The sequence below is a fragment of the Phoenix dactylifera genome, chromosome 13 (assembly GCF_051530095.1).
Source record: "Phoenix dactylifera cultivar Ajwa chromosome 13, Ajwa_hap1_PhDact_Kaust_v1.1, whole genome shotgun sequence".
In the NCBI taxonomy this organism is placed as follows: domain Eukaryota; kingdom Viridiplantae; phylum Streptophyta; class Magnoliopsida; order Arecales; family Arecaceae; genus Phoenix; species Phoenix dactylifera.
Window position 1 is genome coordinate 21,090,829 of NC_143202.1, and position 72,089 is coordinate 21,162,917.

At 45.6% G+C, this 72,089-nt stretch overlaps 2 protein-coding genes and 1 long non-coding RNA gene across 4 annotated transcripts; 2 read left to right on the forward strand and 1 right to left on the reverse strand.

The window, feature by feature from the left end:
• The first annotated feature begins 20,651 nt into the window (after window positions 1-20,651).
• On the forward strand, window positions 20,652-22,103 carry LOC149751467 (uncharacterized). Its single transcript, XR_016398200.1, has 2 exons — window positions 20,652-21,214; window positions 21,968-22,103. It is a non-coding gene; the product is annotated as an uncharacterized LOC149751467 (long non-coding RNA).
• A 2,027-nt stretch (window positions 22,104-24,130) lies between these two features.
• Window positions 24,131-26,867, forward strand: LOC103711999 (uncharacterized). Of its 2 annotated transcripts, XR_003386618.4 has the most exons (3): window positions 24,131-24,512; window positions 24,838-25,354; window positions 25,758-26,867. XR_003386618.4 is itself a non-coding variant. In XM_026806555.4 (2 exons), exons 1-2 carry the CDS (start codon window positions 24,302-24,304, stop codon window positions 25,281-25,283), a joined length of 657 nt encoding a protein of 218 aa, XP_026662356.3. In that variant the 5' UTR covers window positions 24,131-24,301; the 3' UTR covers window positions 25,284-25,480. The 2 variants fall into 2 exon arrangements, 1 of the variants encoding a protein (XP_026662356.3); XM_026806555.4 differs by lacking the exon at window positions 25,758-26,867 and having other exon boundaries at window positions 24,838-25,480.
• An 11,953-nt stretch (window positions 26,868-38,820) lies between these two features.
• LOC103712000 (uncharacterized) lies at window positions 38,821-39,955 on the reverse strand. The gene has a single exon (XM_008798364.5). It carries the CDS (start codon window positions 39,602-39,604, stop codon window positions 39,149-39,151), a length of 456 nt encoding a protein of 151 aa, XP_008796586.1. The 5' UTR covers window positions 39,605-39,955; the 3' UTR covers window positions 38,821-39,148.
• Between the last annotated feature and the right edge of the window lie 32,134 nt (window positions 39,956-72,089).

Consider the following 72,089-nt stretch of genomic DNA (forward strand, 5'->3'; position numbering starts at 1 on the left):
AGGCTCGGACCCAAAGTTCACTAACTTTACTGAAAAGTTAGTCCTAATAACCGCCCTAGGGCTCGGTCGTATTCTGGACCAGGCTCGGAAAGACTCCTCGAGCCCAAATCCCTTTAGGCATAAGCATTACTGTACCGCTGGCCGAAGGACTGAGCAATGGAGCTCGGCGAGCCGAACCTAAATCTGAACCCTGTGGCGGACGAAGTTGAGGCCATAGAGCCCATATCCTTGGAACCTAAAATGGATCCGAGCAGAGAAACTTCAGTCTATAACAGACGAGTTTCCAAAAACATATATTCATTTCAAAAGAAGGCCCGTAGGCCAAGTACAAAGATTCGGGCTCGGCCCTTACAAATGTGGGGACCATCCCGACTTAACAAAAAACAACAAAAATTACACTTTAAGACTCGAGTTCGACTACTTCGGCTCCAGCGGTGTCGGGAGCGGCTGGCTCAGCAGTCGGGACCTCTTCAATGGCCTCGGCGGCAGCAGGAGCAGCCTCGGGGGCGACCTCGGCGACTTCAAGGATGGCTTCGGCCGCCTCGGCCAGACCTCCCTGGTCGGCCTCCGGGGTGTCCGCCCCCGCCTCCGGCCTTTCAACCCCTGCTCCTGGTTGAAGCAGGTGTTGGGGTATGTGGAGACCATTGGTGATGAAGAGAATTGAAGGAGAATCAATTCTGCATAATTCTGTCTGGCGGACTGTCGGAGTCGACTCGAGCTACAGTCGAGTCGACTCGGGAACAGTCGAGTCGACTCGGGAACAGTCGAGTCGACTCGGGAACAGTCGAGTCGACCCGGGAGGAGAAAGGCCAGAAGACCGAGAAAACCATGTTTCTGTCTCGACTGTCAGAGTCGACTCGAGATACAGTCGAGTCGACTCGAAGCATCGTCGAGTCGACTCGAGCTACAGTCGAGTCGACTCTAGATCGTGCCAGTTTTGTCTAGACGTGCCAGAGTCGACTCGAACCACAGCCGAGTCGACTCGGGCTCGCGAAAAATCATACGGACGATTTTCTTTTGGTGTTTTTGGTGGCGTTTGGACGGCTATGATCATCTGAAGGTCTTGAGACTATATATAGGACTCATGAGAGCCCTAGGAGGTGAGATATTCAAGGATATTTTTGAGAGAGACTCTTGTTTTGTGCGGCTAGGGTTCTAGAGAAGAAGAGGATTGGGATCCTACTTCTTGTGCAAGGGGAATTCTGTGTGAATCTCTTGTAGAGCGATCGCGTGTGATCGTTCGGGTGTGTGCTATCTCTGTAATCTGTTCATCCTAATTGAGATTTGGAGCGGTGGAGGACGTAGGCTACTTGTAGCCGAACCTCGTTACATCTTTGTGTTTGCTTTGCTATTTTCTTCCTATTTCTTCTTCCTTTGGTTTGATAATCCGCTGCGGTGCTCAAGTGTTTTACCCTATTGATACCACGGGGTAATCTTTTGCCCTTCGTAGCGGAAGCGAAGCGGTGATCCTTGAGTCCGGTGTCGAGGGAGCGAGAGAGTGCTCATCCGTTTGCTTCTCTCTTTGCTTGTCCGACGTTGGTGGTTGTACCGGTGTGAGTGGGTTCCGGTGCGGGTCGCTGCCAACAGCAGGTTCACGTCAAAATCCGGGAGGAGTCGCCGCAGTTGGTTGCGGAAGTCCCGGAAGCCCTGAATCAGCCCGTTCACGCCCTCCTCTGCTAGGAGGTCGTGAAACTCCTCCGACTCCCGGAAGAGCATCACGGCGTTCTGAGCTTGCTCCCGAGCCTCGAGCTCCCGAGCCTCATGATATGCGGCCTTCCGCTCGAGGGTTCTTATTTTCCGCTCGAGCTCTAAGTGTCGGAGGCGGGCATTTCCCACCTCCTGCTCGCGGGAGGCCAGCGCCAGCTCGGCCTCGGCCAGACGAGCCTCTGCGGCGCGCACTTCAGACCTTGTCAGTGTATGCGCGCCCTTCTCCTCATCGAGCTCGGCGGTCAGAGCTCGGATTTCTTCCTCAGCTGCTCCCACTTTTGTTTGGAGCACCTGACGCTCGGCCTCGGAGGCCTGGCACCTCGCCTCGGCCTGTGCAGAAGCTGGGATCATCAGGCAGAGGACAGTTCCAGGGACACCACAACAAAATGGAGTTGCTGAAAGGATGAACAGAACAATTAATGAGCGTGCCAGGAGTATGAGGATACATGCTGGATTGCCACAACAGTTTTGGGCAGAAGCAGTTAACACTGCTGCCTACTTGATCAACAGAGGGCCATCAAAGAAACTTGAATTTAGAATTCCTGAGGAAGCATGGACAGCGAAGAAGATTGATTTGGCGCACTTACGAGTATTCGGTTGTACCAGTTATGTCCATGTTGATTCCAATCAAAGAAGCAAATTAGACGCCAAATCAAAGAAGTGCATTTTCGTTGGATACGGAGGTCAACAGTTTGGGTATCGTTTTTGGGATCCCGAACACAGGAAGATCATTCGTAGTAATGATGTGGTATTTAATGAGAAAATGCAGCAGAGCACTGAATCAGAAACAAAACCTGTTGAGCCGTGTTTTGTGGATCCTGAAGAGGAGTCTACAAATTCTGGTCAGAAGACTCAGTCAGAGCAAGAACCTGAAGTATTGGCACCCTCTCCACAACTAAGAAGGTCCACTCGTAGTACTCATGGGAAGCCTCCTCAAAGGTATGATGGGACTCTTAGTTATTTGCTGCTCACAGATAATGGCGAACCTGAATGCTTCACGGAGGCGTTGGAGGTTGATACCAGGAAGGAGTGGGAGTTGGCCATGGATGATGAGATGGAGTCATTGGAGCAGAATCAAACGTGGAATTTGGTGGATCTGCCCAAGGGGAAGAAAGCACTGTCAAACAAATGGGTTTACAGGCTGAAGGAAGAGCAGAATGGGAAGAAACGGTACAAGGCCAGGCTGGTTGTAAAAGGATTTCAGCAGAGAGCAGGTATCGACTTCACGGAGATCTTTTCTCCTGTAGTCAAGATGAGTTCTATTCGGGCGGTGCTGAGCATGGTGGCAGTAGAGAATCTTCACTTAGAGCAGCTTGATGTGAAGACAGCTTTTCTTCACGGAGATCTCGATGAGGAGATATATATGCAGCAGCCGGAGGGATACATTGCAGCTGGCACGGGTGACTTGGTTTGCAAATTGAAGAAAAGCCTCTATGGTTTGAAACAGGCGCCCAGGCAATAGTATCTCAAGTTCGATAGTTACATGCTTGAGATAGGATACAGGAGATGTCAGGAGGATCACTGTTGCTACTTCCGGGACTTCGGTACATCTTATATTATCTTGCTATTATATGTTGATGACATGTTAGTTGCAGGAGCTAGCATGCATGAGATTGCAAAATTGAAACTGAAGCTGTCAAGAAAATTTGCAATGAAGGATCTAGGAGCAGCGAAACAGATCCTTGGGATGCGGATCAGCAGAGATAGGTCTAAACATATCCTTAGACTATCTCAGGCGGAGTACATCAGCCGAGTACTCAAGAGATTCTACATGGAGGGTGCCAAACCTGTTGGCACACCACTAGGTGCCCACTTAAAGCTTTCAAAAGGACAAAGTCCGAAGACGCGGTTGGAGGAGCTCAATATGTCAAAAATCCCGTATGCATCGGGGTGGGGAGCTTGATGTACGCTATGGTCTGTACGAGACCTGACATTGCTCAAGCAGTGGGAGTTGTGAGTCGTTTTATGAGCTGCCCAGGCTTGGAGCATTGGCGTGCGGTCAAATGGATACTGAGGTATCTGAGAGGCACGGAGCACATATCAATGTGCTATGGAGGTTCTGAGATCCGGTTACAGGGCTTTGTGGACTCAGACATGGCAGGGGACTTGGACGGCAGGAGGAGCACGACAGGGTACTTGTTCACCCTGGGCAGTGGAGCCGTCAGTTGAATTTCCAGGTTGCAACCAGTTGTTGCATTGTCGACTACGGAGGCGGAGTATGTGGCAGCCACAGAGGCGTGCAAGGAACTAATATGGCTTCAGGGCTTGATGAAGGAGCTTGGGAAGGAGCAGAAGGATTGCATGTTATATTCAGATAGTCAAAGTGCAATTCATCTGGCAAAGAATTTAGCTTTCCATTCAAGGACGAAGCATATTGACATACGGTACCACTTTGTGAGGTCATTGCTCGAGCAGGGACTCGTTAAGTTGGAGAAGATTCATACAAGTCAGAATCCTGCAGATATGTTGACAAAGGTCGTCACGGTGGAGAAGCTGAGGAGTTGTTCAGCTTCTGCTGGTCTTCATGCTTGAAGACGTTGAGGAGGCATCGTACCTATCTCACTAGGATGATTCAGTTTCAGTGGGAGCACAGAGGAGAGCCAAGTAACAAGAGGATATACCCAAGGTCTCCAAGTGGGAGATTGTTGGGGTATGTGGAGACCATTGGTGATGAAGAGAATTGAAGGAGAATCAATTCTGCATAATTCTGTCTGGCGGACTGTCGGAGTCGACTCGAGCTACAGTCGAGTCGACTCGGGAACAGTCGAGTCGACCCGGGAGGAGAAAGGCCAGAAGACCGAGAAAACCATGTTTCTGTCTCGACTGTCAGAGTCGACTCGAGATACAGTCGAGTCGACTCGAAGCATCGTCGAGTCGACTCGAGCTACAGTCGAGTCGACTCTAGATCGTGCCAGTTTTGTCCAGACGTGCCAGAGTCGACTCGAACCACAGCCGAGTCGACTCGGGCTCGCGAAAAATCGTACGGATGATTTTCTTTTGGTGTTTTTGGTAGCGTTTCGACGGCTATGATCATCTGAAGGTCTTGAGACTATATATAGGACTCATGAGAGCCCTAGGAGGTGAGATATTCAAGGATATTTTTGAGAGAGACTCTTGTTTTGTGCGGCTAGGGTTCTAGAGAAGAAGAGGATTGGGATCCTACTTTTTGTGCAAGGAGAATTCTGTGTGAATCTCTTGTAGAGCGATCGCGTGTGATCGTTCGGGTGTGTGCTATCTCTGTAATCTGTTCATCCTAATTGAGATTTGGAGCGGTGGAGGACGTAGGCTACTTGTAGCCGAACCTCGTTACATCTTTGTGTTTGCTTTGCTATTTTCTTCCTATTTCTTCTTCCTTTGGTTTGATAATCTGCGGCGGTGCTCAAGTGTTTTACCCTATTGATACCACGGGGTAATCTTTTGCCCTTCGTAGCGGAAGCGAAGCGGTGATCCTTGAGTCCGGTGTCGAGGGAGCGAGAGAGTGCTTATCCGTTTGCTTCTCTCTTTGCTTGTCCGACGTTGGTGGTTGTACCGGTGTGAGTGGGTTCCGGTGCGGGTCGCTGCCAACAGCAGGTTCACGTCAAAATCCGGGAGGAGTCGCCGCAGTTGGTTGCGGAAGTTCCGGAAGCCCTGAATCAGCCCGTTCACGCCCTCCTCTGCTAGGAGGTCGTGAAACTCCTCCGACTCCCGGAAGAGCGTCACGGCGTTCTGAGCTTGCTCCCGAGCCTCGAGCTCCCGAGCCTCATAATATGCGGCCTTCCGCTCGAGGGTTCTTATTTCCCGCTCGAGCTCTAAGTGTCGGAGGCGGGCATTTCCCACCTCCTGCTCGCGGGAGGCCAGCGCCAGCTCGGCCTCGGCCAGACGAGCCTCTGCGGCGCGCACTTCAGACCTTGTCAGTGTATGCGCGCCCTTCTCCTCATCGAGCTCGGCGGTCAGAGCTCGGATTTCTTCCTCAGCTGCTCCCACTTTTGTTTGGAGCACCTGACGCTCGGCCTCGGAGGCCTGGCACCTCGCCTCGGCCTCCTCATATCCACGCTGATACCTCCGGGCCCGCTCCCGGTAGTCCTGGACGACGTGCATCAGCGTTTCTGTCTCATGCAAGTACTATAAAAGAGACGTAAAAAAAACATTAGGCGCTACGAGTAAAAATTTTCACAAATTACACGGACGAAAAAATTAACTTACCCGAACGGCATTGCAGCGGGTAGCGTCCATGAAAGCATTATAGCTCATGGACCGAATCCTGGCCTGGTCGGCCGGGAGCAGCGCGACCCGAAATATTTCGCGCGCCACTCGAGGGTTGTCGAGGGCTGAATCGCCCTCATATACCGACCAGACGGGTGCAAGGGGCACCCGCTCCCCCGAGCCTAATGGGCCTGGAAGGTCAGCACCGGTTGGCCTGGATGGAGCCGACCCCGAGGCCCCTTGACTGCTCCCCGGCTCGGAGCTAGAAGGCTGGGGTCGGACAAGCGGCTGATCTGACTGCCGCATCGCTGAAGCGGGGCGCGCAAGCGCGAGACCCGCAGGACTCCTCCCCTGGTCGGCAACTGAAGCATCCTGCCGACCAGGGACTTGTGCCAAGGGCACCGGGCTTGGGAGCACCACCAAAGCTCCCCGGGAGCCCGTGCCCCTGGAATTTGCGCCCTCACTCCGACCAGCCTCGGAGTGCGCGGGGCGAGAAGGGCCCGCCTCAGCCACTGCTGTCGCCAGGGCCGCCGAGGTCGCCGAGACCTTTGCCTTTTTCCTCGGCTCGGTGGGCTCGCCCGAGAGCTCGGCCGCCCTCTTCTGGAAGCGGGCGTAGAGGACCTCACTCTTAGTCACCATTTTTGCGATATCTGCAAAGGCAAGCAGGATTAGAACATTAGAACAGTAATAAAACGAAAAAGATACTGTTACTATCCTTACTGTGGGGACGCGCCGAGCTCAGGCCCACGTTCACCAGAGCGTCCTCACTTATGAGGCCGTTCAGTAAAATGCCGTCCCCGAGGCTGCGGATGGTGTCGACGATCCCCTGCTCGCGTGGAGAAAGCTGGGGGGGCTTATTGATAGACCTGAGCTGGGCCGGTCTCCACCTAGGGTCGTACCCCCATGACCGTTCGGAACCTAGGAAGAAGAATTTCTTCTTCCAGTCATGAATAGACGAAGGGGCACCATGAAAAAGTGGCCTACCCGCCCGAAGGACAATATAGAGCCACTCTCCGTCTTCCGGATTCGACTTTAAAATAAAAAGCCGCCGGAAAACGTTGACAGAGGTCGGAAACCGATAACTGTCCTCCAGGCGTTCGGAGCAAGTTGTGCCGGAACCAGTTGGTATACCGTCAACAACTCATTCACGAAGCCGTGAAGAGGAAATCGTAGGCCAGCCCAGAGTGATTCTAGATACACTCCGATCTGGCCTACCGGAGGATCGGTTACCCGATCCCCCCGCCTGGCGGGCTCCAAACGGAACCCGTGAAGAGGGAAAAACCACTATTCGGTCATTTCGACCTCCAGGACGCTCATGGTGGACTCGACTTCGCTTGGGATAGAACCCATTGGAAGAAAAGGAAGATTAGGAAGAAAAAGGAAGACCTGAGAGAGACGCCGGAGAAAAAAGAACTTCGGACTGTAAAAAGCTGGAAGAAGAAGGCAATAAGAAGAGGACGGAAGGCCAGGGGAGAGTTTATATAGACCTCCCCAACGGCCCGGATCAGCGAGAAAAACGCTGCATCCCGTTTGGATTACGACACGCGTCGGCCCGAAAGACAGAGCGCCGCATTTAACTCAGGTTGACGCTTCGGACACCGAAGCGCCCCATCGGATCGTGCGGCCCCATCATGAGCCCACGACGCGAGGACGCTTCGGAGAAAGCATCCCAATAATGAGATATTTCGAAAAGGAGGAGACGCCGCCTATTAAAGGCACCTCAAAGCGCCCGATAATTTAAAATGCGCAATAAATTAAAATTTTCGGAATCCGAAATGACCCAACTAAAGCTACTTCCCGCGCTCAAGCTGGAAGCCAGCTGGAACTCGGAAGTCGGGGGGTAGTGTTGGGGGAAAAACCCAAGTCATACCGCCACGGAGGCGCTCGGCCAAAGAGCAACGACCAGAAAGGCGCTCGGCGAAAGAGCGCCGACCAGGGTGGCGCTCGATTAGAGAGCGCCGACCAGAGGAAAATACCGGCAAGTAGAGGCGCTCGACCAAAGGGCGCCGAACAGAAGGGTGCTCAGCTAAGAGAGCGCCGATCAGAAGAGGCCCAACGAAAGCGCCAAGTAGAGGCGCTCGGTTAGAAGGTGCTCGCCCAAAGGGCGCCGACCAAAAGTACTAGAAGCAACCCCGCCACAGGGCGCCCCGCTGGGCGACCAGCTCGGCTCGGCATCCTTGCCGAGCCGATGCCCTCACCAAATACTCGATCTCCGCCTAATCTTTTAAAGATCTGACGGCTATATACACGACTCCACTACAACTTGCCACCTGCCGCCATCTCGGAGCCGTCAAGGCACAAGATCTCCGCAGGTATTTTGGCACGACCTATCATTAATGCACGAGACCCACTCAAGTCTCCGGAGCACTCAGTCATTTAATGAACACGGCCCAAGACGATCTCCGGATCGCTGAACCATCAAAGCATATGGCTCTCCCTGACCGCCGGTTCACTCGGTAATAAATGCACTTACCGTCTATGAACCCCAGGCCCACTACGGCCGACGGTTCAACCACTCCAACGGGTCTGGTCACCCACGACAACTCCCTGACTCCAGCCTGATTCGGCCTTATTGTCCACTACGCCATTAATGGGCCAAATCGTACCCAATTATCACAAAAGAAGACAAATTCCCCTGTCACCTCCCAGGTAACATAATACCCTTCTATAAAAGAGAACCTGGGAGGAAAGAGGAAGGGGACCGGAAGAAAAAAGAAGAAAACAGCACAGACACAATTGAACAAAATATTCTTTTCTTTGCTCTCTCCACATATCTGCCCCCTCTGACTTAAGCATCGGAGGGCCGGCGCCGGAAAGCCCGGCCACCGGCTCTTTTTTGCAGGACAGGACGCACTCTTCTTCGCTCACCCCCTCCACGGAGGACGCAGCCGGCCGGCGCACCGCCGTCCGCCCTCCCGGCAGCGGAGCTCCTCCTCCCCTGGTTTCGCGGCGGCCCCCGGGTCCAATTTCCAGCAATAGTTATGTTTCTCTTAGATGCTCTCCCGGAATCAGGGAAATATGCTTGTTTTCACAGCACTTTCATTGACATAATTAGAATACTGATTTAAACTCTTAAGTCAAAATATGGTGCAATATTTTTCTCAGAGAGATGAATGGTAACTTGCAGATGCCCACTAAATCTAGCAGCCTGGTAAAATTGCCCGAGATCAACAAGGAGTTACATTTCCCTCCTACTTCATTTCTCTTTATTAGCTGAAGTTGAAGCAGAAGTGATTTTTTTTCATTACTTGACATATTTGTATTAAATTTTTTGATGCAACTAATATCGTGCACGTGCGATGCACATGCCCAACCAATGGAAGAGATCGAGATTTTGAAATCATGGTGTACTGGCAGTATCTTCATCTCAGGCTTTTTTTCCTACCTCAATCATATGAGGTAGTAATAATATATATTTATGTTGAGAATGTACAAGAGATTACAAATAGGATGATAAGAAAGAAAAAACAAATGATCCCTAGTACCAATCTTAAATTTATGCTATTCAAAATTTAAAATTCAGAATTCAGAATTTCTCAAATCATGGATCCTTGATACGTGGTTTAAAATGAGACTAAAATGAAGATACAACTAATATAGTGAAAGCCGAATCTTATTAGAATAAGTATAGAAAGAAATGAATGATTAATAAATCAATTTTTAATGAAGAATAAGGAGAGATAAGTGGTAGAGCAGCTTTCAAAGAGGTTGGGGTTGGCCAGTGAGACATGCAATGGAGATAGAATAGACCTCCCTTTGAAGCTCTACTTTTCATCCTGAACTTGAATGAATCGTGTGCTCTATATTGGGATGTCGATTTGTAAAGAAGATTTAATTCCCCTTTTCTCTAAAACAAAGAAAAGTCTAAAAGATGGGTTAAATATTATAGTTGGGCTGGGTAAGGATTAGCTATCAATTTTCCTGATTAAAAAAAAATTATTTCAGGTTTTTTTTTGGAAACAAAGAATATTTTATGAAGAACGGTATTTAAAATAGGAGTGGAAAATATTGGCAAAATTAAGATACTTTTATATTAGGGTTAGGATATCATGCAAAATTTTACATTAAGAAACAAAGATATCAAACCAAAATTGTATGGGCTTAGACTATGGGATCTAATTCATGTTCGATCCGTTTACATTTTGACCTTCAAATCCAAACTCATTTTCAGTTCCTATCTTATATTTTTCGAGAGAACAGTTTGTTTAAAAATCAAATGAATTAAATCACTAAAATTTGATTTAGATGGTACAACCTTTGACGAGGGATAGGAGTTCGATCCCAAAAAGCTTTGGTCCTTACTCTTAACTCCACGTTTCACGAACAGTGCTTGATATGCTCGGAGCCTAGACTGCAATCTAAGCGGATGTGAGGTAGATCTAAAATGCTCTATGGATGACTATGATAGATATTCCTTCAAAGTATTAGATTTTTTTTAATACCCATGAATATATTTACTTTCGATTGGTTAAACAAATCTGATTTTAAAGAAAAAGATAAAATTTTAGACCAAACATGTAGGTTTTGATGTAGACCGAAGAAACAGAGGATTTTTTGGTTTTTTTATTTTTTAATACAGCGGTAACTCACACCATACATAGCAGGAGTATATTTATTAAGCATGTGCGAGGAAGGAAGCAGACTCATGACTCTTTCAGCGAAACTCTCTTGAGTGGTGCAGAGTAATGGAGGATTTCTTCGTCCTTCAACAATTGGTTTAACGTTCAAACTAAGACAGTAGTGTTTAAATTTCCATGTTGAGTGCTCCCATCATTGAATTCAAGTGGAATCAATGACCAACTCCTGGATATTCGACCGTTGCCGACCAAGAAGTGGGCCCTTGTCCCTTAATATTCGCCCACTCCAACCCACACGCTAACCTTGTGGACTTCTCTTTTCCTTATTTTCCTTTTGGGTCGGCTGTTCCACACAAACAAATATACTTGGTAGATGGATATCCGTTTCTTGGAAAGTATTAGCAACTTATGAAGGGAATCAACAAGAGAATATAGCAAGTTGGACTTCAACTACAAGAAACTATTCTCCATGCACTACTTTATACCCATCCCACCCTATGCACACCTGGCTCAAGCTTCTCCACTGGCCTAAACCACGCCTAATGAAACTTGGACAGATTAAAACAAGAATCAATATCTTTCAAAATCGAACCTGTCCTAGATTAAGGAGGCAGATGTTAATACTATCCGAATCACGGTCCGGCGGTTGGCTGATGAGTTAAAGAGGCACCGACCGAGATGGACCTAATCCTCACCAATTATGAGTCCTATCCACACAAAAGTGGATACAATGCATTGTATTTTCCTAGTTTTTGTCGCTCCTTATCCTGAAAAATACTACTTCGTAAGGGGTCCACCTTACAGAGAAGCTCCATAGGATTCTCTGCAGTGCAGTTTTATGCAGCACTGGAGATGGATAGCCATCAAATAAGATGCACTGTGTATAATAATACATAAAGTCATCTTGTTTGATGGATGCCCATCTTCTTATGGTGGTCATCGGTAGACCTATGCTCGACTTGCAAATTAAAATATTTTTTTGCTCAATAGCCTTTTTATTAAATAACATCTATGGGAGTGGCCCATGGATCGATTTTTTATAAAATATATATATATATATATATATATATATATATATATATATATATATATATATATATAAAATATTCTATAGAAAAGTTAGAGGGTCCACCGTAGCCCATCATTGGAACAAATGGCAGAAAAAGCTCTTCGTAGTTGACGTATGGCATAATAAAAGATTAGTGCGCTCCACATAATTGGTGCAAACTTTTTTTTTATTGTTTTGGTACATCGGCTGCTCACACTAATCGCATATAGGCAGGTGCAAACTTCTTGAACGCCCTTTCCCTAAGTCGGGAAGATTTGAGTTTTATTCGACATCGGACCGTGTGCTCTGTGGACCATGCAGCGCATGCTGTACGCGTGTGAGACCACACGAGAGTACGTATCCAGTCTCCCATCCTTTGGTGCAGCCACAGGCTGCCACGAGGCAACTAGGGCACTGAAAGGTTGTGCTTGGTGTGACGAAGAATATATACACGAGGGGAAGGTGATGTAGTTCACATGGCAGCACTTGAGGAAGATGACAAGTCTGAGGATAAGGAGGTAAAAGTCGGATATACTCGGCATTTTATAAACACAAAAGGGAGAAAAAAAAAGAAGAAAGAAATTTGAGAACTCGATGTAGAAAACAGTAGAAAAAGATGTGATTGAGGAGACGTGGATCTCCACAAATGGAAGCTTGGAGAGATAGCCACAGAGATCCTCTACGTAGTTTAAGGGAGATAATTTTGAGCATTTAGCTAAGACAACGGGGATAAATATCTCTCTCAATCTTTTAAGCAATAAAGGTAGAAAAAATGATTTAGGATTCTCTATGGTGTGCGATTTATACTATAGAGTGTTGTATAGTGTTGGATAGCCACTATCGGAAGTTAGATGGCACATAAGACTATTTTGTTTGATTATCGTTCATCTTTTCTACGTAAGTTGAGGGAGATAATTTTGAGCATTTAGCCAAAGCAAGAGGGATGCATGTCTCTCTCTATCTTTGAGCAATAAAGGTGGGAAAGATGGTTCACGATTCTCTGTGGTGCGCGATTTATATTACAGAGTGTTGTGCAGCATCAGATAGCTACTATCAGAAGTTGGACAATACATATAAGACTATTTTGTTTGATTACTGTTCAGTTTCTGATGATGGCTATTGCATGTTGTACAATATTCTGCGGTGTATATTGACGATTCATGCTTGAGAAAGATTCGCTTGAAAGTGCCTGTGAAGACCCGAACTGAAGTCGGCAAGGAGTGCCGACTTCAGTTGGGTCATCGTGGTTTGCCCACGAAGACCACGCCGGCCGAACGGCCAGCGAGATCTCCGCACCACCCCCCCTCTTCCCTCTTCCCCTCTTCCCTCTCCCTCTCTCTCTCTCCCTTCTCTCTTCTCTGAGAGCCCCAAACCTTTTCCATTTCATTTTTCCTTCTCATTTTTTTTCCCTCTTCTAGAGACGGTCGTCGGAGCCGTAGGTGCCGCCGGAGCCGCCAACGCCGTCGGGAATCCATTCCCCGACAACCGGAGGTGAGGAAGATAACTTATTTACTATTTTTTTTATGAATTTAAGGGGAAAGGAATGAGAGTATGTTTTCGGTTTCACTTCCCTATTTCGGAGATGATTTTTTTGTAGGATTCGTCCGACCAACGGTGGCCGGTCGGGGTCAATCCGGCCGAAACCAGTTCGGCCAGAGGTGGGCGAACGGAGGCCGGGCTTCCTAGCCTCGGTCCCTCCCTTCCTCCCTTGCTTCCTCTTCTTCTTCCCTTCTTCTTTCTCCGCCCGGCTCGGGACAGCGGCGTGGCCGACGGCGGCTGGCCGAGCACCGCCGCCGAGGGCCACGGTCGGCCGCCGAGGACCGACCGGAGCCACCAGCCACCCCCCCTCCTTCTCTTTCTTCTTCTTCTTCTTCTCCTTCTTCCTCTTCTTCTTCTTCCTCTTCTTCTTCTTCTTCTTCCGGCTGGGTGCTTTCCTTGCATCGTTTTCTGTGCCCTGTTGGTGTCTCAAACCAGGCACAGATGAACTTTGGGTGTTTCCTTGCATCGATTTCCGTGCCCTGTTGGTGTCACAAACCAGACACAAATGAACTTTGATCTGATTGAACCATCTTCTGACTGTGGATCTGGTCTAGACTTGGGTTGGTCTAATTTGAGTGTAATCTGGTTTGTTAAGATTTAATCTAATCTGGTCTGGTCAGACCTGGTTTGGGTTGGGCTAGGGACCTGTTTTTGGGCTGAGTTGGGTCTGATTGGATTTGTGGGCTGGTTTGGTATGGGCCTGAGATCTGATCTGAACCTGTTATCCGGTTTGGTTCAATTGGGCCTAATCTGTTTTGGGCCACAATTGACTTGGGTCTAAAGGATTCTGATTTTAGGGTATATGTTTGATCTTGGGGGCCCATTCTTGGATTTATGAACTTAGGAGTTTAAGGGGTTGAAATTAGTTTAAATTATGTTTCTTAATTAATTAAATAATTAATATTTATGTTTAATCAGGGGTTCGTGATATCTGTGGCAGGGATCTTTTAAGCGAACCCAGGTAGGTGACTTATTGCTTTAAAATCGAATTATAACATGTATCTTGCATATCTTGATGTTATGATTTATTCTTGGCATTATGTGTTAGAATTAGAATTAAATATTTATTTTTTTTATAAACTGTTATGTGACTTATTATTGGGAGCATGTTCATGACTTTGATTTGGAAATTCACGATGTGGAAAATTTATTTATTGATTTTTAAAGACCGCGTGACTATAGTCTAGACCCCGCCAATGGGATGATACGTTGGCCCTGTCGACTTGTACTGAGGAACTGGTTCCGACACCGTGACCACCGGTGATAGAATAGTGGCGGCACAGGGGTGCGTTTTGCTCTGCGGAGCGGCTCAGTGGAGCGTGAGATTGGCACCAGGGGGTGCGGCACAGTGGTGCGTTGGCTCTGCGGAGCGTGAGATTGGCACCAGGGGGTGCGGCACAGTGGTGCGTTGGCTCTGCAGAGCGTGAGATTGGCACCAGGGGGTGCGGCACAGTGGTGCGTTGGCTCAGTGGAGCGGCTCTTCGGAGAGTTGTATTGGCACTTCGGTGTAACCATGCCACTGGGTGATGTGGCCGTAGTCATGCGGTTGAGATATTTTGAGTCTCGGATCGGGTTTACAGATTATTGTGTGGATTTTTGGATTTATGAGTTTAGCTGCTTTTATATGCATTATGACATGTTATATGATGACTTTATTGCATGATGTCGCCTACTGAGCTGTTAGCTCACTCCTATTATTTATTTTTTTTTTCAGGTGATGGCATGTGATTATAGGGATTACGGGATGGAGTGGTCATGATGTAGTTAGCTAATGGATATGGACTTTTCCTTTTGACATATGTATATATTTATGGACATTTGAATTGAAAACTGGAATTTATCTTTGTTTAGTTATTGATGATTGATCTGATTTATCTGCCTTGCGCGCCTGCGGGGTCCGCCCTGCAGGTGCGCGGCGTCTGCTCGCGCCCCGGGCCCCGGGTTCGGGGCGTGACAGATTTATTGGTATCAGAGCTTAGGTTAACGATCACTAGGGACATCAGAACAAAAAAAAAAAAAAAAAAAAAACAATAACTAATGAAAACCCTAGGAGCATAGGGACACATGTGAGGAAATGAGAGTGGGGTAGTAAACTCATAGGAAGATTTTTTTGACTTAACCCTAACTTGTGGTATTATGTCTGTATCAGGATGCCGCCCCGCCGTACTCGTATACCACCTCGTCGTCTGATTGAGACGATGGGAGATGATCCGGCGACTCCTCGCCCAGCTGAGCGAGTTCAGGAAGAGGAGATTGCTCCGACAGTTTTAGACCGACCAGAACAGGATCAGGCGGGAGGATCGACCCCAGTATTGGAACTGGTCAGGGAGGTGATTGAGCTGGTCAGACAGCAGAGGGACCCACATCCACAGCATCCCTCTGCTAGCTCGTCGGATCAGGGGAGGAGCATTGCAGAATTCCGGAAGTTGGCTCCTCCGGCCTTCAAGGGAACTACCGATCCCCAAGAGGCCGAATGGTGGATAGATGAGATGGAGAAGGCTTTCAGGGCCATGGGTTGTACTGAGGAGGAGAAGATCAGATTTGCCACCTATATGCTTCAGGACCGGGCTCATCATTGGTGGGAGTCTGTGGAGAGGACTATGATGCAGGATGCAGGATATGTGACCTGGCCGGGATTCCGCATGGCCTTCTACTCCAAGTATTTCCCTTCCAGTCGTATCAGGGAGTTGGAGAGGGAGTTTCTGAGTCTCTCTCAGGGGAGTATGACTGTGGAGGATTATGAGGCTGAGTTCGATCGACTGTCACGTTTTGCACCATCTCTTGTCCAAGACCCTAAATCTAGGATGAGTAGATTTGAGGAAGGACTGAGGCCTCGCCTGCGTCAGGGTTTAGCTGCTGTTCACTCGACTGATTATGATGACCTAGTTGACAGAGCTAAAAATATGGAGATCATCTGGAAGGAGACACAGGATGCTCAGAAAGGGAAGTCAAAGAGGACCAGGGACTTTGATTCTGACGGTGAGCGGCATCTGCGCCGACCTATGCAGTTCCGTCCAGGAGCAGGGCAGCGAGTTCCATATGGGAGGACTGCACCGGATCGCAGGGGGATATCAGGAATGTGCTTCAAGTGTGGCCAGACTGGACATAGAGCTGTTGAGTGTCTTCAGACACGGCCTGGTATTGGGGCATGTTTCAGGTGTGGTCAGCAGGGCCACCGGATAGCTGAGTGCCCTCAGACTCAGACAGTTTCTGGAGTTTGTTTCGGGTGTGGTCAGCCGGGTCACAGGATTTCCAATTGTCCTCGTACTAGATCTGCGCAGAGGCCACCGAATTCTGTAGCTCCTCAACGACAGACTTCCTTTACTCCAGTACAGGCCACCCAGTCAGCTGTCCTCAAGCAGCAGAGGGGAGGAGGATCTCGCACCCAGGGACGGGTATATGCACTGACACAGCAGGATGCTCAGGCATCCAACACGGCAGTGACAGGTACCTTATTAGTACATTCTACTTATGCATATGCACTATTCGACTCAGGGGCCACACACTCTTTTATTTCATCTACATATGTGCATAAGCATGATATATTTTGCTCACCCTTGGAGAGGGAATTATGTGTGAGTACCCCAGCTGGGGGTAAGATGATCACCTCACTGATATGCAAGTCTTGCCCAGTAATTGTAGAGGGTAGAGACTTGAAAGCTGACCTTATTGTCATGGACTTACATGAATTTGATTTAATTCTGGGTATGGATTGGTTAGCTATATATCACGCTACCATTGACTGCTTCTCGAAGCGGGTGACTTTCCGAATCCCTGACATTGAAGAGTTTTATTTTGTGGGTGATGGAGGGTGTGTCTCCCCTCAGATAGTGGCAGCCTTACAGGGTATTCGGTCTCTCAGGAAGGGGTGCTCTGTGTATATGGCAGCCGTCATGGATTCTGAGCAGTCGGAACAGAAAATTGAAGACATACCCGTGGTCAGGGAATACCCTGATGTTTTTCCTGATGAGCTTCCTGGTTTACCACCAGTTAGAGAGGTGGAATTTGCCATTGATCTAAACCCTGGTACGGCACCCATATCTAGACCTCCTTACAGAATGGCCCCGGCTGAACTAAAAGAACTGAAGGAACAGTTGCAGGAGCTATTGGATCTGGGTTTCATTCGACCCAGTGTCTCTCCTTGGGGTGCACCAGTGTTATTTGTGAGGAAGAAGGACGGCAGTATGAGGCTATGCATTGATTTTCGGGAAATTAACAAAGTGACTATCAAGAACAGGTACCTCCTACCCCGGATTGATGACTTGTTTGATCAGCTTCAGGGTGCCCAGGTGTTTTCAAAGATTGATCTGCGATCTGGATATCATCAGTTGAGGATAAAGGAGTCTGATATAGCCAAGACTGCCTTCCGCACCAGATATGGCCATTATGAGTATCTGGTGATGCCTTTCGGGTTGACAAATGCTCCAGCTGCATTTATGGATCTGATGAACAGGGTATTTAAACCTTTCTTGGACAAATTTGTAATTGTGTTTATTGATGACATCTTAATCTATTCCAAGAGTCATACTGAGCATGAGCAACACTTGAAAATTGTTTTGAAAATTTTGAGACAGAATCAATTGTATGGAAAACTGAAGAAATGTCAGTTCTGGCTGGATCAGGTGATGTTCTTGGGACATGTGGTATCTAAAGAAGGAATTATGGTTGACCCGAAGAAGATCGAAGCTGTAGTTGACTGGAGCAGACCGACAAATGTATCAGAGATCCGCAGTTTCCTTGGATTAGCCGGCTATTACAGAAGATTTGTAGAAGGCTTCTCTAGTATTGCTGGGCCCTTGACTCGACTCACTCGCAAAGGAGTGAAATTCGAGTGGTCGGATCAGTGTGAGAAGAGCTTCGAGGAATTGAAGCGCCGGCTAGTGTCAGCACCTATTTTGACTCTGCCAGTCACGGGTGTTGATTATACTATTTACAGTGATGCCTCCAAGAAGGGTTTGGGCTGTGTGCTGATGCAGAATGAAAAAGTTATTGCCTACGCCTCTAGACAGCTCAAGCCTTATGAAGAAAACTATCCCACACATGATCTCGAGCTTGCAGCAGTTGTATTTGCTCTGAAAATATGGAGGCACTATTTGTATGGAGAGACATGTCAGGTATATACTGATCATAAAAGCCTGAAATATCTCTTTACTCAAAAAGAGCTGAACATGAGACAGAGGAGGTGGCTGGAGTTGTTAAAAGATTATGATCTGACTATCCACTATCACCCTGGAAAGGCAAATGTAGTAGCAGATGCACTGAGCCGGAAATCTTCAGGGAATATTGCAGCCTTGATTACTACTCAGAAGGATATTCTGGAAGATCTGAGGAGAGCAGAGATAGAGGTGTATCTACATGAGGCTACTATGAAATTGGCAAACTTGCGAGTCCAGCCTACACTTATTGATAGAATTAAGGCAGCGCAAGTTGATGACCCTCGACTCCAGAAGATCAGGAGGGATATCGAGTCTGATACACAGTCAGAATTCCGTATACATGAAGATGGCTCTTTGAGGTTTATTAACAGAGTCTGTGTTCCAGATAATCCTGGTCTGAAGAAGGAAATCATGGATGAAGCTCACAGTACGGGATATACAGTGCACCCAGGCAGTACCAAGATGTACAAGGATCTGAAAGCGGTGTTTTGGTGGAATAACATGAAGAGGGAGATTGCCCAGCATGTATCTCAATGCTTAACTTGTCAGCAAGTTAAGATTGAGCATCAGAGACCAGCAGGTATGCTACAGCCTCTACCGATTCCAGAGTGGAAATGGGAGCATATCACTATGGATTTCGTATCAGGACTACCTCGTACCCTTAGAGGTCATGATTCAGTCTGGGTGATCGTAGACAGACTGACCAAAACAGCTCATTTTCTGGCAATCAAGACTGGGATGACACTGGAGAAGCTGGCAGAATTATATATCGAGCAGATAGTACGGCTGCACGGAGTTCCAGTATCCATTGTATCAGACAGAGATTCCCGGTTTGTGGCACATTTTTGGGGCAGCTTGCACAGAGCTTTAGGGACCACCCTTAGCTTCAGTACAGCCTTTCATCCACAGACAGATGGACAGTCTGAGAGGACCATCCAGATTCTAGAGGATATGCTGAGAGCCTGCTCTATTGATATGAGGGGCTCTTGGGATCATCACTTGTCACTGGTAGAGTTTGCTTATAATAATAGTTACCAGGCAAGCATACAGATGGCTCCTTATGAGGCTCTATATGGTAGGAAGTGCAGATCGCCTATCTGTTGGGATGATGTGGGGGAGAGGAAGATCTTGGGTCCAGAGATGGTGCAGCAGACAGTGGAAAAGATTCAGTTGATCAGAGAACGACTCCGAGCAGCTCAGAGTAGACAGAAAAGCTATGCAGATATCAGGAGGCGGGAATTGGAATTTCAGGTCGGAGATCATGTGTTCCTCAGAGTATCCCCTTCTAAAGGGATCATGCGGTTTGGAGTTCGAGGCAAGCTCAGTCCGAGATATGTGGGACCCTTCGAGATTCTCGAGAGAGTTGGATCTGTTGCTTATAGACTGGCACTTCCACCTGCTCTATCGGGAGTTCATTCTGTATTTCATGTCTCCATGCTGAGGAAGTATATTGCTGATCCAAATCATGTGATTGATGTGGCACCTTTGCAGCTTCGCGCCGATCTTACATATGTGGAGCAGCCTGTCCGTATAGTGGATAGGAAGGACCAAGTCTTGAGAAGACGCACTATCCCATATGTCAAGGTCCAGTGGAGCAATCATAGTGAGAGAGAAGCCACCTGGGAGCTGGAGGAGGAGATGAGAGAGAAGTATCCAGCCTTGTTCTCGGATTGAGGTATGTTTTTAATTTCGAGGACGAAATTTCTTTTTAGTTGGCAAGGAGTGCCGACTTCAGTTGGGTCATCGTGGTTTGCCCACGAAGACCACGCCGGCCGAACGGCCAGCGAGATCTCCGCACCACCCCCCCCTCTTCCCTCTTCCCCTCTTCCCTCTCCCTCTCTCTCTCTCTCCCTTCTCTCTTCTCTAAGAGCCCCAAACCTTTTCCATTTCATTTTTCCTTCTCATTTTTTTTCCCTCTTCTAGAGACGGTCGTCGGAGCCGTAGGTGCCGCCGGAGCCGCCAACGCCGTCGGGAATCCATTCCCCGACAACCGGAGGTGAGGAAGATAACTTATTTACTATTTTTTTTATGAATTTAAGGGGAAAGGAATGAGAGTATGTTTTCGGTTTCACTTCCCTATTTCGGAGATGATTTTTTTGTAGGATTCGTCCGACCAACGGTGGCCGGTCGGGGTCAATCCGGCCGAAACCAGTTCGGCCGGAGGTGGGCGAACGGAGGCCGGGCTTCCTAGCCTCGGTCCCTCCCTTCCTCCCTTGCTTCCTCTTCTTCTTCCCTTCTTCTTTCTCCGCCCGGCTCGGGACAGCGGCGTGGCCGACGGCGGCTGGCCGAGCACCGCCGCCGAGGGCCACGGTCGGCCGCCGAGGACCGACCGGAGCCACCAGCCACCCCCCCTCCTTCTCTTTCTTCTTCTTCTTCTTCTCCTTCTTCCTCTTCTTCTTCTTCCTCTTCCTCTTCTTCTTCTTCCGGCTGGGTGCTTTCCTTGCATCGTTTTCTGTGCCCTGTTGGTGTCTCAAACCAGGCACAGATGAACTTTGGGTGTTTCCTTGCATCGATTTCCGTGCCCTGTTGGTGTCACAAACCAGACACAAATGAACTTTGATCTGATTGAACCATCTTCTGACTGTGGATCTGGTCTAGACTTGGGTTGGTCTAATTTGAGTGTAATCTGGTTTGTTAAGATTTAATCTAATCTGGTCTGGTCAGACCTGGTTTGGGTTGGGCTAGGGACCTGTTTTTGGGCTGAGTTGGGTCTGATTGGATTTGTGGGCTGGTTTGGTATGGGCCTGAGATCTGATCTGAACCTGTTATCCGGTTTGGTTCAATTGGGCCTAATCTGTTTTGGGCCACAATTGACTTGGGTCTAAAGGATTCTGATTTTAGGGTATATGTTTGATCTTGGGGGCCCATTCTTGGATTTATGAACTTAGGAGTTTAAGGGGTTGAAATTAGTTTAAATTATGTTTCTTAATTAATTAAATAATTAATATTTATGTTTAATCAGGGGTTCGTGATATCTGTGGCAGGGATCTTTTAAGCGAACCCAGGTAGGTGACTTATTGCTTTAAAATCGAATTATAACATGTATCTTGCATATCTTGATGTTATGATTTATTCTTGGCATTATGTGTTAGAATTAGAATTAAATATTTATTTTTTTTATAAACTGTTATGTGACTTATTATTGGGAGCATGTTCATGACTTTGATTTGGAAATTCACGATGTGGAAAATTTATTTATTGATTTTTAAAGACCGCGTGACTATAGTCTAGACCCCGCCAATGGGATGATACGTTGGCCCTGTCGACTTGTACTGAGGAACTGGTTCCGACACCGTGACCACCGGTGATAGAATAGTGGCGGCACAGGGGTGCGTTTTGCTCTGCGGAGCGGCTCAGTGGAGCGTGAGATTGGCACCAGGGGGTGCGGCACAGTGGTGCGTTGGCTCTGCGGAGCGTGAGATTGGCACCAGGGGGTGCGGCACAGTGGTGCGTTGGCTCTGCAGAGCGTGAGATTGGCACCAGGGGGTGCGGCACAGTGGTGCGTTGGCTCAGTGGAGCGGCTCTTCGGAGAGTTGTATTGGCACTTCGGTGTAACCATGCCACTGGGTAATGTGGCCGTAGTCATGCGGTTGAGATATTTTGAGTCTCGGATCGGGTTTACAGATTATTGTGTGGATTTTTGGATTTATGAGTTTAGCTGCTTTTATATGCATTATGACATGTTATATGATGACTTTATTGCATGATGTCGCCTACTGAGCTGTTAGCTCACTCCTATTATTTATTTTTTTTTTCAGGTGATGACATGTGATTATAGGGATTACGGGATGGAGTGGTCATGATGTAGTTAGCTAATGGATATGGACTTTTCCTTTTGACATATGTATATATTTATGGACATTTGAATTGAAAACTGGAATTTATCTTTGTTTAGTTATTGATGATTGATCTGATTTATCTGCCTTGCGCGCCTGCGGGGTCCGCCCTGCAGGTGCGCGGCGTCTGCTCGCGCCCCGGGCCCCGGGTTCGGGGCGTGACAGTGCCACCATAGGAAAGAGAAGGAAGACAGGCGAGAGGAGGGCTTAATTATTCCTTAAGGAGGCTTGGAATATTATTTTAGGAGAGAGCATCAAATGGACATGTATGGATTCAATCAAATGGACCATGTGATTGTAATGATCCGCAAAAGTCGGTCGACACGTTATGATTTCATGTAAGACCTCAATTGGTGCATCTAAAAGTCTTATTCTTTAGAGATGTGCCAAAGGATCAAATCTTGAACAACCAATATCCTTCGGCCACATTTCATCCATTGCTTCTTCTGAATTACTGGCTGACAATTACAAATTGGAGAAGCAATGTACGAATGCCAAATAGTTGCTAGAAAATTGATTCGCAAACCTTCATTAGACTGCCATTTTATCAGAAGTCATCAAGCCTTGACATAAAACTTCATGTTTGTACACGCAACCGTATCTATTACATATACCCATGTATGACTCCCAAACTAAAAGTCAATTGGTCATAGAGATTAGCCCTAAAGATAAAACGATAGTAATGTTGATCAAGTTTTTTGAATTAATTCATTATAATCAGTACTTCCCAGATACAATAACATAACCATCCAATCTTTTGCCAATTACATGGATTCTCATTTGCCAAGTATTTATATTTAAAATCATCCCTGATATTATTTAATAGAAAATATCTTAATATACATATGTATCAAATATAATATTTTATGATCAATATTTACTTATTATCTTTTTCATCTAGGTATAAGAAAAACTAGAGATAATATTTTTGTTTTTTTATGAAAAATTGATGTTTTTTTTGACAACATTATCTATGTCAAGTAGTTCTCAATTTGATTGTGCCTCTCAAGGAATCCAATGGATGTAGTATGGATGATTGTGAGGGGGAATCGTGGGAACACAGTTGCCATGGGAACCGGTGGGCCAAGGAGCAGCCTTTAACCCACAAAACAAGTGGGCGTCACCTTTCCCAATGACACCCATTTGTATTTTCCAAGTTTATTCACTTGTATCTCTAAAAGATTCCTAGCTCTATTTTTCTCAACTTTACTTTCTTGTCGCCATATGCTTAAATTCAATTCAGTCTAAAGATTGTTTCTCTTTGCCTTAAGAGAATACGTGATGATCAGGATCCTCTACGGTGCATAGTTTGCATCAGAATGCTATGCAGCGCTTATTAATCGTTATCAGATAATGGTAATGGATGCCTATAAAAATTTTGTTTTATAATTATCTATTTTTCGATGATGATTATTAAATATTATGCATAAATCTGTAATATAAACCATACACTGCAAAAAATTTGTGCTTGTAAGATATTTCTTCTCCATCCCAACTTTGGGTCCCACTGTTTTAATTTTTTCCCACGTTATCCCCAGTGTAGATGCAAGCATAAGATTTCCACTTGTTTACGGCTATAATTTTTATTTAGATTTAAAAATAACAACAAATAGATAACCATACTCGTAATCGAATCTATTTAAAATTTTATTACTTAAATCCGTTCTAAATTTGGTTAAAAAATTTGCCTAAAAAATTTAAACCTATTTTATTAACCTGACTTATTAGTCTTTAGATAGGTTGGATTATACGAATCAGGTCGAATATTCGGTCTGAAATTATAAAAAAGTAAAAAATAATATCAAGTAAAAATAAATAAAAATAATTGAACAAACAATTTAAATATAAATAAATTTTATAATTATTAATAAAAAAATAAAAATTTGATTTTTTAAAAATTTGAGGCCCAAGTTTCCTTACAATATATATATATATATATATATATATATATTCTTCTTCACCGTAACATACGTTGTAACGTTTTATTTATTTATTTATTTATTTATTTTTAACACCGTTGCGTGCGGTCTTTTTCTTCCTCCCGGAATCCCTCTGCCATAAATAAAGGGTAGGGGGTGCCAAGAAGAGGCTTGAAGTCGCCTCTAGAGCAAGTCCTCCTCCCTCCTCTTGCTCCAAGCTTCGAGCTTCTCCTCTCTCTCTCTCTCTCTTCTCGAACCCTTTTACCATTAGCTTTCTACCGACTAAAGCGAAGCGAGCTGAACCTAGAAGAAGAAGAAGAAGAAGCTAAGCCACAGCATGGTGGGCACCTCCTCCTCCTCATCCTCATCGTGTGCGTCTCTTGGTTCTCTCGACGACGTCTCCGTCAAGCCCGCCGCCGGCGGAGGCACCATCAAGTTCCTTTGCAGCTACGGCGGCAAGATCTTCCCCCGTTACCCTGACGGCAAGCTCCGTTACGTCGGCGGCCACACCCGCGTCCTCGCCGTCGACCGCTCCCTCCCCTTCTCCGGTCCGTCCCCCCTCTCCTGCTTCGTTCTCTTACTCAAGATTGAATCTTTCGATTTCTTTTATTTGTTGATCGATGATTTGAAGCATAAAAACTGGAAAAGATTGAATCTTTTTATTCAAAAAATAGCAATATTTTCAATTGATTTCGTCGATCCGCCTTCAAGATCGAAAATTTCGATTTCCTTTAGACGATTTGAAGCGTAAAAAGTAGGAAAAGATTGGATTTTTGCCATGTGATTAAAGAAAAGCGAAGCAAGAAAAGGGGAAATTGCTCTGCTGTTGGCTTGTCTGTAACCACGGGTCTGGGTTTTGCTTCTGTGGAACAGAGCTCCAGGGCAAGCTGGGGGAGATGTGCGGGTGGGGAGCGGTGAATCTGAGGTGCCAGCTGCCGACGGAGGACCTCGACGCCCTGGTCTCCGTGACCTCCGACGAGGACCTCGCCAACCTCATCGAGGAGTACGACCTCGCCAGCCGCGACCGCCTGCTTCCCTTAAAGATCCGAGCTTTCCTCTTTCCTCCTCCGACCAAGACTCCCTCCCCTCCGTCCACTCCGCCCATGAGGAAATCCTCCGCCGCCGCCCGGCCGCCGCTCCCGGCCGACCGCTGCCTCCTCCACCAGATCTCCGCGCCCTCCAGGCTCTCCAGCCGCCCCCCCCCCGCCGCCGCGGCCGGCAATCCCCGCTTCCGTCACCGCCACCACCACCACCACCACCATCAGGGGAACCCGAGGCCGCACCGGTTCCTCGTTCACCACGGGAACTACTGGCAATAATTACCCCACCGTCTCCGGTCTCGAACAGGAAACATCAAATTGAACAAATAGATGGAGACGAGGCCGAGGAGGTAAAAGAAAACATCCAAAGAACGGAGGACTCGAACTAAATATTTTTGGTCTTTGAAAGCAGGGGAATGTAAGAATAAAAGAACAAACCAAAAAAAAAGAAAAAAACTAAATACGTATTTATTTCACTCTTCTTCTCCTTTGTGGTGTTTTGTGTTTTGCCGTGTTCTTCCCCTCCGTTTGTTCGTTTTGCTGGGCATGTGTGTTCCGTTAGGGTTCCGTCCTCTTCATCACCACCGTTATTTCATCCGATCCATCTCATCCGTCCGTTTTTTTATTTGTTTTTATTTTTATTTTTTAATTTAACGTTTTCTCGTTAGTACCGTTTTATAATCGGATATTCTGTTTTTTTTAGCATATTCTGTTTGTTAGACACTGATTCCTTTTCTTTTCGTCTATTCGCAGGTTAAATTAATGGCGCTGGGAACATTCTGGGGAACGTATTAATGAGCGACCAAGCTTGCTTAGCTGTGGAGTATAAATAAATGCAGGATTAAAATTTTGCCATACATATTCCTAAAGAATATTTTTTTTATTCATTGAATTATTTTTTCAAGACAATTTTTGTTTTTTAAAATTTTTTCTTGATATTGCCCACTTGGATCATCTTGTTGTACATGGACAATTGATCAAAGAGAAAAGCTAAAAAAAAAAATTTGATATTCGCAATATCAAATTTTAAATTTCTTTTATTTTAACTAAGAATTATATATATTTTTAAATAAAGAGATAAATGATTCATTCAATTTTAGTATGAATACTTGGTATTTATTTATAGATTTATTTTTATTCTTATAAATCTTCTGGTCGAGTAGGATAGCAATGCATAACTATTTAATTTGTCTAACTTATTTCAGTTATTTTTAATAATATAATAAAATTTGAAATTAAAATTTTAATTTATTTAAGATTATTGATAGAGTTTTGTTACTTATGTATCGGACCTATCTAATTGCCGGCCCTAATTTTAATTTTTTTTATTTTAACTAAGAATTATATATATATATATATATATATATATATAAAATAAAGAGATAAAAAGGTGAACGGATGACTTATTCAATTCTAATATATAGATTTATTTTTATTCTTGTAAATTTTCAAATATATTTAATAAAATAATTAGATTTGGAAATAAATTTTTAATTTATTTAATAAATAGATTAATTTCAGATTGATAGAGCTTTGCATCGGATTGCCGCCCCTAATTTCTGGACCTATAGAGGGGGTTGAGGTGGGTCGAAGTGATGGCGATGGGAGCCTCGGCGGGGGCTCACGTCGCAATCCCGGCGAGCGGGTCGGAGACGAGAACTGGATTCCGCCTGTCTTTGAAGCCATTTGTGCCTTAAAAAAGATTGGCTGCCGTGTGGACCTCGTTGGCTTTGTAGATTGGGCTTGGTTGGCTCCAACGACAAATTCCTTTGTGTGGTTCCCGTTTAGGCTGACCCATTTGGGTTGGAAGATGCTGAAACGACTAGTAAAATATCCAATGATGTGATGGAGATATTAAAAGAATATATAGAGGTGTCATCAAAAGAAAAGATTGCAAGTGAAGAGCTCTTCCTGTATGGAAAGGTTGCGATACAAAGTCACTTCGAAGGTATCCTGTGGATGAGAGAAGAAGAGCTGTCTAAAGCACTTCAAGATTTTTTAATTTTATTGGATGTATCTTTACTCGAATTGCATGAATCATCTGTTTCAGCAAAAAAAGAAAAAAGATTGTGAAAAAAGAAATCTTAGTCTTATGGAGTAGGAAAGAAAATTTTGCCATATAAAGATGTAAAAGAAGAATAAAAAAAAGGATGACAAGAGGCAAACAAGCAGTTCTAATCATATTAATAAATAAGAAGAATAGAGATGTCACAGGAACAATTCAAAGTACAAATATTGGCAAATGAGAAAATTATAAAAGAATATTAGATATTGGATGATGATTAGAAACAAAATTTTATTATCCTAATCAATAAAAAGTTAGATATATTATGAGAAGATTTTGAGCAATATTTTTTTTGCAAATCAGAAAATTGTAAATAGTTATTAGATGTTACATACTATATCATATAATAAGATAAGATAAGATAATATAATATATTATTATGATATAATACATCATAATTATATTATTATATTATTATTATATGGTTAGGAATAAAATTAAAATATTATTTTTTTGGTGATGGGAAGATGGCGTATCCACCTTCTAAGTGGGTAAGACTTTCATCCCATCATGAGAACATGAGCGAGTTAGTCCATAAGAAAGTTGACCAACTTTTTTATAATATTTACCCATCAAAGAACATGGCCTAAATATTGGCTTATTATACCAAATGCAATGGTCCAAATAAAATGAACAGATAATTCATTGATTGCTGCTTTGGAACCAATAATACCTGCTTCGGCAATACCATCTTCTTTTAAATTAAGCACGGTCCACCTAGGGTTGCCATACTCTGCACGGGACCATCGCATCTAACTCTTGCTGCTTGGCATTCTCCACTATCGGATTTTCTCAAGGTCAGCTTCGATGAATCTGTTCATCCCAATTACGTAGGAACGGCATTCATCATCCATAATCTCCAAGATAATATTTTTATGCTGAAGCAATTTCTATTTGCACCACTTATTGTGCCATCCGACGAGCATACTACTGAGGATAGCAATGCCTCCTCTTAGTTGCTTCCTTTGACGATCACATAGTCACTCTAACCATTCTCTTTTCTGCCATGAACACAAATATGAAGAACTAAGCCGGATTTAATACTAAATTAATTAGCAACCTCATCTCGACGGGGCAGAGGGGGTTATGTCAAAAAAATGAGAGGCAGAGAAGGAGCGAGATCAAAGTTGTGGGTGCAACTCAGATTTGGTTCTCTTTTTGCCAAATAAAAAAAAGGTATAGAGTTACATTCCCAATCTTCTAAGCATGCATTTTAACTCTCTATGGTTCTTCCTTCTTATGCTCTCACTGACACATTTGGAGATAAACATTCATCCGAGTATGAGCCTAACTATCCATTTCTGGGATCAATTTGAATGTTTTAAAACATATGATCTTAAAATCTCCTTCAATAATCAAAGGTAGAGAAGTATGACAAAACCAACACCTCACCATCACCATCATGATGTTGACCCAATGAATTGATTTTGATGAGTACAAAACATTTATGTATGATACTGATGATTTTGTAGAATAGTCAATTTATTTTATAGGGAGCCCAATAAGTTTGAAAGGTTAGAAAAGCATGAAGAAGCCAAGAAAAATAAATCTCAAAGTTGGAGAAGTATTTGAAATGTTTCAGAAGCTTTTGTAGTAGAGAAGTCGACCTCAAAAAGTCATAGATCAAAAATATAAGACAACCATTTTTAGACATCTCAAGAGCCAACTCTAAGGCCCTAGGATCTCAGAAGCCCACCCCAAAATTTCAAGAGCCGACCCAGGACTTCAGGAGCCGATGATAGCTTTAACGACTAGTTTTTCTGCAAGCAGAGGACATTCAAAACAACTTCCAATGGATAGTTTTTCCTCTCCAATGGCTATTAACGAGGTAAAAGATAATGGATTAAGGAGATTGAGTAGATGAGGTAAAGAAAAAGAAATATAAGTGAACACCACTTCTTAAGCTTCAACTTGAGGATCAATCTGAGAAGTGAACACTTAAAGCCTCCTCCCACTTCAAAGTGAGCTTCTAAACATCCAACAAGAGAGAGCTTTAATTGCCAATTATTGAGTTCCATCACAAGATCAAGAGCAAGCAAGAAAGTGAAGGCATTCTCTTAAGCTTAAAAGCAAATTCACTGGTAGCCAATTCCTGCCAATATCCATGCCAGGAAATTAAGAACATAAATCCAGTAGCCCAAACAAGATGTCCAAATAAGAATATCCACACCCATACTGATAAACTATTCATACAAAAGGGTTATATCCATTGAGTTGTTGTGAAGAATTTAACCGGAACGAGCTGAATTTTACTCACCAAGATCCCAACTTTCGAAGTAATCAGACTTGAGCTTCAACGACATCAATCTAACCTTTGTAAAGGTTATTGTATATGTATTTTTCTATCCTTGTTTAGTACATGAGATTATAGAATCTTATGTGGGATTTTTTGTGTAGCTAACACCGTGAAAATCAACTGACTTGTAAAGTTTGGTTATACCTGGGTTAGATTGCGATCGATTGCCTTGAAAAAATTAACTAGATTGATTGTGAGCCAAGGTAAAACAATCGGTGTAAGTTTTGGTTAATTTTTTTGAGAAAATCAACTGGGTTGATTACGATCCCGTGCAATATAATCAGACTGTAATCCAAAAAAAATTATAGTAAAATTCTCAAGAAGAAAATCTTAGGAAGTGGACGTAGATGCAGGATTAGCACCGAACTACCATAAATCTTATGTGTTTGTATTGCTTGTGTTGCCTGCATATCTACTTATTACTCTCTTGCTGAAATTAATATTCATCTATTAAGTTTTTTATTCTGCTGCATTTAGTCAAAGTTTTCAAAAAATCCAATTCACCACTTCTTTTCGAGCTGCACGCTTATTTCTGTTTGAACTCTGAACTCAATGCAATAAATTCAACACAATCTTCCCCTTATGCCAAAGGCATCATGAAGAGTATACAGCAACACAAATTTGTTGGACAGAAATGAGAAAGCTTTCAACAGATAACACGGGATAGTTTTAAACAGATCATGTAGCAAAGTTAAATGCATAAAACTTACAGAAACTGGAGAGAGAAAGAGAACGCTTAATTACAAACCTTACATAAAAGATTAATCTCAAAGCAAATCCACAATGCTTGGAACGTAATTGGGGTTTGTCAACCATAAATTTGGGGCCTTCAACCTACCATTACATTATAGAAGATACAACAATGGAGAAATAAGTTGTACAGCGGAATTATCTTTTTCTTTGTGAAAGTATGTCATTTACAGGCGCAATTTTGTGCAATTTTTTTCCTGCAAGAAATAATTAATTCTACTTCCATGGGCTGTTGGGCCATTTCATTAATACTATGGAAGTCACCAACTTCCATATTAGGCCCTGTTTGGGGGAGCTTTTGGAGGGCCAGAAAGCACTTTCTGGCCCTCCAAAAGTACTTTTAGATGAAAAACTGTGTTTGGTAAATTTTTCGAAAAGCTGTTTCAATTTTTGCGGAAAGCTGAAAACAGCTTTTGGGAGGAAGCTCCAATTTGGAGCTTTTGGGAGGAAGCTGTTTCAGCTTTTTCGGAAAGCTGTATTTTTGACAAAAATGCCCATACTAAAATAACATAATTACATAGTTTGTCCCTTTATAAACCTAAAAATCTGCTGGAGCCAAGAACCCTAGCCGTCAGACTCCCTTCCGTAAGAAAAGGTATTTTTCTTTTCAATTTTTGGATGCATCTCTTGAACCACATTTTAGAAGAAAAAAAATTTTCATACCTTCCAAAATCAATCTATTGTTTTTTTTTTTATCATCAACCTTGCGGCCGACGCTGAGGTCCTCCTCGAGCGTGGACCACAAAGAAGAGCCCTTGGACCACGGAAAATTATTTTATGGGAAATTATGAAAATTATTATGGGAAATTATTTTATACTAATAATTTTAATATTTTATACCTTTATTTTTGTATTATACTATAAATATAATATCATATTATATTATATCATAATACATTAATATGTTATGTTAAATAATTTAATATTATGTTATATTATGAAAAATTAATTTATACTAATAATTATAATATTTTACACCTTTATTTTTGTATTATACTATAAATATAATATCATATTATATTATATCATAATACATTAATATGTTATGTTAAATAATTTAATATTATGTTATATTATGAAAAATTAATTTATACTAATAATTATAATATTTTTTATACCTTTATTATTGTATTATACTATAAATATTGTATTATATTACATTACATTATAATACATTAATATGTTATTTTAAATAATTTAATATTATGTTATATTATGAGAAATTAATTTATACTAATAATTATAATATTTTATACTTTTATTATTTTATTATACTATAAATATAATATATATTACATTATATCATAATACATTAATATGTTATGTTAAATAATTTAATATTATGTTATATTACCAAATATTAATTTACTTTAATAATTATATTACTATTATGCCATATTAACATAATATTATTTTATATTACAATAATATTATACTATATCGTATATTTATGTATTAATTTATGTTATATTTTATTATGTTCTGTTGTATAATACTATGCAATGTCCTTTATGGTAATTTTGTCATACAAAAGTACTTTCTCAGTTTGTTTACCAAACACAAAATAAAGTACCACAGCACTTTACGAATGTAGTTACCAAACAGCAAACAGCTTTTTATAACAGCTCTACTTCAGACAGCTCTACTTCCAACAGCTCTACTGCCAACAGCTCCCCCAAACAGGGCCTAAGGCTGCATACCCCATTTTCTGTCCATAAGAGTTGATTTCTTTCAGCATTTTCAACTCTTGATGCCCTACAATATTCTGAATTCAATGGAGGTAGAATCGCTTTCTGGTATGGGACATTTAGGGGAGCAAGAGGGTGGTTCTTTGGGTTCGGAGAATGACTACAACCTTGGAGAGGCTCAATTGATTAGAAAAGAAAGAGAAGCTCTGATTATTTTGACCATCCATACGTTGCATGGTTAAGAAGCTTAAGTGGACTCCAATTAGGTAAATAACATGATGATTCATCTCATGTTCTCACATATGCAAGACTCAATAAGTTATTGCCATGCATCCAAGCTTAATTGCATGGTTCCACCTTGACTATATTCAATTACCTTCCATCTTTTCTAATCAAAGGCTCAACAACTATTGCCAACCACCCCTGTCATCTAAACTGCTCATCACTGTAACACTGATTGTAATGATCAACAAGTATAACAAATCAGCACAAACCACAATGGATGACCTACACTGGCTACCAGACATCAAATTGATACCTAGTTGTGGCCAATCATTTGGCTTCAAATTTCCAAATAAATATTACTGGTCATTTATTTCAAACACAGTGGAGGCTAATTTCATGTTTACACCCTTAGTTGACTGGGTATTTCCCACCTTATATCCAAGTTGGATAGACATGATAGCCGTATGGCAATCAAGAACTGCCTACTTTTGTTTCTCCTCTGTCCACATGTGGGGATGAATCTACGTATAAAAAATATTTCATAATCTAAGATTCCATCAGCTCCTAACCATGAATAGGACTGATAAGAGTAATAATGGCTGATAAATATATAAGCATTAAGTGAATTCAATAAATCATTCCACTTCATTGTTGTTTAGCACAGGGCATGAGATCTCATTCTCCTTCTATGACAGGTCTGACTCTGTCAATTCCATATTAGCAGACTGGGGGCTTTCCACTAAGACAGAGAGTTATTAGACCTGAATATTCATCCCACATTCAGAATGCTAAAAAATCTATAAACAAAAAAACTATAAGCATACAGCAAACATTAGCTTGCTTTGATGGAATTCAGGATTCTTTTTTCCTTTTCTGCTCATGCTCCTTTGGGAAGTAAGAAATGAATCTCACAGTATTGTGAGATCACTTTATGTTTTTGCTCAATCAAGCATGAATTATCTACATTTCTATTCCTTGGTCATGTGGCATCATTGTGCTGTATAGGTATTTTCACAGTGGAGAAGCATATGCTGGGAGGTCGTGGGAATTCAATGAATTCATGATCAACGGCAACAGCATAATACATACGATTGCAATAGGCCATAGCCTTAACATACAACAATGATATATAAAGTATCTGAATTAAAATGATAACCATTCACAATCCTCATAAAATAGCTGAAACATGCCTCATGTGGTGAATCATAGATTCAGAGATTGGAGTACTAAGAATGCAGTGATGCAGGTTATGCGAACAACTTTAGAAGATTTATTATAGGAAATGGAGCACATGGATAGAAGTGGCAAACATAATGACAATTACAATGTGCATTGTCTGTTTGTTAAAAGCTAGATCATTTACAATGTCCACAGCTTTTAGGTCATTAAGTTAGAGCGAAATGAAAATTTTAACGCCAAAGCCTAAGTCTACCATAAAGCATCAACGTCCAAAAAATATGGCATGAGTTTGAGAATTGGCTAACACTCAAGCCTCGACATTGGAGCAAGAGACAATTTTTAATATATAATACTAAATTAACAAGATGTCAACCAGTATAAGGACAGAGGTTCAATTATTTCTAGAAGAGAAAGGAGCATATAATGGCCTGCCGAAGGCACTAAGAACATGCAAGAAAACCACAATCAATTAAAAGCACAGAAAAGAATAAGCAATTTCCACCCAACAGTCCAAGCAGACAAGGCCTCTCAGTAGCTAACAGCATCAGCCGTATGTGGTGCTTGCTCAGTTCAATGCAAGTAGACAAAGATAGAGGAGTTCTTTGCAAGAAATACATCCAAAGAGAAAATAAACTCCTGACCTAAAATAGCAACTGGCCAAAGTACTTTGCTTAGATTCACCTTAAAGATATTTTTGTGGGCAAAAATGGAAACTTCATTACCAAAGACAACCACAGCATTAATACATAACAAGCTATAGCAATGCTGAATGAAAAGCAATGCATGAGGAGAGTATAATCACGATAAATCTCATTGAATATGACATCAAGGACAAAATGACAGATAAACTCATAACCAGCACAAACGGCAAGTTTGAGCTCATGGCTAGGAATAGGATGCAAATGCCCATGCAGGGGGAAAGGACAACACAAAACACGTGGAGGTAAAAGAGTATCAAACAAGGAGTCTAGTCCTGAATAGCAGCAATTGTGATTGCTACCTGATCAGTGTTTGTCATTGTCAAAGAGTGAAAGCCTAACTGTACTTGAGCATAACTAACCCGGAACAACAGTGAATTTCCAGAGAGGATACCACAGGCTCAACTTGTTGGTAACCCTTTTCTGTGTGAAGCCACAATCAACTGGATAACCTCTACGGCACTCCATCAAGTTACAGGATGCCTGATTAAATGGACTTACCTACCATGGAATTTCATTGTGGAAGGGAACGAGGATTCTGACTATGGTTAATTTGTGCAATAGATGGGAAGAACATTTGGAAGGAGGATAGGAGACATGAAGGAATCAACCACTAGAAATTCATGGTGATCAGCTGCAATGCACAGTGGATTATAAAGAGTAACATGTAGCTTAAGTTATAACTGCATTGAGATAACAAGATCATCGCTTAGATGCAACAAGACTAGCCTGTTAAATTTGATGAGTTAAGTGCACAGAAACACAAAAAACAAAAGACCTGAAGGATTGTTTAGATCAACAAAAGTACTCAAATAACAGGATGTTCATAAAAAGGCGAAGATGTGGATGAGGTTATAAATTTTTTAAAGAAGATGAAGTTATATATTACCAAAGAAGGATTGCCCAAAATCTGGATGGACAAAGAGGGCAAAAAGAGAATGAACAGAAAATCAAAAAAGAATCAATTGACTTGGAGTGAAAGGATTCAGGGATGCAAAAGAATGAAGCTAAGAACCTTTGTAGAAGAATAGCATTAAAATACATATTGGTAACATGCAGAGAGAGATATGAAGGCATGTAGCAAAGGAATCATAAAGGTAATCTTATTTATGTTCAAAGTCATATACCAAGAGTATATAATTTGTAGATCAAGGTGAAACTCTAGATGTTCAGTAAGAGTTAGAATAATATGACATGAATCACAATTAAAACTTTTCTGGCAGTGCCGGCCCGAGCGTTAGGCGACCGAGGCGGTCGCCTAAGGCCTCAGGCCAATGGAGGGCCTCCGGGAGGCGTGACCAAAAGGAAGCAAAGGCCCCATGTGAAAACAGGAACAGGAGCTTCCCCCTTGATGGAAGGCTACGAGTCTTCCCCCTTGACGGAAGGGAGGTGGAGAGTTTCCTGGCCTGCAGAGAGGCAATTTGGGAAGTTGGGGACAGTAGTTTTGTTTTGGGTGGAGAGAGAGAGAGGAGGAGGAGGGATTTGGTTGGCTTGATACACGCCTGAAGCCACTCTTATCTTTCATCCCTTCTTTTTTTTGGTTTTAGTCTTGGTTTTCCTTCCCTCACATTACTCCTGATCCAGCTGGGCCATCGGGAAGAAAGATAGAGGGATTGGAGATGGACTTCTTGAGTTCTTGGAGGGTGGAGATTCTTTTAATTTTCTCCTCTGGGTTTCTTCTCCCCTCTTGGGTGGTAGAGAGAGAAAAGGAGGGAGGGGGTTGAATGGCTGCTGTGCTGTGATGTTGCAGTTGCTGCTTGGGTACTCACTTGAAGGGGAGATGGTGGGACGGGACTTTTATTAATTAGATGGAGTGAATTTCCCATAATGCCCCTACTTTCTCTTATAGAGAGGCTTCTTTCTGGACAAATTCTTTTTTTTACCTTGACCATGAAGTGCCACGGGATGACCTTTTCTTATCCTGCTCTTGCTTGACATGGTAAACAGTATTGCCCAGCATTATCTCAATTATTTAATCAGTTTTATGGCCCGGCAATTACATTTCTGTGTTTCCATTCAAAAATTATATTAAACTGAAAAAACTTTTTGTCTACTTTTGTTAGATTCATGTATCTTTGTTGAAATAGTGTACTTGATAGCTATCTATTTTCATATTATTTTTTAAATATTTTATATTTATTAAAAAAATTTATTATTAAAAAAAAAGGCCTCATTCATTGGATTCGCCTTAGGCCCCCAAATGTATCGGGCCGCCCCTGTTTTCTGGATGTCTCACTCTGGACAAAGTGATTTAATTTCTGATAAAGCAATGATCAGAGATACTATGTCAAAGAAAGTTTTAACCAAGGATTAAAGTGTCGGCCATGCCGTTGGCACAGACCAACATGTTCTGTGCGGGATCGCGACCGGTATGTGGTACCATTCTGTGCCAACGCATGCATGCCGATAAATGCTAATGTGTGCCACTGCATCCCAAGCATTGCACAGCAAATCATATTCTGTAGCAATGCCAAGAAGGCATGTCACCTGCATGCAGCACTTAAAACTTGGTTATGCCTTTCTCCAGAGAATAAGAATCATCTGAAAAACAATCATGGCTCTCACAAAATTACATAAATGAACTCATTGACAAAAAATGGATCTGGTTTTTCTTTTTAGTTTTGTTGTTTGTCTAGGAAATTTTGGAAGGAATGGAGAAAGAATATGTACAAACATAGTTCTAAGAGGGCTGGAGCTTATACATTCTGATTTAAAGTGAACCAAAAAACAAGACCACTCTCATCCCCATTGTGGGTCATTTTATGAATCCTTTCCCCTAACGTAAGTAATGTAGCCAACCGATATTGCTGGCCTTGATTGAAGGCAATCATCATATATAACTATTTATGGGTTTATTTATATAAAAAAATTGCAGAGTATTATATACCCAGCTATAAAGAATTTACATTCAAACTTTGTTTTCATGTGCTGGGCCATATATCCTTTGATTAGGATTACTCTGTCCATCTATGCATCCTAATTTTGGAGGAGAACAGAAGCAGTTCACAGAGTCCCATATAACCATCCCTCCATGTGCAAGCATAAAGATAGCATTGATGACAAACATAAACACCAACAATTACCTGGTGATATGCATAAGCTGTAAAACTCTTCTCCCATTTTCAATGTCATGCCTCAGGATCGAATACACAGATAAACCTTCAATCCCTTTAAGGCTCATTGCCAAAATAAATATATCAGGATTTAGGTATCAATTCTACACAGTTCATTTGAATTTAAATAAATCAGCCAAGCAGAGAATTCACGTACGAAAACACGATGGATCCTTAATCAGTATTCTTCCTACATCTGTCTGTGGCATGAAAAAGGTCTTTTCTAGGGCCCAATAATTTCTTATTATGGTCGTGCCTCTGGTTCTTTTAAATGTTATAAATGGGTTGCTAATGAAGTTGGATATAATTGGTAGAGGCAGATGGTTCGATCTCAAAGGCATCGACACAGAATAATTGGTATAAAGAAAAGGTTCTTCAAGGATCAAGGTACAAAATGTTGCCAGTGACAAGGATGTTGACGAAATAAAATTAAATTTGCTTCAGGCGTTGGACAGAGTTAGTTCTATGATAAATTGGTTGCGAGAACATTTTTAAGTTTGACTTAGTGTTCTCTCCAAGCCAAGATACAAATCTCTCTTATATGGTAGGCTAACATGAGATCTATTGGGAGCTCTCACCAGAACATGAGACCTTAATATATTTTTCAGGTCATCTTAAGGTTAGTACCAAATTCTTCTTGCACTTAAAAGATCTTTGGGAGGCAAACATCATTGAAGCAAAGGGGCAGGGAACAAATAGATTGGTGCTTACTACTGAGAAGCAATCATCTTGAAGACTTGATCTCACATTTAGGCTTGCTCTCACAATGGTTTTCGGTTTGTGTAAAGGAGCTGTCACAATGATGAACATTATTAAATAATGAAATTTGTGCGTTTTTTTGAACAAAGAGGATTGAAACAACTTTATCGAGGAATGTCCTTTAGGATTATCCAGTGAGTATCAATAGTATTCTTGTACCATGATTTTACATAAAAAAACCAACCATGCTGGTTCATGAGGCATAAATAGCACCAATTGTTCATGGCTAGAATACAAAAAAAAAAAGTCAATAATCACAAAAAAAAAAAAGATAGCAAAGGTCATGTATTTCACCATGTTTTCAAGGACTGCTGAAATCAAAGAGCAAGACCAGCACAATAATGCAAATAACAAAACAAATAAACCCAGGGGAAAGAATCATGCATCATTAACTTAAATATTCTTATTTTGGGAAGTTTCTGACATTTTGTTTATTAGCCAGCTATCGTTGGTTCCTTAGTTGTCTGCGTAGAAGCTGTAAAAAATTAGGGTATGTTCAAAAAATTCATACTTTCTTTCCAAGCCATCCCAAATTTCCTATTTAGTGGCATCCATTATAATATGATCAGGCCGTCTTAGGCTAGGCTATTTTGCAGTGCTTATCAAAATCATAATAGAATATCTCAGATTAATAAATGGTGCCGATAATACAAGGTTCTGAGGCAACTGTGTGGCATTTTAAAATTATATACACCTCCAACAGCATATTTTATAATAAACATTAAGCTTCAATGTTTGAACATGTGATAGATAGCATCTTGCATTATTAAAAATATTCATGTACTTCGCTTCAAAGTCAAGACTTGCCAATCCAGAGAGGTGTATAACTACCGATACTGACTACGCAACTATGAACATGAGAGGTGGTTTATAGTCACATCATAGTAAGTCATAGCAATTTAATTTGCTCGCAATCATACCATGCAGCTTATGAGTGACATAAAACATCAACTGCCTAAAATGCATCAAATAATGCTCAAACAAGAAGAATGAAACCAGAAAATTACAAAAATTCCAGAAGTCAGCCACAAGATAAACCAACAGGAAATAAGATGTTTGCCTACTAACAACACTTTTAATAAGATCGAAGGTTGTACAAACAGCAGAAGCTCATATAATTATTCATTATTATTTTTAGCAAGAGAAGACATTTTACAAGAATGTGAGACGACTAGATAAAATGAAAGATCAACCACATTCATCTAGACTCATGAAAGATAACAAGCCAAAGCAAATTAACCCCCGAAAAAAAAGATGGACAAAAGAGAGCAATCATCACCACAGGTTAGCTACAACCCAGTAGCCCTCATGAGCTTCCCCTCCGAATCAAAAGGGATCAAGAGGGTACCTCCGTAGCCCGAAACATTTCATTCAGTCGTACTTCTCCCGCCAGGAGTAGACGAGGAAGAGGACCCAGGAGAGGCTGAGCACGATATCACCCACAAGCTGGCGAGGCCAGTCGCGGGCGAGGTCATCGACGCGGCGCTCAAAGTAGACGCGCCAGAGGGCCATGGAAGCATGGAGGAGGACGCAGCCTTTCGCGAAGAAGGCCTGGAAGTCCCGATCCTCCACGAAGGCTACCATGAAGAGGAGGAACCCGATCGCCATGAGGAGAAGCCCGGCGAAGGAGTCCGATGTCTGGATCAGGAGCTGATCATGGGGGGTCGATCCCTGGAGCTTTTGCGCCGTCTCGCTCCCGTGCCCGAAGACCGCGATCTCGTTCAGGTAGAACATCATCAGCGCGCCGCAGGTCACCGCCACCGCGGAATGGAGGAGGCAGATCGCAGAAAACCCGGACGAAGACGGCGAACTCGATGGCGACGCCATCACTCGTAGAGCTTCTCGGATCGGCGCGGTTAAATCCTAAACCCCCGGTTTCCTTCGAGAGACGATCAAGCCCTAAGGCTTTTCTACACAGGGGGGCTGGAATTGGATTTGGGGGACGCATTGGATTGGGAGAAGAGGAGTGTTCGCGGCGTCATATTCTAATTATTCCTCTGGGAATTATATTTATTCCATCCAAGCTTTGGTTTGGAATTGCGGACAGAGAGGGAGATGGAGACGATGATGATGATAGGAATCCGCCATCGGGGAGAGGAGAAGGCTTATAGAAGTACGGAAGTGACGCCCTTTTCGCCTATATAGCTTTCTTGTTTCCTTTGGATAAGCTCGCTTGGATAAGTAGGGAAAGGAGAATATAAAGGGGCGAGGAGGAGAAGACGCCGATTTGGGTCCCACCTCGCTGCAAGTGGGGAAATAATTTTAAATTATTTATTAAATAAATTAAAATTTTAGATTTAAATTGATTATTTTATTAATAGATAATTTATTTCAATTTACGATCGAACGAACATGGTTAAATCAGACAAAGCATTGCCACCTCTAAATTCATACATAATGAGTTATATAAGAGGGTTAAATTTTTTTTTATGGAGATGCAATTTTGTAATTGGCTACTCCGTAGATTTATGTGAACGACCAAGTTGGAAGTTTAATATATACTTTAACTCTTAGCATAAATAACAAAATAATAATGAGTAAAAATGGAATCCAAATTTTAAATAACAAAGGAAAGAAACTTATTAATATACCAAAACCATAACAAGGGTAAACACCTGATTCATCATCATGCCATGAGATTCTTCTTGAAACATGCATGGCTATGGTTGAGAGATTACATGGATTTAGGTTATTCAATGGTACCAAAAAAATATATATGCGCATGCATTTCAATACAATTAATCCACATGTGCAAAAGCAATTTATTACTTGATTAGTTGCAGAAAGTAATGACAAGTATCAAATAGAAGGTTAGAGGTGGGCATTGGGCCGGGCCGCCAATTGCCCGGCACAGCTCGGCACGAAGCGGGCCCGCTTACTACAGTAACAGATCGTGCTAGGCATAGCTCATAAAAAGGGGCCGGACTGGATTAAGGATTTCTGGTCCGCGGGCCAAGCCCGGCACGGTCCATAAAGGCCTGGGCTGGTACGATTCATGGGCCAAGCACGGCACGACCCGCGGGCCAGCCCGGAACGGCCCATAAGGGCCTGAACCGGGCCTGGCACGGCCCACAAGGGCCTGGGCCGGGCCAGGCACGGCTCGTGCCCCTTAAAATAAATGAGAATAAAATTTTTTCTCCCAAAATACTCCTCAAATTAGCCGTTTTATGACTGTTGGAAGGGGCAAAATGGGTAATGTTGCTGGAAATTGGACCCGGGGGCTGCCGCGAAACCGGAGAAGGAGGAGCTCCGCTGCTACAGGGGGCGGACGGCGGTGCACCGGCCGGCTGCGTCCTCCACTGTCGGGGCGCTGGACCTGCAAGGAAAACCGGTGGCCGGGCTCCCCGGCGCCGGCCCTCCGATGCTTAAGTCAGAGGGGGCAAATATGTGGAGGGAGTGGGAGGAAAGAGAGTGTATGCACAGAATATTTTAGTTAAGATGAAGCAGAGATGAAAGCTTTGAAGTCATCAATGGTGTCTGTGCTATTTACTTCAAGTGTTTCCTTCCTTCCCATCTTTCCCCCCAGGCTCCCCTTTTATAGTGGGGTTTTGCGTTACCTGGGAGGTGACAGGGGAGTTTGTCCCTTTTGTAATAATTGGGCATAATTTGGCCCATTAATGGCGTAGTGGAGAATAAGGCCGGATCAGACCGGAGTCAGGGAGCTGTCACGGTCGATCGGACCTGTTGGAGTCGTTGAACCGCCGGCCGTAGTGGGCCTGGGGTTCGCGGATGGTAAGTGCATTAATTGCTGAATGAACCGGCGGTCAGGAAGGGCCATACGCTCTAATGGTTCAGCGATCCGGAGATCGTCTTGAGCCGTGTTCATTAAATGTCTGAGTGCATCGGAGACTTGAAGAGGTCTCGTGCATTAATGACGAGTCGTGCCGAACGCCTGCGGAGATCTCATGCTTTGATGGCTCAAAGATGTGGCAGGCGGCAAGTTGTAGTTGAGTTGTCAAATCCCTTGGAGGATTGAGTGCTTGGTTAAGGCATCGGCTCGGCAGAGGTGCCGAGCCGAGCTGGTCGCCCAATGGGGCGCCCTGTGGCGGGGTTGCCTTGTAAGTATCCCTGGTCGGCGTCTTTTGAGCAAGCGCTTCCTAACCGAGCGCCTCCCTTTGGCGCTATCTCTGGTCGGCATCCTCTGGTCGGCTCTTTCTAGCCGAGCAGCCGTACTTGGGCGTTTTAGTCGGGTGCCTTTCCTTGGCGCTCTCTTCGGTCGGCGCTCCTTCTGCTCGGCACTTTCTAGCCGAGCAACCTTCGGGTCGGCGCCCTTTGGCCGAGCGCCTTCCCGGCCAGTACCCTTCGGCCGAGCGCCTCCACAACAGTATAACTTGGGGTTTTTCCCCCAACACTACCCTCCGACTTCCGAGTTCCAGTTGGCTACCAGCTGGAGCGCGGGAAGTAGCTTTTAATGGGTCATTTCAGTTCCCAAAAGATTAATAGTTTATCGCGCGCTTTGAATTATCGGAAGCTTCGAGGTGCCTTTAATAGGCGACGTCTCTTGTTTCCCGAAAAGGCCTCATTATTGGAACACTTTTCGCGAAGCGTCCTGGCGTCGTGGGCTCATGATGGAGCTGCACTATTTTCGATTGCGGACGCCTTTCCGCACGATCCAATGGGGCGCTTCGGCGTTCGAAGCGCTGGTCTTAATTATGGGTGCCGTTCTGTCTTTCAGATCGACGCGTGTCGTCATCTCAACAGGATACAGCATCTCTCGCTGATCCAGGCCGTTGGGGAGGTCTATTTAAACCTTCCCCCAGCCTTCCGTCCTCTTTCTATTGCTTTCTGCTTCTAGCTTTCTGTTCTTCGCCTTCCTGAGACCGAAGCCCTTTTTTCCGGCATCTTCCTCAGGTTGTCCTTTTTTCCCCTTTTTTAATCCCTTTCTTCTTCTACAATGGGTTCTATTCCTAGTGAGGTTGTATCCACCATGAGCGTTTTGGAGGTGGAGATGGCCGAAGAGTGGTTCTTCCCTCTTCGCGGGTTTCGTTTGGAACCCGCCAGGCGGAGGGATCGGGTAACCGATCCTCCGGTAGGCCGGATCGGAGTGCACTCAGAGTCACTCTGGGCCGGCCTCCGATTCCCTCTCCACAGTTTCGTGAATGAGTTGCTGGCGGTATGCCAGTTGGTTCCGGCGCAACTCACTCCGAATGCTTGGAGGACAGTGATGGGTTTCCTGTCACTGTGTTTATTACAGGGGATTCCTACCTCTGTTAACGTCTTCCGGCGACTTTTCATTTTTAAGTCGAGTCCGGGAGACGGAGAGTGGCTCTACATTGCCCTCCGGGCGGGTCCACCACTCTTCCATGGTGCGCCCTCGTCCATTCATGGCTGGAAGGAGAAGTTCTTCTTCCTGGGCTCTGAACGGTCCTGGGGGTTTGACCCCAGGTGGAGGCCACCCCAGCTTAAGTCCATCAACAAGCTCCCCCGGCTTACTACACGTGAGGAGGGGATCTTTGATGCCGTCCGCAGCCTCGGGGACGGAATCTCGCTGAACGGCCTCATCAGCGAGGACGCGCTGGTGAACGTGGGCCTGAGCTCGGCACGTCCTCAGGGTAAGGATAGCTACAACAATTTTTATTTCCTTAATTGTTCTAATGTTCTAATTTTGTTCGTCTTTGCAGACATCGCGAAAATGGTAACAAAGAGCGAAGTCCTTTACGCCCGCTACCAAAAGAGGGCAGCCGAGCTCTCGGGGGAGCCCACGGAGCCGAGGAAGAAGCAAAAGACCTCGGCTGCCTCGACTCCCTCGGCGGCAGTAGTGGCCGAGGCGGGTCCTTCCCGCCCCGCGCACCCCGAGGCGGGGCCTTCTCAGCCTGCGCGCCCCGAGGCGCGCCCCGAGGCTAATCGGAGAGAGGGCGCGGGGCTCGAGAGTTCGGGATCCAGAGCCCCGATGGCGCCCTTATGCCCGACGCCTCTAACGCAGATCTCTGGTCGGCAGGACGCTTCAGTTGCTGACCAGGGGAGGAGTCCCGCGGGTCCCGTGCTTGCACGCCCCGCCATGGTCGTGCGGCAGTCAGATCGGCCGCTCGTCCGACCCCTGCCCCTTAGCTCCCAGCCGGGGAGCAGTCGAGGAGCCTCGGGGTCGGCTCCATCTAGGCCAGCCGATGCTGGCCTCCCGAGCCTGCCAGGCTCGGAGGAACGGGTGCCCTATGCACCCTCCTGGTCCGTGTTCGAGGGTGATTCAGCCCTTGAAAACCCGCAGGTGGCGCGCGAAGTAATTCGGCTCGCGCTGCTCCCGGCTGACCGGGCCACGATGCAGTCCATGAGCTACAACGCCTTCATGGACGCCACTCGCTGCAACATCGTCCGGGTAAGTAAAATCTCCCCCCTACAAGGATTGTTCACCGTTTTGTTGTTTTTTTTTTTTTGGCGCCTCACGTCTCTCTTTTACAGCACGTGCACGAGACGGAGATGTTGATGCACCTGGTCCACGAATACTGGGGGGAGGCCCGGAGGCGTGAGCGCAGTTTCGAGGAGGCCCAGAGGAGGTACATGGCCGCCGAGGCCAAGTACCTGGCCTCCGAAGAAAAGTACCAGGCCTCCGAGGCCGAACAACGGGTGCTCCAAGAGAAGATCGGAGCATCCGATGAGAAGATTCGAGCTCTAACCGCCGAGCTCGACGAGGAGAAGGGCGCGCACTCGTTGGCGAGATCCGAGCTGCGCGCCGCAGAGGCTCGTGTGGAGTGATTGATTAAAACCCCGTTTGATTTTGATGAGCTCAAAGCATTTGAGTATATCTTGTGATTACTAATGAATTCAATTGAGTGTTTCAGTGAAAATCCTGTCCAAGTGTCTCTAGACTTGGTTCATAGTATTTTGGATAAGTTAAGAAGTCTGCATGAACCAATGTCTGAGACTCGAGTCGACTCCCGAGTATCACGAGTCGACTCCAAGCGTATCAAGTTCACTGGCACGAGCTCGAGTCGACTCCAGATTAGTACGAGTCGACTCCGACTGAGAACAGAAAGAAGAACAGAAAGCTTCATCTCAGAACCTGTCAACGAGTCGACTCCTGAAGTGCGCGAGTCGACTCCAATGTTCACCGAGTCGACTCCAGGAAGTAAGAGTCGACTCCAAGCAGTCACAGGCAGAAAAGTCAGAGAGCAGTTTTCGAGTCTGAGATTCGAGTCGACTCCAGTGGAACGCGAGTCGACTCCGATGGTTGGCAGGTCGACTCCAAAGAAGGTGAGAGTCGACTCTCAGCGGTACACAAAGAAAAAGTCAGAGAGCATTTTATGGACTCTGAGATTCGAGTCGACTCCCGCAATACGCGAGTCGACTCCGAGACTGTGCGACCATCGACAGACAGAAGACCATGTTACTGCCTCTGAGATTCGAGTCGACTCCCAGACAGCTCGAGTCGACTCCAAGACAAGCTTCACGTCAAAAGGCAGAAGACCAACTTTCGGAAACTGAGAGCCGAGTCGACTCCAAGGAAGTTCGAGTCGACTCCAAGACTGGATGAGCCAAAAGACAGAGAATCGAGAGTTCGGGCTCTGAGATTCGAGTCGACTCCCAGGACAGTCGAGTCGACTCGAGTGGACAAAATTCAAATTTGGATCCACGGACTTCAGTGGATGAGCCGACTCCAAAAATTGCCAGGTCAACTCCAGAAGTTGGCGAGTCGACTCCAGGTCAAGACGAGTCGACTCCCAGTCAAGACGGCAACTTTAATTCAAATTTGGAACAGTTGCCGAGTCGACTCCGGAAAAGCATGAGTCGACTCCTGATCGCGCGAGTCGACTCCAACCCACCAACGGTCATATTGTCAGGCTGCGCAGAGTGTGCAGAACGGCCAGAAAAAGCAGAGTAACGGCTAGTTTCCGTGGGGGTTGGCTTAAATAGCCACAGCGGACTGTAGCAAGGTAGAGAACAGATATTCCACTCCAAGCATTCAAGTTTTCAAGCTCTCCAAGTGCTCTTAAACGAAAAAGGGGAGATCTGCATTTACTGCTCCAACAACTTCTTCCCAACAATCAAAGCTTCCTCCTCCTGCATTCAAGTCGACCACTCTTTCAAGAGGAGACTGGAGTTCCAGAAGCCATACCTCTTCACCAGCTTAAAAGCGTTTGAGGGCTTCTAACTCCTTTACGATTATATTGTTTTAAATCTGCTTTTTGAGAAGCTATTTTCTGTTTTCTTCTATCTCTTGTATTTACTTGATTCAATTGGGGGATTGAATCAAGGGGTTTAAGGTTGGTTGGTGAGCCAAGTTAAAACCAACGTGTGTAAGGGTTTGATTGTGAGCCCGGAAAAACAATCGGGGTTGGTTCTAGTCGGTGAGCCTGGGAAAACCGACCGAGTTCGTTGTGAGCTCGTAAAACAACAAGTTTGGTTGTGAGCTTGCAAAACAACCGGCTGTAATCCAAGGGGGTTATAGTGAAATTCCCAAGTGAGACTTGGGGAGTGGACGTAGGAGCAAGGGTTAGCTCCGAACCACTATAAAACTTTGTGTTTGTAGTGCATTGTCTCTCATCTTCTTCCCCACACATTACTCACAGCACTAGGCTTTAATTAAATAACTTGCTATGGTTTTTAATTAATCATCCACAAAGTTTTAATAGCCAAATTATTTTAAAAACCCAATTCACCCCCTCCTCTTGGGTTGTCTATCTGGGCAACAAGTGGTATCAGAGCCAAAAACTCTTCCACTCAAGAGTTAAAAGATCAAAATGACAACCCCATTTGGATCTTCTCACATTGAGGGTCAGTCCACCCAAAGACTCCCTTTCTTCAATGGATCTGACTACTCATACTGGAAGGCTAGGATGAGAATATTCATCCAAGCCCAAGACTATGAGATGTGGTCCATTGTAGTAAATGGGCCATACATCCCATCCATTTACGTAGATGGTGTTAAGGTACCTAAACTAGAAATGGACTGGGATGAACATGACATGAGGAAGGCACAATTAAACTCTAAAGCAATGAATGTCTTCTATTGTGCCTTAGACCGTAATGAATTCAATAGGATTTCAACTTGTAATTCAGCAAAGGAAATTTGGGACAGACTTGAAGTGACCCATGAGGGCACGAATCAAGTCAAGGAATCCAAAATAAACATCTTGGTTCATAAATATGAACTATTTAAAATGGATTCAAATGAAACAATCACATGCATGTTCACTAGGTTTACTGATATTGTCAATGGCCTAAAAAGCCTTGGCAAGAACTATACTAACAGTGAACTTGTCAGGAAAATCCTTCGGTGTCTATCAAGGTCGTGGGAAGCTAAAGTGACGGCAATTCAAGAAGCCAAGGACTTGAACAAGTTACCACTTGAGGAGCTCCTTGGATCCCTTATGACGCACGAGCTCACCATGAAACAACACAACGAGGAAGAGTCCTCCCATAAGAAAAAGGTAATAGCTTTAAAATCTACTTCATCTAACAAAGATTTATCTTGTAGTAGCAGCAGTGAGGAAGAAGAAGATGAGGAAGATGGTGGTGAGGCACTTCTTGTGCGAAAGTTCAAGAAATTCATCAACCACAAGAAGTCCTATCATCAAAGGAGAGGCACCTCAAATTCCTACCGCAAGGACAAAGGTAAGGAAAGAGAAAGTGAGGGGATCGGGTGCTATGAGTGCAAGAAGCCGGGACACATCCGAGCTGAGTGTCCCTTACTAAAGAAGGGTAGCAAGTACAAGAAGAAGAAGAAAGCCCTTGTCACCACCCTATCGGACTCCGACGCATCATCTTCATCATCGGATGAAGAACAAGAAGAGAAGGCCAATTTCTGCTTCATGGCCAACGAAAACGAGGTAATTTCCGATACGCATTTTGATTTTACATTTGATGAACTTTATGATGCGTTCAATGAATTAATGATTGAGTATAAGAATATAAATGTTAAAAACAGAGAACTAAAAGTAACTAACCAAACTTATATTCATAAGCATGATTCATTATTTAAGGATAAAGATAATCTTACCAAAGAAAATCTAGAACTTAAGACAAGCAACCAACTCTTAATTAAGAAGACTAACACCTTAACGAAAGATAATGAAAAACTAACTAAGGAACTTTCAGATTTCAAAAACCATAAACAAGTCTTAAACAAGGATCTAACAAAAGAACTAAATGATCTAAAAGCCAAAAATCAAACATTAACTAAAGAACTAAACAAATACAAACCCTTAGTTGAAAAATTCACATATAGTTCTGAAAAGTTAAACATGATACTTAATAATCAACGAGCCGTATTTAATAAAGTGGGTTTAGGATATAAACCAAGAAATAAACAAAAACTTCTTAGTAATTTTTTTGTTAAAGCTGGAGAAACTAAAGTTAAGAAAATAACTTGCTTTTGTTGTGGAATAGTAGGACATAAAGCAAATGCATGTGACTATAGGAAAAGGAAAACTAAAAGAAAAATTAAAAGGGTATGGGTTCCAAAAGGAACCAACTTGACTAACCGTGAAGGACCCAAGAAAACTTGGGTACCTAAGATGACATAATCTGCTTGTGTAGGAGTGTCTTGCAGCCAAGGTCAACAAGAACTGCTGGTATTTGGATAGTGGCTGCTCAAGGCACATGACGGGTGATAAAGACCAATTTTTCACCCTTGAAGCTAAGAAGGGAGGTGTTGTGACGTTTGGGGACAACAACCAAGGTCACATCATTGGTATTGGTAAAGTTCAAATCACCCCTTCTACTTTCATAGATAATGTTAGATATGTCGATGGTCTTAAGCATAACTTGTTAAGCATTAGTCAATTATGTGATAAAGGATATGATGTTATGTTTAAACCATCACTATGTATTATAACAAATCCTAATGATAATAGTTTAGTTTTTAAAGGGATTAGACGTGGAAATGTATATGTGGTAGACCTAGAAGATCTTGCAAAACATAACCAATGTTTAGTTGTTAATGAAACTAAAGATAATAATGCTAGTTGGTTATGGCACCGCAAGTTAGGTCATGCAAGCATGGACACAATAACTAAACTTGTTAAAAGAGATTCCGTGATAGGTTTGCCAAAATTAAAATTTGAAAAGAACAAAATATGTGAAGCATGTCAATTTGGCAAACAATCTAGGAACTCTTTTAAATCCATAAAATGTGTCTCTACCTCTAGGCCACTATAATTATTACACATGGACCTATTTGGTCCAACTAGAACAACAAGCCTAGGTGGAAATAAATATGGCCTAGTTATTGTAGATGATTACTCTAGGTACACATGGGTCATGTTCCTAGCGCATAAGGACCAAGCATTTTCTATGTTTAAAAAGTTCCATAAGGAAGTAACAAATGCTAGAGAGTCTTCAGTCATAGCCATTATAAGTGACCATGGTACCGAATTCGAAAATCAATTATTTGACGAATTTTGTAGTAAAAAAAGGATAACTCATAATTTTTCTGCACCTAGGACACCACAACAAAATGGAGTTGTGGAAAGGAAGAATAGAACACTAGAAGAAATGGCTAGGACTATGTTATGTGAAAGTAACCTCCCTAAGTACTTTTGGGGAGAAGCCATTAATACTTCTTGCCATATATTAAATAGAGTTCTATTAAGACCCATCATAAAGAAAACACCTTATGAACTGTGGAAAAACAGAAAACCAAAGGTTAACTATTTTCATGTTTTTGGATGTAGGTGTTTTGTACATAATAATGGGAAAGATAATCTAGGGAAATTTGACCCTAAATCTGATGAAGGAATATTCTTAGGTTATTCTACAACTAGTAAAGCCTATAGAGTCTTTAATAAAAGAACCCTAGTTATAGAAGAATCTATACATGTTGTATTTGATGACTCTAGTGACATCTCCTCTAGTAAGAAAGCTAATCTTGAAGATGATATTGAAATACTTGAAGAAAAGATAGATGAGATGGGATTACAAGATGGTAATCAAAAGTTGATTGAAGGAGAATCATCAAACCAAGAGCCTATAGTGGATCATGGGCTAACTAAAGCTTGGAGGTATGCTCACGGGCATCCTAAGGAACTAATTCTAGATGATCCATCACAACCGGTTAGGACTAGAGCATCTCTTAGAAATTTGAATAACCATCTAGCTTTTGTTTCACACTTTGAGCCCAAACATATAGAAGAAGCCGAGAATGATGTAAATTGGATAAATGCAATGCAAGAAGAACTAAACCAATTTACTAGAAACAAAGTGTGGGATCTAGTAGAGAGACCTTCTGAATATCCAATTATAGGTACTAAATGGATATATAAAAATAAGCTAGATGAAAATGGAATTGTTATAAGGAATAAGGCAAGACTAGTAGCAAAGGGCTATAATCAAGAAGAAGGCATAGATTTTGATGAAACCTTTGCTCCCGTAGCTAGACTTGAGGCGATTAGACTTCTATTAGCTTATGCATGCTCTAAGGACTTCAAGCTATATCAAATGGATGTAAAAAGTGCTTTTCTAAATGGGTTTATTAATGAGGAGGTGTATGTAGAACAACCTCCTGGTTTTGAAAATCATCAATACCCTAATCATGTGTATAAACTGAACAAAGCACTTTATGGACTAAAACAAGCACCTAGAGCATGGTATGAGAGACTTAGTAAATTCCTATTAGAACATGAATTCTCTAGGGGAAATGTAGATACAACTTTATTTCTGAAAAAGAAAAATAAGGATATGTTATTAGTACAGATTTATGTTGATGATATCATTTTCGGTGCTACTAACAATCGCCTCTGCGAAGAGTTTGCCGATTTGATGCAGAGTGAGTTTGAGATGAGTATGATGGGAGAGCTGAACTATTTCCTCGGGCTTCAAATCAAACAATCTGAAGGAGGCATCTTCATCAATCAAGCCAAATATATCAAGGAGATGCTCAAGAAGTTTGATATGGAGGGAAACAAATCAATCAGCACCCCCATGAGCTCATCGTACAAGTTAGACTAAGATGAATCAGGTAAATCTGTAGATTAAAAACTTTATAGAGGTATGATAGGTTCTTTACTGTATCTTACTGCAAGTAGACCTGATATTATGTTTAGTGTGTGCATGTGTGCTAGATATCAGGCTAATCCTAAAGAATCACACCTAGCCGCAGTTAAAAGAATCTTTAAATACTTAATAGGAACTAAGAACATAGGACTGTGGTACTCTAAAGAATCTAGCCTAAACTTAATAGGGTACACAGATTCAGACTTCGCTGGATGTAAGCTTGATAGAAAAAGTACCAGCGGGTCTTGTCAATTTCTAGGAGAAAACCTAATCTTATGGTTTAGCAAGAAACAAAACTCGGTTGCATTATCCACTGCAGAAGCTGAATATGTTGCAGCCGGGAGTTGTTGTGCGCAAATCTTATGGATTAAACAACAATTAGAAGATTATGGCATTAAACAAGATAAAATCCCCATTAATTGTGATAACACAAGTGCCATAAATCTCACTAAAAATCCAATTCAACACTCAAGAACTAAACACATTGAGATAAGACATCACTTCATAAGAGATCATGTATTGAATGGTGATGTGTCACTCCAATTTGTGTGTACTGATAATCAATTAGCAGACATTTTTACAAAATCCCTAAGTGAAGAGAGGTTTAGTGTGCTTAGAAGGGGATTAGGAGTGATTGATCCATCCTAGTGGGAGTTTCCACTAGATTAATTGATTTTGATGATTAGAATGAGGTTAAAATAGAGTTTCTATGCAGTGATCATCAAATCAGTCCTTAATTAGGTGATTTTCCCTCATTTGGCACGATTATGGCATGGTTTTTAGGTGCGTGCCAAGGTTAGAGACGACTCGAGTAAGTTTCAGAGCCGGCTCCTAAGGGAGAGTCGACTCGCGCATTTGCGGGAGTCGACTCGCAAAGTTGGCAGCTGAGGGGGAGTCGACTCGCACACTGTCGGGAGTCGACTCGAAGTCTACATGCGCTAACAGAGAGTCGACTCGCGCATATTCTGGAGTCGACTTGAGGTCGAGTCGACTCGCGACTCAGGGGAGTCGACTCGCAGTCGGGATCCGACTTTTTAACCCTAGGTTTGTCGTTTCGCAAACACTTTTCCTCAAGCCGCCACTGTTCACAAAGCCCTAGAGCCGACTCCTAGGTCATCCCCGATCGTCTCCAAGCCCTTTTCCCGTCGATTCTTCGCCGGACATTGAGTTTCCGTCCGTTCCTAGGTCATTTCCGGTCCGTCCCGAGCTTCCTCTGTCGGTCCTTCACCGTCCTCTAGGTATTTTTCTTCCCGTTTAGGTCAAGATGCCTCGTAAGACCGTCGTTAGGAAGAGGTCCCGTCCCGAGGCCGGTCCCGAGCGGCGCTCCAAGGCGCGGCACGATCCCGCGAGGCAACCACCTCCGGATCGTTCCCCGCCTAGGGTGGTTCTCGTTAGGCCGTTGGCCGGGAAGGCCGTCACCTCCGGGAGGTTTGTCGATTTCGACTATCTCTCCCGGGAAGGGTTCACCATAGGCGATAGGCTTAGAGCCCAGGGCCTAGAGTACTTCCTCACCTTGGACCTTCCCACCTATCCTGGCCTAGTTCAAGAGTTTTACAGTACCGTCCATCGGGGAGATGGAGGTATTGAGGGCACGGTAGTAGGTGTCCCGTTGCGTGTCACAGAGGACCTCATTGCCCATATCCTCCACCTTCCATTAGTAGGGGTGGCTCCTGCACATCCTGAGGATAGGGTTGAGGCCCTTACAGTCATCCTAGGGCATCCACCTCAGTCCTCCCTAGATGAGGTATCTGCTAGCTCACTTCCTATTGAAGTGAGAATCCTTTTGAGCATTCTGTCCAGGTCCATCTTCCCTAAGACAGGGAGATTTGATTTTGTGAATGAGAGGGACTTAGCTATTATGTCTTATATCCTTCAGGACACCCCGATCAACTTCCCAAAGCTTATTTATAGGTATATGTGTGAGCCCCTAGATAGACCTAGGCTCTCACTCCCATACGGGATGTTATTCACTCTTCTTTTTAGGCAGTACGAGATTCCCATTCCTGAGAGGGAACCCTCTCGTGCCTTGCGATGGACTGATCACTTGTGTACGGGAACCATGCACAGGATGGGATTTCGGAAGAGAGAAGGGATCTGGGTTAGGAAGTCTACTCTCACTGCTCAGACCACCAGACCATCACCCAGTCCTGAGCCAGATTCAGACTACCCAGACCTTCCAGACCATCCAGATCTTCCGTCCACTCCTCCTGCTCCGACCACCTCTGCCGGACCTTCCTCCTCAGTTCCACCATCTATGGAGGTCCGTATTGATCCAGAGCAGCTCCGCGAGCTGCGGCAGGAGATCGTCCGAGATCTGAAGGACGAGCTGCTTCGGGAGATCCGAGGCTCGGTGCCTGCTCCCTCTTCTGCGCCCACTTCCTCTGCCCTGGTCCCATCCTTGACAGCCGTGACTGACATGACGGCTCATGTACGGGAAGAGATCTACAATATCCGGAGTTTGGTCCAGGCCCAGTTCCAAAGCATGAATGAGGTCACGAGCTCCACTCGACAGATGCGAGAGGAGATAGGTCGTGACATGCACACCACCACCGAGGGGGCTGAGCGCTTGTCGAATGTACTCATCGACAAGTTGGACGCACTATAGACATCCGTGACTGGGCTTCAGGCGTCGGTGACAGAGCTCTCCACTACACATAGCAGAGCCACCACGTCTATTATCACGCAGCTCGGACATGTGACAGATGCAGTCACCCTCCTCATGGAGCAGAGCCGATTGAGAGGAGGAGCACCATCCTCGAGAGGAGGTGCCACATCCTCGAGAGGAGGAGCCACATCCTCCAGAGGAGGAGATGCATCCTCGAGAGGGGGAGCCTCATCCTCGAGGAGGCCATAGATGTTTTTGTGTTTTGTCTTGTTTTACTTTACTTATTGTATGCTCAAATGTACTCACATTCATATCAATACAATGAGTAGACATCTTATCTTCAATTATGTGCCATTGATTGGTTGTGCCATTGATTGTGTGTGATTACCTCCTTTTTGATATGATGACAAAAAGGGGGAGAAATATGTATAAAATATGTAAAAGGGGAGAAATATTGAAAAATATGTAAAAGAAATCAATGGAAATAAATAAAACGATAAACTCTTAAAAACACACACAAATTTGTTCTAAGTGGATTCGGTACCTCGAGGCTCATTATCTCTCTTTTGGGGCTCCTAATGGAGTAATCTCCAGAATCTATTCAAGGGATATTCGGAGATTAGCTGAATCCTACTCAAGAACAAATTGACAGATTTTCCCTCTAAAAAGATAAAATTCAGCTCAAAAACTTCAAAGCATTAAAAGAAAATTCAGAAAATCAAAACATAGTTGAATGCATATGTTGAGGGGGAGAATCTAAATTTTAATCAAGATAAATCATTAATGACATATAAGCCAAACAATTGATTGCATAATATGAAGGCTTATATAATTCCAAATGAAAGGGGGAGCTTTAACTCCGAAATTTAATGTTTCACTCCTCTCAAACTTGGATAAATTAAATTTTCAGACATTTGAATTCATTTATGGATTTCATTTCATTATTTATTGAGCAATTCATTTTACATATACTCAAAGTTTTGTTATCATCAAAAAGGAGGAGATTGTGGAGTGATTGATTAAAACCCCGTTTGATTTTGATGAGCTCAAAGCATTTGAGTATATCTTGTGATTACTAATGAATTCAATTGAGTGTTTCAGTGAAAATCCTGTCCAAGTGTCTCTAGACTTGGTTCATAGTATTTTGGATAAGTTAAGAAGTCTGCATAAACCAATGTCTGAGACTCGAGTCGACTCCCGAGTATCACGAGTCGACTCCAAGCGTATCAAGTTCACTGGCACGAGCTCGAGTCGACTCCAGATTAGTACGAGTCGACTCCGACTGAGAACAGAAAGAAGAACAGAAAGCTTCATCTCAGAACCTGTCAACGAGTCGACTCCTGAAGTGCGCGAGTCGACTCCAATGTTCACCGAGTCGACTCCAGGAAGTAAGAGTCGACTCCAAGCAGTCACAGGCAGAAAAGTCAGAGAGCAGTTTTCGAGTCTGAGATTCGAGTCGACTCCAGTGGAATGCGAGTCGACTCCGATGGTTGGCAGGTCGACTCCAAAGAAGGTGAGAGTCGACTCTCAGCGGTACACAAAGAAAAAGTCAGAGAGCATTTTATGGACTCTGAGATTCGAGTCGACTCCCGCAATACGCTAGTCAACTCCGAGACTGTGCGACCATCGACAGACAGAAGACCATGTTACTGCCTCTGAGATTCGAGTCGACTCCCAGACAGCTCGAGTCGACTCCAAGACAAGCTTCACGTCAAAAGGCAGAAGACCAACTTTCGGAAACTGAGAGCCGAGTCGACTCCCAGGACAGTCGAGTCGACTCCAAGACTGGATGAGCCAAAAGACAGAGAATCGAGAGTTCGGGCTCTGAGATTCGAGTCGACTCCCAGGACAGTCGAGTCGACTCGAATGGACAAAATTCAAATTTGGATCCACGGACTTCAGTGGATGAGCCGACTCCAAAAATTGCCAGGTCAACTCCAGAAGTTGGCGAGTCGACTCCAGGTCAAGACGAGTCGACTCCCAGTCAAGACGGCAACTTTAATTCAAATTTGGAACAGTTGCCGAGTCGACTCCGGAAAAGCATGAGTCAACTCCTGATCGCGCGAGTCGACTCCAACCCACCAACGGTCATATTGTCAGGCTGCGCAGAGTGTGCAGAACGGCCAGAAAAAGCAGAGTAACGGCTAGTTTCCGTGGGGGTTGGCTTAAATAGCCACAGGGGACTGTAGCAAGGTAGAGAACAGATATTCCACTCCAAGCATTCAAGTTTTCAAGCTCTCCAAGTGCTCTTAAACGAAAAAGGGGAGATCTGCATTTACTGCTCCAACAACTTCTTCCCAACAATCAAAGCTTCCTCCTCCTGCATTCAAGTCGACCACTCTTTCAAGAGGAGACTGGAGTTCCAGAAGCCATACCTCTTCACCAGCTTAAAAGCGTTTGAGGGCTTCTAACTCCTTTACGATTATATTGTTTTAAATCTGCTTTTTGAGAAGCTATTTTCTGTTTTCTTCTATCTCTTGTATTTACTTGATTCAATTGGGGGATTGAGTTAAGGGGTTTAAGGTTGGTTGGTGAGCCAAGTTAAAACCAACGTGTGTAAGGGTTTGATTGTGAGCCCGGGAAAACAATCGGAGTTGGTTCTAGTCGGTGAGCCTGGGAAAACCGACCGAGTTCGTTGTGAGCTCGTAAAACAACAAGTTTGGTTGTGAGCTTGCAAAACAACCGGCTGTAATCCAAGGGGGTTATAGTGAAATTTCCAAGTGAGACTTGGGGAGTGGACGTAGGAGCAAGGGTTAGCTCCGAACCACTATAAAACTTTGTGTTTGTAGTGCATTGTCTCTCATCTTCTTCCCCACACATTACTCACAGCACTAGGCTTTAATTAAATAACTTGCTATAGTTTTTAATTAATCATCCACAAAGTTTTAATTAGCCAAATTATTTTAAAAACCCAATTCACCCCCCCCCCCTCTTGGGTTGTCTATCTGGGCAACAGCTCGGCTAGTTAAGGCCGAGGAAGCTCTGGCCGCTCGTGGGCAGGAGTTGGAGGGCGCCCACGGCCGCCACCTAGAGCTCGAGCGGGAGCTTAGGGACCTTGAGCGGAAGGCCTCTTATCACGAGGCCCGGGAGCTCGAGGCTCGGGAGAACGCCCAAAACGCGGTGAAGCTCTTCCGCGAGTCGGAAGAGTTTCGCGACCTCATGGCTGAGGAGGGGGTAAATGGGCTAATCCAAGGCTTCCGGGATTTCCGCAACCAATTGCGGCGGCTCCTCCCGGACTTCGATATAAACCTGCTCAAACCGGGAGCAGGGAGGGCGGAGGCGGAGGCAGAAACTCCGGTAGCCGAGGCGGCCGTAGCCGACCCTGAAGGGACCGAGGTTGCCCCCGAGGCCACTCCTGTTGTTGCCGAGGCCATTGTAGAGGTCTCGGCTGCTGAGCCGACCACTCCCGGAACCGCCGAGGCCGAGGTGGCCGAGGTTGAGCTTTTGATGTAATTTTGTTATTTCTCCTAGGGTTGGGATGGCCTCCTATACTTGTAAGGGCCAAGCCCAAATTTTGTACTTAGCCTACGGGCCTTTTTGAAATGAATATACATTTCTTTTTTGGAAACGTTTGTCGTAGCGCAAGTTTTTCTGCTCGGATCCGTTTTAAGTTCCGAGGATATGGGCTCTATGGCCTCTAATTTCGCCCGCCACAGGGTTTGGGTTTAGGTTCGGCTTGCCGAGCTCCATTGCTCGGTCCCTCGACCAATGGTATAGCAGCGTTTGTGCTTATACCAAGGATTTAGGCTCCATCGTTCCGAGCCTAGCCCAGGACTTGACCGAGCCCTGAGGCGGTCACCGGGACTTAAACTTCGGCGAAGTTAGCGAACTTCGACCCTCGCGTTGCCGGGGCGGACCAGATTCGTTTCGAACAAATGGGTCGAATGCTCGTCAACTCGTGACGAGGATTCACCGGACTTAGAATAATAATGTGTCGGTGTCGTGAGCATTCTCTCGCCGAGGCGATTGCAAATGCTCTCTGCTCGGAGTCCGTTCTTCAAGGACGTCGGCAGAGATCCGAGAACAAAAATAATGTAAAGGCATCAAATGGACGGGTACCTTGTCCCGTGTGCGTCCTTGCGCCGAGGCGACTGAAGACGCTTCTCTGCTCGGACTCCGTTCTTTGGGGACGTCGGCAGAGAAATCCAAAGATAAAATAATGTAAAGACATTAAATAAATGGTACCTTGTACCGTGTGCGTCCTGGCGCCGAGGCGACTGAAGACGCTTCTCTGCTCGGACTCCGCTTCTTGAGGACGTCGGCAGAGAAATCCAAGAATAGGTAAAGTAACGTAAAAATATTAAATAAATGGTACCTTGTACCGTGTGCGTCCTGGCGCCGAGGCGACTGAAGACGCTTCTCTGCTCGGACTCCGCTTCTTGAGGACGTCGGCAGAGAAATCCAGAGAAATAAGACATAAGATAATGCCGAGACATTAAATAACATGCGTCCTTGCGCCGAGGCGACTGAAGACGCTTCTCTGCTCAGACTCCGCTTCCTGAGGACGCCGGCAGAGAAATCCAAAGACAAATAAGATAAATAAGATAATGTCGAGACATTATATAACATGCGTCCTTGCGCCGAGGCGATTGAAGACGCTTCTCTGCTCAGACTCCGCTTTCTGAGGACGCCGGCAGAGAAATCCAGAGACAAATAAGATAAATAAGATAATGCCGAGACATTAGATAACATGCGTCCTTGCGCCGAGGCGACTGAAGACGCTTCTCTGCTCAGACTCCGCTTCCTGAGGACGCCGGCAGAGAAATACAGAGACAAATAAGATAAATAAGATAATGCCGAGACATTAGATAACATGCGTCCTTGCGCCGAGGCGACTGAAGACGCTTCTCTGCTCAGACTCCGCTTCCTGAGGATGCCGGCAGAGAAATCCAGAGACAAATAAGATAAATAAGATAATGCCGAGACATTATATAACATGCGTCCTTGCGCCGAGGCGACTGAAGACGCTTCTCTGCTCAGACTCCGCTTCCTGAAGACGCCGGCAGAGAAATCCAAAGACAAATAAGATAAATAAGATAATGCCGAGACATTATATAACATGCATCCTTGCGCCGAGGCGACTGAAGACGCTTCTCTGCTCAGACTCCGCTTCCTGAGGACGCCGGCAGAGAAATCCAATAATAGAGAACGAGATAACCTCGTCAGCCAGGGTTGATGGAGAACGAGCCGAACTCGTTTGGCCAATAAAGATCATATCCCGAACATATCGGGGCATCCCGACAAATCGGGGCATCTCGACGTCTCGAGGCATCCCGACAGTGGTCAGGGTAGGAGCACGAGCCGAGCTCGTCCGGTCAGAGAGGACCGCTAACTCAGTCGATGGAGCACGAGCCGAGCTCGTCCGGTCAGAGAGGACCGCTAACTCATATCTCGACGTCTCGAGCATCCCTATAGCCGGGGCATCCCGACGTCTCGGGGCATCCCGACGGATCGGGGCATCCCGACGTCTCGGGGCATCCTGACCGTGGTCAGGATAGGAGCACGAGCCGAGCTCGTCCGGTCAGAGAGGACCGCTAACTCAGTCGATGGAGCACGAGCCGAGCTCGTCCGGTCAGAGAGGACCGCTAACTCATATCTCGACGTCTCGAGCATCCCGACGGATTGGGGCATCCCGTTGCGGCAGGGCATCCCAATATATTGGGGCATCCTGACGTCTCAGGGCATCCCGAAGTTCGGGGCATCCCGATGTCTCGGGGCATCCCGACCGTGGTCAGGGTAGGAGCACGAGCCGAGCTCGTGCTTCGACGTCTCGAGCTTCCCGGTAACCGGGGCATCCCGACGTCTCGGGGCATCCCGGCCGAGGTCGGGGTAGGAGCACACCTGTCATCAGAATATAACCAGAAAGATCGCTGAGCTCAAAATAGGTTCGTAAACCACAAATTTATTATGAAATGAAATCTGTAGAATGAAGTTCAATAATTGAATAATGGACCCCTTTGGGGTCCTACTGATGGTACACGCGGAGATTTTCAGAGCTCCAGCTCCGCGGAATGAGAGTTCCGTCTAGGGACTCTAGCTGGTAAGTCCCGGGTCGGCGAATGCGCGTGACTCGGTATGGTCCTTCCCAATTTGGGGCCAGCTTTCCTTGCTCAGTCGGTCGGGAGGCTTCAGCTCTTCTGAGGACAAGGTCTCCTGGCCTGAAAGATTTGACCTTGACCCTGGCATTGTAGTACTGAGCTGTCTTTTGCTGGTATCTCGCCATGCGGACTCGGGCGGCCTCCCTTGTTTCCTCGATCAGGTCGAGGTTATTTCTGAGCTTCGAAGGGTTGGAGCCGGCGTCATGATGCTCGACTCTGGGAGAAGGAAGCCCGATCTCTAGCGGGATGACGGCCTCCGTTCCATATGTCAGGTTGAAGGGAGTCTCGCCGGTGGGGACACGGAACGTTGTCCGGTAGGCCCACAGGACATTATATAGGTCTTCGACCCATTGTCCTTTGGATTTGTCGAGCCTGGCTTTGAGACCCTGCAAAATAGTACGATTTGTTACCTCGGTTTCTCCGTTCGTCTGAGGATGCGCGACCGAGGTGAAGCGATGGTCGATGCCAAGCTCGGAGCAGAACTTCCTAAAGTGGATGTTGTCGAACTGGCGGCCGTTGTCGGAGATAAGGATGCGGGGAAGCCCGAATCTGCAGATAATGGACTTCCAGACAAAATTCCGCATCTTCTGTTCGGTAATCCGGGCAAGAGGCTCGGCTTCCACCCACTTAGTGAAGTAGTCGATGGAGACGACCAGAAACTTCCTTTGCCCGGTGGCCAATGGAAATGGCCCAAGAATGTCAATTCCCCATTGGGCAAAAGGCCAGGGGGAACTAATCGAAGTCAGAGGAGCCGAGGGCCGGCGCTGAATATTGGCGTTTCTTTGGCACCGGTCACATCTTTGGACGAAGTTCATGGCATCCTTCTGGAGTGTAGGCCAATAATATCCTTGGCGCAAAATTTTGTAGGCCAGCGCTCGCCCTCCTAGATGGTTTCCACAGATCCCTTCGTGGACCTCACGCAGGGCGTAATCCGCCTCCGTTGGGCGGAGGCATCTGAGGAGCGGAGAGGTGAAGGATCTCCGATAGAGCTTTCCCTCGTACAGTATATACCGGGTGGCGAGGCGCTTGACTCGGCGAGCCTCTTGTTCATCAGCGGGGAGGACTTCATTTTGCAAATAACTGATGAATTCGTCCATCCAGCTTGGCTCGAACTCAGCGCAAAGGGTCTGCTCGGGCTCGTCTGTACTGGGCTTTTGGAGATACTCCAGTACCGCTTCCCTGGGAAGCTCGCTCATGCGAGAGGACGCCAGCTTTGATAGCTGGTCGGCCCTGAGGTTCTCCGACCTGGCGACATGTTGAATGTGAAAGGAATCCAAGGTCGAGGCGAGATCCCGTACCTTCTGAAGATACTTCTGCATGGTCGGGTCTCTGGCTTCAAAGTCGCCCACAATTTGGTTGACGACGAGCTGGGAATCACTGAAGGCCTTTAAGCCTTTCACTCCTAGCTCCTTGGCTAGCTTGAGCCCGGCGACAAGTGCTTCGTACTCCGCCATGTTATTGGAAGCAGGAAATTCGAGGCGCAAGGCCTGCTCGGCGACCACCCCCTCTGGGCTGGTAAGGATAAGTCCTGCTCCGCTACCCCCCGAGTTTGAAGAGCCATCGACATGCAAAGTCCATGTCAAACTCGGGGTCGACTCCGTTGGTGGCTCAGGCTCGGGTTTGGGCTCGGCCTCATCCGGTATAGTGCACTCGACTATAAAGTCCACGAGCGCTTGTGCTTTGATCGCCGGTCTGGGCCGATATTCGATGTCGAACTCCCCGAGCTCAATGGCCCATTTGGTGATCCGTCCCGCACGGTCTGATCTCTGCAAGATTTGCTTGACCGGTTGGTCGGTAAGCACCGCCACTGTGTGGGCTTGGAAGTAGGGTCGGAGCCTTCGAGCTGAGATGACCAGAGCATAGGCTGTTTTCTCAAGCTTGGAGTATCGGGTCTCGGCGTCCCTCAGGACCCGGCTGGTGTAATATACTGGCTTCTGGAGTTTGCCCTCCTCTCGGACCAGGACCGAGCTTACTGCTACAGGGGAGACAGCAAGATACAGGTAAAGAAGCTCGCCCCGTTGAGGCTTTGTGAGCAAGGGAGGGGAAGCCAATAGATGCTTGAGCTCTTCAAAAGATTGCTGGCACTCGTCTGACCACAAGAAATTCTTCGGCTTCTTGAGGGCCGCAAAGAATGGAAGGCAGCGCTCGGCTGAGCGGGAGATGAACCTCCCGAGGGCTGCTACTCGGCCCGTGAGCCGTTGTACCTTCTTGACCGTCCGAGGAGGCGTCATCTCTTGGAGGGCTCGGATCTTCTCTGGATTGGCCTCAATTCTCCGCTGTGTAATGATAAAGCCGAGGAATTTGCCGGAGGTGACTCCGAATGCACATTTGGCTGGATTGAGCTTCATCCGGTACTTTCGGAGTGTGGAGAATGCTTCATTGAGGTCGGCTATATGGTCTTGCACCACCTTGCTTTTCACTAGCATGTCATCCACGTAGACCTCCATGTTTCGGCCTATTTGATCTTTGAAGATCCGGCTGACCAACCTTTGATAAGTTGCCCCGGCATTTTTTAGGCCGAATGGCATCACCTTATAACAATAGGTTCCTCCATCGGTGATAAAGGCTGTCTTCTCCTCATCCTCTGGCGCCATGCGGATCTGGTTGTATCCGGAGAAGGCGTCCATGAAAGCCAGAAGCTCGTGACCTGAGGTGGAGTCCACGAGCTGGTCGATGCTGGAAAGTGGAAAGCTGTCCTTCGGGCAAGCTTTATTCAAGTCGGTGTAGTCCACGCACATACGCCACTTCCCGCTGGCTTTTTTGACGAGGACCACGTTGGCGAGCCACTCCGGGTAGGCTATCTCCCGGATGAAGCCAGCCTTGAGGAGTTTGCTGACTTCTTCGGCGGCTGCTTGCTGTCGTTCAGGGGCCGCGCCTCGCTTCTTCTGCCGCACGGGCTTGCTGGTCGGCTTTACTTGGAGCCGGTGGACCATGATCTCAGGATCTATCCCCGGCATATCTGCAGGCGACCATGCGAAGACATCCATGTTGTCCCGCAGAAAGTCGACGAGGCGACCCCTCTCGTGCTCGTCGAGGCCGGAGCCAATCTGCACGGTTAGCTCAGGAGAGTTCTCTTGTAAGGGAACTTGGATCAGTAACTCACCAGGCTCTACCCGCTCTTTCCGGGGGTCGTTTCGCGCCTCCATTACCTCAGTCGAGGGCTGGTCGGTTGCTGGGGCAGGCACCTTGGCTGGTCGTCTTGACTCGCGGGTCGTCAGGTAGCATCGCCTTGCCACCATTTGGTCTCCTCGAACTTCGCCCACTCCCTGGCTGGTGGGGAATCGCATGAGCAGATGGTGGGTCGAGACCACTGCTCGGAGGGCGTTGAGTCCTGGCCTTCCGAGGATGGCATTGTACACCGAGGGCAGGCGTATTACAAGGAAGCTCATGCTCACGGTGCTCTCTCGAGGGGCGAGCCCGGCTGTGACCAGAAGGTCAATCTCGCCCTCTACTGGGACTGAATCCCCAGTAAATCCAACTAACGGAGCATTCATCCTCCGTAGCTGTTCTTTGGTCATCCCCATTTTACAATACGCACCGAAGTACAAAACATTCGCCGAGCTTCCATTATCAACTAAGATGCGTTTTACATCAAATTTATTTATGATCATGGAGATGACCACGGCATCATCATGGGGAGTTTCGACTCCCTCTAGATCTTCGTCCGAAAAGGAGATAGCTTCGGAGGTGCGCTTGCGCTTCGAAGAGGCTTCTTCTCCTGAGGCTTCTCCCGCCGAGGTCCCGTCTCGGATGGTGTTGATGACGCCGGCGATGGGCCTGTTGGCATTTGAACCTTCAGGCTGTGCCGCTCCTTCGACCGGCTTCTTCCCTTCACGCCGGCCTTGCACGAACCGATCGAGCACCCCTCGGCGAATGAGTGCTTCGATCTCATTTCGGAGCTGGTAACACTCCTCGGTATCATGGCCGTGATCCCGGTGGTAACAGCAATATTTCCGGAGGTCACGCCGGATTCTGGTGTCTGGCTTTGGAGGTGGGAGCCGGATGTGATCTCGGTTCTCAATCTCCATGAGGATTTCGGCCCGAGGAGCATTGAGAGGAGTGTAACTTTCGTACCTCCTTTCGGGTGCGGGGGCCCGCGGTGGGAACCTCTGCTGTGGTGGCCCTCGCAGCCGGGGCGGACTCTTCGGGCGGGGCGGATTCTTGGCTCGTCGCGGGGACGGGCTTCTGTGCTGGCCGCGCTCCTCGCGGCATCTCTTCTTGGGGTTTGGCTCGGCCCCGCTCCGCCTGGCTGCCACGGCTTCTTCCGCCTTGGCGTACTTCCGCGCCCGGGCGAACATTTCGGTGAGGTCCGCGGGGAAACTCTTCTCAATCGAGAAGAGGAATCTGTAGGACCGGGCTCCAGTCTTTAGTGCTGACATGGCGATAGACTGGTCAAGCTCCCGGACCTCCCATGTTGCGGCGGTGAACCGGTCCAGATACTCCTTGAAGGACTCTCCCTCCTTTTGTTTGATGTCAAGGAGGGAGTCGGATGTCCGCCGCTGGGGTTGGCTGGCGACAAAATTGCCAGCGAACTGTCTGCCGAGCTGTTGAAAGGAAGAGACAGTACTCCGCTTCAGCCCGGTGAACCAAAGCCGGGCTGGTTCTCGGAGTGTCGCCGGAAAGGCCTTGCACATCATGGCCTCCGAGGCTCCTTGGAGGGTCATTAGGACCCGGTAACTTTCCAGGTGGTCCAGGGGATCGGTCTTGCCGTTGTAAGGCTCCACCTGGGGCATTTTGAACCGTAGCGGGACCGGTTCATCTTCAATCTCCGGGGAGAAGGGCGACTTCGTACTGAACTCAAAGTCGCCGGTGTGCCCCGACTTTCTTCCATGGAGTGCCTGAATCTGGCGCTCCAACTTCTCGACCTTCCGGTCGAGTTCATGGTTCTGGAGGACCGCCGCAGCGGTTCACTCGGATGCTGGTTGTCCTGGAACTGACTCAGCTTCCGAAGGTTGGGGCCAGCCTTCGTGACCTCTGGCCAGGTGCTCTCTCCAGAGGGAGGCCTGGACCCGAGAGTCCTGACCTCGAGTGGGAAGCCCGCTTGTAGGGGGCTCCGGTTGGACTGGAGCCGGAGGCGGCGGCGCCGCAGGAACGCCCCTGGATTGCAAGTTTTGAACGGCGGTAGCCAGCACCTGCACTTGCTGCACCAGGGCGTCGAATTGCTCCGTCCGAACTTGATGAACTGACTCAGCCGGAGGTGGTGAGTTTCGGACGGAGTGTTCAGGGCTGGGTGGAGGGCGTCGAGAGGCATTGGAAGCCCCTTTACTTCTCAGCTTCATGGCAGCGAACTCGGGCCCTTCCTCTAGCGCCAACTGTTGCTGGAAATTGGACCCGGGGGCTGCCGCGAAACCGGAGAAGGAGGAGCTCCGCTGCTACAGGGGGCGGACGGCGGTGCACCGGCCGGCTGCGTCCTCCACTGTCGGGGCGCCGGACCTGCAAGGAAAACCGGTGGCCGGGCTCCCCGGCGCCGGCCCTCCGATGCTTAAGTCAGAGGGGGCAAATATGTGGAGGGAGTGGGAGGAGAGAGAGTGTATGCACAGAATATTTTAGTTAAGATGAAGCAGAGATGAAAGCTTTGAAGTCATCAATGGTGTCTGTGCTATTTACTTCAAGTGTTTCCTTCCTTCCCATCTTTCCCCCCAGGCTCCCCTTTTATAGTGGGGTTTTGCGTTACCTGGGAGGTGACAGGGGAGTTTGTCCCTTTTGTAATAATTGGGCATGATTTGGCCCATTAATGGCGTAGTGGAGAATAAGGCCGGATCAGACCGGAGTCAGGGAGCTGTCACGGTCGATCGGACCTGTTGGAGTCGTTGAACCGCCGGCCGTAGTGGGCCTGGGGTTCGCGGATGGTAAGTGCATTAATTGCTAAATGAACCGGCGGTCAGGAAGGGCCATACGCTCTAATGGTTCAGCGATCCGGAGATCGTCTTGAGCCGTGTTCATTAATCGCTGAGTGCATCGGAGACTTGAAGAGGTCTCGTGCATTAATGACGAGTCGTGCCGAACGCCTGCGGAGATCTCATGCTTTGATGGCTCAAAGATGTGGCAGGCGGCAAGTTGTAGTTGAGTTGTCAAATCCCTTGGAGGATTGAGTGCTTGGTTAAGGCATCGGCTCGGCAGAGGTGCCGAGCCGAGCTGGTCGCCCAATGGGGCGCCCTGTGGCGGGGTTGCCTTGTAAGTATCCCTGGTCGGCGTCTTTTGAGCAAGCGCTTCCTAACCGAGCGCCTCCCTTTGGCGCTATCTCTGGTCGGCATCCTCTGGTCGGCTCTTTCTAGCCGAGCAGCCGTACTTGGGCGTTTTAGTCGGGTGCCTTCCCTTGGCGCTCTCTTCGGTCGGCGCTCCTTCTGCTCGGCACTTTCTAGCCGAGCAACCTTCGGGTCGGCGCCCTTTGGCCGAGCGCCTTCCCGGCCAGTACCCTTCGGCCGAGCGCCTCCACAACAGTATAACTTGGGGTTTTTCCCCCAACAGGTAAAAAGCCACAAATAGCCATTATGGGCCAAAAAAAAGCCGTTATGGGCCACCCATAACGGCTTTTTTTTTTTTGGACAGACGGGCCGTGCCCATGCCAGGCACGGCCCGTGCCGGGCCCGGCACGGCCCACCACCCCACGAGCCTAGGGTCGTGTCGGGCTTAGCCTTTAGGTTAAGCGGGCCGGGCCAGGCACGACCCGTTTGGTCTGTGGCCCGGTGGGCCTGGGCCTGGCCGGGCCCGGCACGGCCCGATGCCCATCTCTACAGAAGGTCATGGATGATAATTATTGATGGAGTCTATGGATTAATCCTTATTGGTGTACATGTGTTTGATGCAATTGATGCATCATTAGATTGTATCATTATCAATATTTTGAATAACTACAAATAACATGAAAGATAAATATTAAGAATCATAAGTAAATTTATATATATTTGCATAAGAGCTTCACTCATATTTTCTTCCTTGGAATCTGTGATGACCATGCTCTTGTTCCTTTATTTTGAAGCCAATTGGTTTTTCATTTATTACCATCTCAATTGGACTTTTAGGTCAATTATGTGACTTCCAGAGTAATTTCATATGCTTCCTAATACTTCAAACCTTGCCCATAAATGTGTCTTAAGTATTCAGCTTCTTATAAGCATGTAGAGTAATGCTCGTAAGTTCCCATACGATTCTCTTACAGTGTGACGAAAAGGAATCAATATAGTATTAGCAATATATTATCTAAATAAACAAACAAATCTAAAAATTACAATTAATAAAAAATCTTAAAGGAAATAATATATGTATATATTATTTGGCATCAAAATAATTCTATTTTAACACAAAAGAAATATATTCTAGCACAAAATAAACCTATTTATTTAAAATATTTAAATCATAAAATTGCAAATACTACAGATCTACTAATATTAAATTTAAAATAAAAATTAAAGGAAATAGCCAGATTGAAGGCAGATCGAAGCGCGTAGACACTATCCTAAAGAAGTATTTGGGTCTCCCAGCAATCCTCCTTAAAGATACGACGACCCTAAACTTCTTCTTCGGTACGTCTTGGAAGAAGTCAAATCGAATCCGATCGGATTTGCAGATCTAGCGAAGAATAAAATAAAAAAATAAAATAAAATATAAAAAAGCAAACATAAAAACCAAAAGTGGCCAAACGGAGGAAGAACTTTTCTTCAAAATTTTTTAATATTTTTTCTTTTTTTCGTGTCCCAAAAAGATGAAAAATGAGGTATTTATAGAGTTTTAGTGTAGGGGTATATAGGTAATTTTAACAAGCGCGTCCACGCCTTTCGCATAGGCTGGTGGATCAGGATTTCAAAATCATGAATTTAGTCATTCATAGGCTTTGAGTCCACCATCCTAAAGTTATTGAAGTCGGAGGCCTTGAACCTCTTCACCCCAGCATCATCAAGACCATATTTGCTTTCTAGAGTATCTCACAGTTCTTTGGCACTCTTGGTTGTGTAATAAATGTCATACAGCCTCTCAGAAAGGGCATCTAGAATTCTATGGATGCAATGATAATCTATTTCATTAGGTGTCCTAGAGGGTGTACTGGTGGAGGCAGAAGGTTCAATGTGGGAGGATGATGAATTCCGGTTTGAGTTTTGGTGAGTAGCACATCGTGAAGTAGTTGGGTTGGACCCGTTATCAACTTCAGTGATGCTCTCACCTATAGCTGAGATCAACCCTAATGTGGTGAGCCATAACCGTATTTGGTTCTGCCACCTTCTAAAGTTATAGCTATCAAATTTTTCAAATTTGGTACTAAGGTGGTCATTAGTGTTTGAGGCCATAGGTACAGGGTTATAGAGAAGGAACAGAAACTTGAACGAAGACAAAAAGTCTATGTCAAAAGATTACACTAAAATTTGTATTGAATTTTGAATGTCTGGTTGATATATCCAAAAAATAATAGCCAGATCAGCTCCAGATCGGTGGTGGAGCACTAGGCTCACTTAAGTACCAACCTTTCTTAGGCACGTATGCCTTTTTGACAAGCTTTTCTTTGACACTATTAGTTAGTTGATATAATCACTAGAAATCACACAAATTCAATTTTTACAAAAGCCTAAGTGCAAACTTAAATTTGTTATTATGGATTAATCAATTTCCGAATTTTCTGAATTAGTAATAATTAATTATTAATTTAGTACTAGCTAGACAGTTATTGTAATTGAAATCTAATATGTCAATTCAATAAATTATATATTAGAATTGATTTATTGTCTTATTAAAATAGTTGATTACTAAATTTGTGCCAGAAAATCAATTATTGTAATTGAGATCTAAAATGTCAATTTAATGAATTATAAGATTTATTATCTTATTAGAATAATTGATTACTAATTTTGTGGTAGCAAATCAATTATTGTAATTGAGATCTAAAATGTCAATTCAATAAATTATAAGATTTATTACCTTATTAGAATAATTGATTACTAATTTTGTGCTAATAAATCAATTATTGTAATTGAGATCTAATTTGTCAATTCAATGAATCATATATTAGAATGATTTATTATCTTATTAGAATAATTGATTGAGATCTAATAAGTCAATTCAATGAATTAATTATTATGTATTAACCAATTTTTGAATTTTCTGTTTGAATGGGATCTGAAAATTACTCCTTGAGGAGTCCAAATGGAGGTATGATAAACCTCTTGGAGGTTAAACAAATTATTACTATTTTAGAATGATTTATTGAATTATATATTACAAACAAAAGAAATAAACAAACACTTCTTTGGATTGTTAGCAATATATTATTTAAATAAACAAATAAATTTAAAAATTACAATTAATGACAAATCTTAAAGGGAATAATATATAAATATATTATTCGACATCGAAATAATTCTATTTTAACACAAAAGAAATTTATTCCAGCACAAAATAAACCTGTTTATTTAATATATTTAAATCATAAAATTGCAAATACTACAGATTTACTAATATTAAATTTAAAATAAAAGTTAAAGGAAATAGCCTGATTGAAAGCAGGTTGAAGTGCGTAGACGCTATCCCAAAGAAGTATTTGCCCCTGTTGGAGAAAAAACCCCAAGTTATACTGTTGTGGAGGCGCTCGGCCGAAGGGTACTGGCCGGAAAGGCGCTCGGCCAAAGGGCGCCGACCCGAAGGTTGCTCGGCTAGAAAGTGCCGAGCAGAAGGAGCGCCGACCGAAGAGAGCGCCAAGGAAAGGCACCCGACTAAAACGCCCAAGTACGGCTGCTCGGCTAGAAAGAGCCGACCAGAGGATGCCGACCAGAGATAGCGCCAAAGGGAGGCGCTCGGTTAGGAAGCGCTTGCTCAAAAGACGCCGACCAGGGATACTTACAAGGCAACCCCGCCACAGGGCGCCCCATTGGGCGACCAGCTCGGCTCGGCACCTCTGTCGAGCCGATGCCTTAACCAAGCACTCAATCCTCCAAGGGATTTGACAACTCAACTACAACTTGCCGCCTGCCGCATCTTTGAGCCATCAAAGCATGAGATCTCCGCAGGCGTTCGGCACGACTCGTCATTAATGCACGAGACCTCTTCAAGTCTCCGATGCACTCAGACATTTAATGAACACGGCTCAAGACGATCTCCGGATCGCTGAACCATTAGAGCGTATGGCCCTTCCTGACCGTCGGTTCATTCAGCAATTAATGCACTTACCATCCGCGAACCCCAGGCCCACTACGGCCGGCGGTTCAACGACTCCAACAGGTCCGATCGACCGTGACAGCTCCCTGACTCCGGTCTGATCCGGCCTTATTCTCCACTACGCCATTAATGGGCCAAATCATGCCCAATTATTACAAAAGGGACAAACTCCCCTGTCACCTCCCAGGTAACGCAAAACCCCACTATAAAAGGGGAGCCTGGGGGGAAAGATGGGAAGGAAGGAAACACTTGAAGTAAATAGCACAGACACCATTGATGACTTCAAAGCTTTCATCTCTGCTTCATCTTAACTAAAATATTCTGTGCATACACTCTCTCTCCTCCCACTCCCTCCACATATTTGCCCCCTCTGACTTAAGCATCGGAGGGCCGGCGCCGGGGAGCCCGGCCACCGGTTTTCCTTGCAGGTCCAACGCCCCGACAGTGGAGGACGCAGCCGGCCGGTGCACCGCCGTCCGCCCCCTGTAGCAGCGGAGCTCCTCCTTCTCCGGTTTCGCGGCAGCCCCCGGGTCCAATTTCCAGCAACAGTTGGCGCTAGAGGAAGGGCCCGAGTTCGCTGCCATGAAGCTGAGAAGTAAAGGGGCTTCCAATGCCTCTCGACGCCCTCCACCCAGCCCTGAACACTCCGTCCGAAACTCACCACCTCCGGCTGAGTCAGTTCATCAAGTTCGGACGGAGCAATTCGACGCCCTGGTGCAGCAAGTGCAGGTGCTGGCTACCGCCGTTCAAAACTTGCAATCCAGGGGCGTTCCTGCGGCGCCGCCGCCTCCGGCTCCAGTCCAACCGGAGCCCCCTACAAGCGGGCTTCCCACTCGAGGTCAGGACTCTCGGGTCCAGGCCTCCCTCTGGAGAGAGCACCTGGCCAGAGGTCACGAAGGCTGGCCCCAACCTTCGGAAGCTGAGTCAGTTCCAGGACAACCAGCATCCGAGCGAACCGCTGCGGCGGTCCTCCAGAACCATGAACTCGACCGGAAGGTCGAGAAGTTGGAGCGCCAGATTCAGGCACTCCATGGAAGAAAGTCGGGGCACACCGGCGACTTTGAGTTCAGTACGAAGTCGCCCTTCTCCCCGGAGATTGAAGATGAACCGGTCCCGCTACGGTTCAAAATGCCCCAGGTGGAGCCTTACAACGGCAAGACCGATCCCCTGGACCACCTGGAAAGTTACCGGGTCCTAATGACCCTCCAAGGAGCCTCGGAGGCCATGATATGCAAGGCCTTTCCGGCGACACTCCGAGGACCAGCCCGGCTTTGGTTCACCGGGCTGAAGCCGAGTACTGTCTCTTCCTTTGAACAGCTCGGCAGACAGTTCGCTGGCAATTTTGTCGCCAGCCAACCCCAGCGGCGGACATCCGACTCCCTCCTTGACATCAAACAAAAGGAGGGAGAGTCCTTCAAGGAGTATCTGGACCGGTCACCGCCGCAACATGGGAGGTCCGGGAGCTTGACCAGTCTATCGCCATGTCAGCACTAAAGACTGGAGCCCGGTCCTACAGATTCCTCTTCTCGATTGAGAAGAGTTTTCCCGCGGACCTCACCGAAATGTTCGCCCGGGCGCGGAAGTACGCCAAGACGGAAGAAGCCGTGGCAGCCAGGCGGAGCGGGGCCGAGCCAAACCCCAAGAAGAGACGCCGCGAGGAGCGCGGCCAGCACAGAAGCCCGTCCCCGCGACGAGCCAAGAATCCGCCCCGCCCGAAGAGTCCGCCCCGGCTGCGAGGGCCACCACAGCAGAGGTTCCCACCGCGGGCCCCCGCACCCGAAAGGAGGTACGAAAGTTACACTCCTCTCAATGCTCCTCGGGCCGAAATCCTCATGGAGATTGAGAACCGGGATCACATCCGGCTCCCACCTCCAAAGCCAGACACCAGAATCCGGCGTGACCTCCGGAAATATTGCTGTTACCACCGGGATCACGGCCATGATACCGAGGAGTGTTACCAGCTCCGAAATGAGATCAAAGCACTCATTCGCCGAGGGGTGCTCGATCGGTTCGTGCAAGGCCGGCGTGAAGGGAAGAAGCCGGTCGAAGGAGCGACACAGCCTGAAGGTTCAAATGCCAACAGGCCCATCGCCGGCGTCATCAACACCATCCGAGGCGGGACCTCGGCGGGAGAAGCCTCAGGGGAAGAAGCCTCTTCGAAGCGCAAGCGCACCTCCGAAGCTATCTCCTTTTCGGACGAAGATCTAGAGGTAGTCGAAACTCCCCATGATGATGCCGTGGTCATCTCCATGATCATAAATAAATTTGATGTAAAACGCATCTTAGTTGATAATGGAAGCTCGACGAATGTTTTGTACTTCGGTGCGTATTGTAAAATGGGGATGACCAAAGAACAGCTACGGAGGATGAATGCTCCGTTAGTTGGATTTACTGGGGATTCAGTCCCAGTAGAGGGCGAGATTGACCTTCTGGTCACAGCCGGGCTCGCCCCTCGAGAGAGCATCGTGAGCATGAGCTTCCTTGTAATACGCCTGCCCTCGGTGTACAATGCCATCCTCGGAAGGCCAGGACTCAACGCCCTCCG

Excerpts from the sequence above, each read along its gene's own strand:
- LOC103711999 (XM_026806555.4), top strand. The coding sequence starts at position 24,302 with ATGGTGGGCACCTCCTCCTCCTCATCCTCATCGTGTGCGTCTCTTGGT. Across the intron at positions 24,513-24,837 it reads CCGCTCCCTCCCCTTCTCCG|AGCTCCAGGGCAAGCTGGGG; the intron begins GTCCGTCCCCCC and ends TCTGTGGAACAG.
- LOC103712000 (XM_008798364.5), bottom strand. The coding sequence starts at position 39,604 with ATGGCGTCGCCATCGAGTTCGCCGTCTTCGTCCGGGTTTTCTGCGATC.